This window comes from Zeugodacus cucurbitae, chromosome 5 (genome assembly GCF_028554725.1).
Source record: "Zeugodacus cucurbitae isolate PBARC_wt_2022May chromosome 5, idZeuCucr1.2, whole genome shotgun sequence".
NCBI classification, from domain to species: Eukaryota; Metazoa; Arthropoda; class Insecta; order Diptera; family Tephritidae; genus Zeugodacus; species Zeugodacus cucurbitae.
The window spans coordinates 28531320-28603408 of record NC_071670.1 but is presented as its reverse complement, the minus strand read 5'-3'; the positions used below and the strand labels follow the sequence as shown (position 1 = coordinate 28603408).

At 35.0% G+C, this 72089-nt stretch overlaps 3 protein-coding genes across 3 annotated transcripts; all 3 read left to right on the top strand.

Moving 5' to 3' along the window:
• Positions 1-17895: 17895 nt before the first annotated feature.
• Positions 17896-21431, top strand: LOC128922133 (skin secretory protein xP2-like). Its single transcript, XM_054231754.1, has 2 exons — positions 17896-18175; positions 21361-21431. Exons 1-2 carry the CDS (start codon positions 17896-17898, stop codon positions 21429-21431), a joined length of 351 nt encoding a protein of 116 aa, XP_054087729.1.
• A 14065-nt stretch (positions 21432-35496) lies between these two features.
• On the top strand, positions 35497-53908 carry LOC105215415 (cholecystokinin receptor type A). The gene is made up of 3 exons (XM_011189322.3): positions 35497-36657; positions 50936-51136; positions 53149-53908. The coding sequence occupies exons 1-3, from the start codon at positions 36096-36098 to the stop codon at positions 53667-53669; spliced, it is 1284 nt and encodes a 427-aa protein (XP_011187624.3). The 5' UTR covers positions 35497-36095; the 3' UTR covers positions 53670-53908.
• An 8409-nt stretch (positions 53909-62317) lies between these two features.
• Positions 62318-65586, top strand: LOC128922132 (translation initiation factor IF-2-like). Its single transcript, XM_054231753.1, has 2 exons — positions 62318-62600; positions 65429-65586. Exons 1-2 carry the CDS (start codon positions 62318-62320, stop codon positions 65584-65586), a joined length of 441 nt encoding a protein of 146 aa, XP_054087728.1.
• Positions 65587-72089: the final 6503 nt, after the last annotated feature.

Sequence of the window (72089 nt, the reverse complement as noted above, 5' to 3'; positions counted from 1 at the left end):
AATTTGTTGTTATACTATTTGTTTTTATCTATTGTAAATTATTATGAGAGTTTCTTCCAAAAATTTTACAATAATTGATAAATAAAACTTTGCATTACATTGATAAATAGAGGAAATAGATAAAACAAAAAACACTTTATTTGTCTGTTATTTATGTATATAACAATATGTGCCAATTGATTAACGCAGTTATTTACTTGCTCTTCAAAAACTAAGATATATATGGTAGAAAATGTGTGTTCTTCTAATACGATTTATATATTTATACAGATGTAAAGTGTTTGAACATATTTACCGAACTAACTTATCTCAATGATTCATGTAGAGTTACAATGCAATATACGTTTTTTATTTCGTTTTATAATTTGTATACTCTCGCAACATGTTACCCAGAGTATTATAGTTTTGTTCACATAATGGTTGTTTATGTCACCAAGAAATAAAAGAGTTAGATATTGGGTTATATACAGAGGTAGTCAAAATTATTTATACACGCCGATTTAGCCTTTATCCTTGGATTTGGTTTAAGCCAGAGTAGTAATTGGATTCTATTGCATTCATAACAACCTAACTCAGCCTTAAAATATCAAAATTGGAAAATAAAATGTCGAAAACAAAGGAATTATCGATTATAACTAGATTGGAGACTGTTACTAAGTTTAAGACTCGGGTTTCGGCTTCGGAGTTAGTTAAAATTTATAGGATTTGATGGAATACTGTTTACAATGTTATTAAAAAGAAGGACACGAAATATTGCAAAGGCTATTTAAAGATAACTGGGCGGAAACCAGTGATAAAAACCAAAACACATAAAGTGTCACAATTAAGCCATAAACAAAGTTATAAAAGTAAAATTTGGAATAAGGGATCGCACTAGGAACGGGCATATTTGGAGGTAATTTTTTTGCGGAATTGGGCTTGGCCTCGCCCCCAAATCGGTTATTTGTATATATCTCGCAAACCGATGAAGCTATATAAATCAAACTTTCTGCAGTCGGTTCTTTTAGTCATTTCCTTATACAGTCCAAAAATTAAAGAAATCGGATAATAACCACGCCCACCTCCCATACAAAGGTTAATAGGTTGAAAATTACTAAAAGCGAGTCAACTCACTAACGAAAAACGTCGGAAACACAAAACTTTACATAAGTGGCAGAAGGAAGCTGCACTCAGATTTTTACAAAATGGAAAATGGTCGTGGCACCGTCAACTTATGGGTCAAAAACCATATCTCAGGAACTACCCGACCGATTCTAATGAAATTCGGCATATAATATTTTCTTAACAACCTGATAACACGGATAAAAAATGGGCGAAATTGGTTCACAACCACAACTACTTTCCTTATAACTCAATTCTGAATTCCATCTGATTCCTTTGTAATGTATACATTAGGGACCAATGAAGATAGCGGAATAAAACTTTGCACAAATAGTGCATATCATCTCTGGCTTCATTTGTGAAAAAAATTGTCGAAAACGGACTATAACTTTTCAAGGCCCCAGTTATCGAACATGTTGAACTCATCGCTTAAGGATAAATTTTAACCGAATCTCTTAGATAATTTAATGTAATTCAGAGGAAATTGTTTTCTTCTAATAGTGTGTCTCTGTTATTAAAATCGGGTCATAACATCTCCTAGCTCATATATACTTAATTATATGTTTTTCATAAATACGGTGATCTTTATTCCGCATATATCAGTTAATATGTGAGATATCTTAGCAAAATCAAGTGAGCGTATAGTCTTGGATATAGTGTACCTTGTTGGGGAAAATGAATGAAATCGGTTCAGGAATTATCTCAGCCGATTATATGGGCCAAATTGTGTGTTATCTTAATAAAACTATATCAATAGATTGCGAGAGTATAAAATATTCTTTTGCATCCGAATTTAGCCTTTCCTTACTTATTTTCGCCCGTTTTCAATAGGAAACCTCCCACAGCTTAACTTAACTTATATTAACTTATATTATTAGCTATTGGTTCAATAAATGGTATCATCATTTATTTTATAAGGCTGGGGTAATTAGTGAATAGACCTCACCCATTCTCGGCAACAAACTATAATATATCCGATCTGCAATACCAACTTCCTCATGGTACCAGGAAATGTATGTATCAAGTAGACAGTGTATATACCAGACCTCTAAATACTATCGAAAAGCGAGTGTACACAACTTATAATAACCAACCATAGTAATATCATGAATGCCTGCTTTTAAACATAATCAAACTGCAAACCTGCATCTAAACATAATCAAGCCATATTTATTTTCACGCGAAATATAACACAATTTTACACCTCTCACATTCTATGGGCAGCTACGTGTTCTATTCGCCAAAACAAAGCAAACTTGAATATCCAATTTACGCCAATGTAAACATATAGCATAAGCTCATACAAAAGCTGAAGGGTGGTTTGCTTGTCAACAAGCAAAACCAACAGGTCATATACGAGTAGTTACACTTAAGAGCGTCATTGACGTAATTTCGCAATTAAATTGAAGTGTTGTTGTAGTTAACATAGTAATATATAATCAAGTTTGAGATACAGTTTGTTTTTTGGCGACAAACCTATAAAAAGTAAGTTATTTCATTGCAGTGAATAAACTGCAAAAACTCCTTGAACAGATTAAATTCAGACAGAGTGTTGCATTTTTTTTACTCAAACACACTGTAAACGGCAAATCATATGTACCATATACATATTTGTAGGGAAAGTTTCTTCTATGATGGAACAGGTATTTCATATCGAGTACATGAAATAGCTAAAAATGTCAAAATTTAGTTAGATGAGTAGTAAGTGATTAGGGCTAAGCTCGGGTGCAGCCGGACATTTTGTATTCTGGTAAGTGTAAGAGTCCAAAGTGGATAAATAAAATAGCGGATGCTAAAAGAAGGAAAGTTAATTGACTTTGAATGAAGGCTCTGGGGTGATCATATTCGATATGTAAGCGCTTAAGAAGGCTTAATTCGATTTCGATCTTTTCGGAAGAGAGTTGGGTTGTGGTTGGATTTCAAACTGTGACATTGGTATATTAGGATAATGATAAGAAGAAAGTATTTGCTATTAGTAAACACAAATACTTATAATAAACCTATGTATTATATATTATTTCGACACGTAGACTAGAAAATTCCGAAATCTGCTTCCTCTGAAGTATGTACGTGAGAATAAATATTATGTATTATATTTAATGAGTATATCGAAAATAAAATATAAATTGTTTTGAAAGTTTTAACGGAGTATATGTATATATATTCATATATATACATTTTTGATATTGCAGCATTTCGACGAAATTCTATGCTAGTTATCTCTTTTTGACATTGCAGAACTGTTTGTGTATGTGCACTACGTTTTACATTTCAGTCGTCGATTTGAGAATTATTTTCGATTTCAATTACGACTAATGTCGTAATCTTGTATTCTATCATTCTTGAGTTAGCATTATACATACATATATATATGTATGTATATATGTATATATGTAAGTATATTTCATTCGAATAATCACAATGCCAGTCAATTGAACCATAAACTGATCGTCAATAGTGACTGAATAATTGTGGGTGGGTGACAACTGCTAACAGGAACAAAGCTGAACTGTGCAAAATAGTTCGTGAACATTTCGTTTACCTAGTACATTCAGGAAAGTAATAATATATTAAAATGTGGGTGAGCTGTCTGCAAAGTAAACGTTTTTCCCTTAAGGTGAAATAAGCAGCGCAAGATATTTGAGGTAACATTCGTAGGACTACATTTGTTCATATGTATGTACATATGTATGATTGCATCCACCTACCCGAAAAGGCACTCTAATTGTGACTGTAGTAAACGGAGATAAAATTAGCAATTAGCATTCAGTAAATGAGCAAAAGTAATGGCAATGTTCTACATACTGCGTGCGAATGCCCCGGAGCTGATCATCTCTACTTTTTAGGGCATTAAACTTTAGCAGCGTAGGAATATGTCTTTACCAATTAAGCTGTAATGTAATTAAAGCTAAATACTTTGGGTGAGTATTTACGTATTTATTGCATACGACAATAATGTTAGTAATTTATTCAAGAATATTTAAAAAACGTTTTTATAACAAAAATATAATGATATATAATGGTATCTGCTCAACTAAAATATTTTTTTAACTTTAATGTTCTTCTCTCTATATTTTGAAATATTTATTTATTAGCATAAAGGCATCCAATTCTGTTAATACATAATATAGATCTGATCACAGTTCGCGTCCAACCAGATCAAATGATTTATAAGTTTCAACAACTTAACACACACACAGTGCCAGTTTTCAGTATAACATTTTCCTATAAGACATTCACAAGTTAGAATAACTTTATGATGCAGAAATACAAATTCCTGGAACGTAGCACACTTACATATGCTCTTAGAGCACATCAGATTGAAATAAAGCCTCGTACACATCTAGCAAACTTTCTTTGCAAGCACAGTAACTTTATTCTTCTAAAAATCAAGTGCAAGGTCACGATAGCTGAGAACCACCCTATTGTGTTTGCTTATAAGTTTCTTCATATCTATATATAACTCTATTTCTCTTTGTTTGATAAGAACAACAGCATCTCTTAAACAATTCACAAACTTTCAGACATTTCACTTACTTCTGGCATAGTTTGCTAAGTCCGGCAAAGTTGAGTTGAGCTAAAAACAGTTCACATCCCACGTAAAAGACAGACAAAAGAGACAAACGCGTTGCAGGTGTTCAAGTTTAAGCATTTTGAGCATTTAAAAACAAGCTGAACAATCAACAACTCAGTTTATATTCGCCGCTTTGTTGCTCTCCTATGTTTTAAATAAACAGTTAAAATTCTTGATTTGTAATGTGATAACAATTTAGAATAATTTACAGAGGTAGTCAAAATTATTTACACATCGTATTTTTACAAATTCGACAGAAAAAGCTTTTTCCTGTTGTTGTTGTTGCAGTATTGAATGCAATGTTGTTGTAAACTTTGATGCATTACTAACCAAATTAATTAATAGTTGGACATATGACAGGAAATTGGCAAATGTACTCATGACTCGCAGTAGTCAAAAGTATTTACACACACATTAAACATTACTGTCCTGTTCTTAGTTAATGGTAATTTTTAAATGTTCAGCGTGACTTACTTATTCTAAGGTGCTAAATGTAGGTGTAGGACGGGGCTCTACTTCACTTAAACGTTTTGTACGTAACGATCCTTCGTGATTTGGAGCATTGCCCTTTTGTAAATCGTGGCCAATAGTTGGAAAGGACCGATTTACCACTACAATGACATGGCCATGTGGATTCTGATATATCCGGATGGTTTGGGGTACCTAAATTAGTACCAAATCTATAAAACTGTAGAAAGTAGAAAAACTTCTCCAAAAAATCATCATGTCACATCCGACTCTGTTTAGCGCCTAAACTGCATTATTATATTTTTTACGAGGTAAATGCATAAAGCGTTTACTAAACAAACTAAATTTGAGCTTTATTTGTCCACGACAGGGGTTAGGATAATTAGAGGCATATTTTTTGGTTTCGGAAATATTGACAATTTTATGCATAACGTAGGAATTTAGGTTAATATTTTTTAATGTTCTGAGCAGTGTAGCATCATCGACTGTTCATGCAATATGTTTGATTCGATACTGCAATATTAACAGAACTAATTATAGGATTTTGTATGATAGTTCCAACTAATCTGCTACATTCTCATTGAGTTATCACAGGATTGCGCACAGTTCGCACGTGTCCTTCTTTTTAATAACGTTATAAACATTATTGCTTTAAATTCTATAATATTTTACTAACTCCGAAGCCGAACACCAGTCATAAAACAGTCTTCGATCTAGTTATAATCGTTAATTTCTTTGTTTTCGTCATTTTATTTACCAGTTTTTATATTTTAAGGCGCTATCAGTCTCTTCTCTTTCTTATTGAAAACTTTGGAGAGGCTGATTGATCGGTATATCAGGAGAAGGATACCAGTAGATCTTTTATCTAGCGCGCAGCACGCTTACTGTAAAGGCAGGTCAGTAGACACCACCCTACACACTGTGGTTACTTGGATAGAAAAGTCTATCGCACACAAACACTTTGCCGTGGGAACCTTTCTTGATATTGAGGTGGCTTTCAGTAATGTTCTGCCGGAAGCGGTAATTGGAGCCCTGAATAGGTGCGGGGTTGAATCCGACCTTAAGCATCTCGTTTTCAGTCTGCTCTGCGAGAGAACGATCGTAGCGGACTGGGGATGATGATTCGCTTGATGAGCTTGCAAGGTCAGGGACGACGGACTCACTATTGGAAGCATGGAAGCATGTAGGAGCACCATTGTCCTACTGCGGTCTGCTATTGGACAGATGGGCTTCGGCTGAGCTGGGTAGGCGCTGGTCAGCTGCCAACACATGCTTAGTCGCAAGATCCTTCTGGCCTAAGGTTAACCGCGGTAGGTCTGCTGAACTTTTCGCCCTAAGTAAACCTCACCTCTCCTTAGTAGTTGGGGTTCTTACTGGCCATTGTCCCATTGGGATCCACGCTGTAAGGTTAAAAATCTTACCGGATGCTAGCTGTAGAAGCTGCATGGAGGAGGATGAGATGGAATCGTCTCATCACTTTCTTCTGGAATGTCCCGCCTTTGCGAGATCAAGAAAGAGATTTCTAGGCTCTCACTTTTTGGAGCAGGCTCGCGAAATAGCGAATATAGAGAGACTCCTAATTTTGTAAATCTAAGGGGTATCCAGACTTCACAAAGGACTACATTTTAAAGTCTACGTGTGGTTTTCCATTTGGGAAATAGCCTTGCAACCTAACCTAACCTAATGCAATAGAAGGCAATCACTACACTTGCCCAAACCAAATCCAAGGATAAAGGCTAAATCGAGGTTTGTAAGTACTTTTGACTACTGCGAGTCATCATTTCATATATCAATTTCTCTGCCATATGTCCAGCTATGACATCGTTGGCTTAGGAATAGATCAGAGTTTCCAACAACTAGCATTTTGTTAAACTGCAACTACAACAAACGAAAGCTTTTTCTGTCTAATTTGTAAAATACGTTCGATCTGTAAATAATTATGACTATTTCTTTATTTTGAGTTTTAAATAAATGTTATATACATAGGTAAGTATACTTTTTTAGCATAATGTGTCCTTATCCGGTAGAAATACTGCATTTGAATTGCTGTACAATCAACATCTCACTTTTGGGGCAAACCCTATATCTTACCCGGACGTTACACAGGAAAAAAATTGCTTTCAAGTTGCCACACACTCACACTATTTTACTAAAACACTCTCAATTTCCGAACTGAAAAGCCATCTTGCTTTCAATTTTTGCGAGTAATGTGCTGAACACAAATGTCGCTTTGAAGCCAGCGTCTTGAACATTTTAAAGACGGCAGCGACATATCAAACAGCAATTTCATTGTTGCCGTATTAACATCATTCACTTCAATAAAACTTACATATTTAGTTTAAAGTGAAATTATTTACGCAAAAAATGTAAATTTGGCGATTTTTTTGTTTTAAATAACCGATTGTTATTATAAATGATATATCAAAGCTATTTTACGTTTCCGCTGGCAAAATAACGTCATACTTGTGAGAACTCTGAATAATTTTACATTTCACATCTTAGTGGCAGCTCTACAGCGGCCATTGTCGTCGGCAAAATTAGAAACATTTCTAATTTGGCGACAACGACAACTACAAGCCTGTTGTCGCGTAGTCGTGCTGTTGTCAAAAAATCTGTGCCCATTTGGTACACATAATTTCCCTGATATTCAGATTTGCAATTTGAAAGTGGGCCAAATCGATTATTCTACTACTATTCACTAGTAGGGAAATCGAGTTGCCCGTCGAAAAGTAGAACTGGAACATAATTGTTTATGGCCACAGGCATCGAATAGGTGGACCTTAAAGCCAATGACTGCCTTGAAAGTGGCATTTAACTGAATTTACCAAATTTGTGTTGGCAATGCTGCCCAAAAATAACCGACTTTTGCTACTGTGAATGCTGATTGATACAAAAAGAAGAAAAAACGTAAACAAACTATTGTCACCGCTATTAGCAATCGTTTTATAAAACAAGAACTACGCTTGGAAATATGTATGTACATTAATTCGTGACGTCAATTTATTACGTGACGTATCGCATTCGCGTGTCTCTCGTTGTTGCTATGTGGAAATTATTTCTTATGTATTACAGTTCTTAAATTAAATACATTGCTGGTGTACTCATTATAAAAGCGTTTTTTTTTCAAAAAAATCTTGCAATTATTCTGCCCTGTACTCGGGTTGTCAAATTGTGAGTGAGAGTTGACCGGCACAATAGACATTTAGTTTTTCTTTTATCATGTAAAAATAGAACACATTCAATGAGGTGATGCAGCATGTATGTATATAATAGCTGTCATCGTTTGGCTAATTGCTATAGACAAGCCAATCGACCAACTTTCCAAATTTTCATACAAACTGGCAGCACTGAAATCGCATTGTCTATACTTGGTCGCACTGAATTCTTTGACAGTTCGCTAACAAAACAATTTAATTTTCAAAGTTGAAAAAGATAGAATCATTTTATGTTGAAAACGAAAATGTAAAACGAAGAGTATTTTAATTTGGAAAGAAAGTTCTTTTTAAACATATGTAATGCATTGTGTTTATACTAATAAATTATTGTGCAGGTTTCTCAGTATTTACAAAATGAAGAGGAGCTAACGATTGGGAGTGCTGGTATACTAGCATTTTTAGATGAAATGCTATGGCGAGAATGAATTCAAATCGCACATGAGATTGCGGTATTCGACCATGGAATAATTAATAGGTGTGTATTTATGGACGCATGTTTTCATTTTATTGACTTTACAAATTTATTTTCATTTTCAGAGAAATATACAAATAGCATTGAGCCCAAAAGACATACTGCTGGAAGAGAAATTGTACCACCAAGTAAAAAGTTATATATTTATATTTTGTACATGACTAACACCGTCACTTTTCCGCAGCTTGCTAATTTGTCTGGAGCGTCTTCTTCAACTGCTTGGACTAAGTAGCATTTTAGTAGCTCCATGGTTTCTACCCCCGTCAATATCTTACGTTTTTTGCAACAAATTTAATTTTTATTAAAATTTTTTATTCAATAAATTCAATACAAAAATACAAAAATACTTACGATTTATCTTCGCCTGCCATTTTCAATTTCAAATTTGTGTACATACGAGGGCTGCTTTATATATTTCTGGCCTAATAATGAAAATAGGAATATTTATCAACGAAAATGGTTTCATTGTTTTTCAAAATATTCTCCATCAAGATTTATACACTTTTTCATGCGCTCAAACCAATTTTCAAAGCACTTTTTTTGAGCCTTTTTTTTGAGCGATTGTCAAATTGTGCGGGATCCAACGAGAACAAACCTCTTTTACGGACAGGTGTTCATGCAATATCGAATGTATGCTGGTGGGAGAAATGCATAGGCATGCCTCTATCTGAAGGTATGTTACATAACGGTCTTGCATTATCAGTTCACGTACGGCATCGCTGTTTTCTGGCACAACGACTGTTTTTGGACGACCTTCACGGAATTCGTCTTTGAGCGAGCGTTGGCCACGATTGAATTCGTTGTACCAGTTTTTCACAGTGCTATAGGATGGTGCTTCATAGCCATACAAAGATTTTAGTTCATCGATGCACTCTTGTCGCGATAATCCACGTCGAAAGTTGTGAAAAATGATCGCACTAAAATGTTCACGAGTTAATTCCATTTTTTTGCCGAGATGAATTTTTTAATTCCCTGTAAATAAAACAATTCACGATTAAATGACAAAACGTTCTGAGTGATGTTATGCTAAAAAATGTTAAACTTTCCAATGGAAATGTCAGACTGCACCTGGTAACACTTAGTTTTGCCTGGCAGAAATATATATAGCAGCCCTCGTATAACAATTTTTATTATTATGACAGTAATTTGTCCTTTGAGCCGTTCACAATAGTAAAGTGGTTCTAAAATGTGAAAAACAAAACTTGGTAGCACTCAGCAAGCGGCTATAGAATTTTTTTATGAGGTATTCGCATACTCTCCTGCCCGAATTCAACTAAGTAACTTTGTTGTTGCTTTCACATGTAAAATTTTTGACAGGCGAGCAGCGGCCAAAGATATCGAGCAGAGAAGCGACCAATCGATGTTAGCTAATAAGTTTCTCAGATTGCGCTCAAACTGTGTTGCATTATAGAGAAGTGAAACAAACTTTTTATGCGGAAACTTTTTATATTTTATTATCATATTGTAACATACAGTTATCCACAATTGAAATAGTTATTATAAGATAGTAACGTGCTTTGTAATTGGAAAGATTATTTTAAATATACAGTTTTGATGTTATGTATAATCAGTAATAATTTGTATTACATTTTTCATCTTTTTATCTAAACCAAAAAACCTGGAGAAGGATATTTTTCTAGCGAATACAATTCTTAACCTCTTACGCGTCGATTCCTTCTAGCAACATTTACCCTCCTGTTATTGTTTTTTTGATTTTGGATGTTTCTCCTTTTGATGTTTATTCTTCGTTTTGGCTTACTGCTCGTATTTCTTTTTTTAACAACTCGAACTCTACGCCCGTTGCCAGTGGTTGAATTTGCTCCTCTTCGTATCCGTATTCTTTTTGGACCAGGGTTGGGACGTACTGGTGCCGGGCTTGTCGGACTTGATGTGGTCGGAGAAATGTTTCCGGTGGTTGAGTAAGTTACCTGAGAATCCACCAGTACAACTAGAGCTACAAGCAAGAGGGTTAATCGTAGAAGGTATTTCGCCATTGTACGTATTTCTAACTATAAGACTTAACTTTCTGTAACGATGTTACTATACTGAATAGTAGAGCAACAGTGCTATATATACTAGAACAAAATATGCTGCCCTTGACTTTACTATTTACATGAAAACATATTGTGGACAACTTGTTTATTGTTTTTGTATAACAAATAGTATTTCTTATTTCCGCAGTTTTCCATCTTCTTTCAGCTAAAAATAAATAATAATATTCATATATGGTATATACAGTTTTTATCCAATTTTTTCGTTTATTCACTTAGATATACGTTTTTCAATAAAAATTAGGTTTTTTTCTATTTTACGTAAACCCGTAGACGGAGAAAGCCGAAACGACCTGCCTTATGAGATTTCAATGTAAATGAACAGCCATCACCGCTTCTACCGTACGCTTCCGTATCTATTCTAGTCATTCCGATTTTTCCCGTAGAGAAGTGTCGGCCGCTTCTCACTCTCGAGTTTCTCACAACGCAGGGTTACCAGTACCGATATTTTGTATTAATTAAAAAATAAACTTTAAATTATATTTAAAATTTTCTCAAACTAACTCAAATTTACAGAAGAATAATATTATTTTTAAATAATAAGATTATTTGTATTAATTGGATTTAAGTTTTGATCTTTTATATTATGAGAAATTAAACCTGAAAAGCTAAATGTGTGAAAAACAATCTAGACAAGTTGAGCTCACTTATAACCTTTGGAAATGAAGTTGAATGCAGGTGCTTTCAACATTCGAAGTATTTGAGCAATATCAGAGAATGTTTTTACAATTCATCGATATGCAATATCCCTTATAACCTATCTGTCGTCGCCAAGCATGCCAATGAGAAGATTTTAATAATATAGTGTTCTTAATATTTTTAGCTGTCTCCGACTCACAGGTGACATGAACTAAATACTAGTTGATTGCTTGTTCTGATAAAATCATATAATGATGTTCTACCTGTCGATTTCTGTAAAATTTCCCGTCTTTATCAATGCGAACCAAAGTCTTATCCTTCCTTCTGCCAAATTACAAACCACGAAATATGTTATTGCAGATCGGACCGTAGTTCTTTCATGGTGCAACTTTGAACGATCAATGATCCAAGTTGGACCGTTTGATGACATAATACCAACTTATTTTAAGACAGAAGAAGCTATAATATAATGGCAGCGGGTCTATCGAGCGTCCGATAACACGCAAGGGGTAATGAGGGAAAATTTAATCGCTTTTTTGCAGAGGTGATATTTTTACCTTTTTATCTGTGTTGAGCTTTGGTCGAGTAAGAAACTTACTTCCTCCTTGGGAACACGAACGGAACAGCTACAATTCCTAATCTTTCAGATATTTCAAGAACTATCGGATCATTTGTTGTTTTATCGGGATTTAATTCATATAGGTATTTGATAAACATTTGAAAATTTGAGACACCGGCAAACCAAATACAGAATTTTAATATATGCGCATTTAACATAAATAATCAAAACTTCATGTCGATGGGTGCATCTCTAAACATAGATTAATATTTTTTCTTGTGTTCAATTTTCACCTAAATCATCAACTTTCTACAGCGATCCCGAAGCAGAAATAGAAAAAGTAAAATCGATCCACCTTAATGTACATATTTATATACATATAACATTATAGATTTTTTCATTATGCTCTTTTTTCTAAACTATTAAACTATTTAACTAATTTAATAATATTATGTACATATACAGTGTGAAGATATTGCTGTGATTTTATATTACTATTGCGATCGAACAAACACGTATTTATGAGAATTTCTACTCCAAATTTTTATACTCTCGCAACAAAGTTGCTAAAGAGAATATTATAGTTTTGTTCACATAACGGTTGTTTGAAACGGACAAAACAAAACGAGTTAGATATAGGGTTATATATACCAAAGTGATCAGGGTGAAGAGTGGAGTTCAAATCCGAATGTCTGTCTGTCCATCCGTCTGTGCAAGCTGAAACTTGAGTAAAACTTAAGATATCTTGATAAAATTTGGCACACTTATTTACTTATTTATTACCATAGCAAGGTTGCTTTCGAGCAAAATCGGACCACTGCCACTCCCACAAAACTAAGCCATAAATAAAGCTATGGAAATAAAATTTGGTATGAAGGATCGCACTATGAAGGGGCATATTTGGATGTAATTCTTTTGGGGGAAAAACGTCAGAAACACTAAATTTCACATAAGAAATGGCAGATGGAAGCTGCACTCACATTTTTTACAAAAAATAGGTCAAATCGCTTCACAACCATACCAGATATTTGAATTTTGAAGATGATCTGAATCGTTTACTTTACAATATATAACGGTGCAGAACTTTGCAGAAATATTATGTTTATAGTGTGGCAGCCTCATTCTAAAACTCGCCGAAATCGGACCATAGGGTTTTAAGGCCCCATGTATCGAACACGAGGACCACGGTGCTTCTAACCTAATATTATGGTTACTTTCAATGGACTTTATACAATATATATAACGAATAGGTGGGTCAAATTGTGTATTATATAATATAAAAAAAGTTAAATAAATAAATTGCGAGAGTATAAAATGTTCGGTTACACCCGAACTTAGCCCTTCCTTACTTGTTTTTATTTGCAATCTCACATTTGAGACTAATCAATATATTCTTCAATTACTTTATTTACTAAAGGTCTTCCTAAAACTACTTAAAAAGTAAATGGAAGACCCAGAATTTGAGTTCTTTTTAGGCGTCTAATAACCCTACTGTTGTATAGTAAATTTATTACCAGTAAGATATTATGGCAACCCAACTAGAGTTATGCATTGGATTTGGGAGCCGCCATGTAAAACAAAATCCAATGAAACGACCAATAAAGTCTCGCATAAGGACCCCTTTTTGGGTATGCAATTGGAATGTCAGAAACCTCTATAAGGAAGGAACCTCTACTCTAGCTGGAAGATGTCCTGGAAAGCTAACATCACTGCCATCCAGGAAATGCGATGGACATGGTTGTATAATAATAAACGACAATCAAGTGACAGCTGTCATGCAACGGAGACATCGCCAACTCGTCTCCGGATTCACACCTGTGTTTAGCCATGAAGGCTAAATTTTACAACAATAGCCCAATTTATGCTAATGCCCCGACGAATGAGAAGGCATATTTGATCCGACAGTCGGAAAAGTCAGCTTTCACGATCAAACTACCGATAACTGTTTGAGGCTGATCGACTTCACCGCCGCTCAAAACGTGATAGTAAGTAGCACCAGATTTCAGCATCGAAAAATTCATCATCTTCTCATCATCTTGAACAGACAGACAAGGATTTCGCAACTCGACACTCACTCCTGGTATCCAGGAGCACTTCTCAACCCGATGATATATGCGCAATGTGATTCCATTGCCCACTCCATGCGTACCGCCGCTGAAGAGGTCATTGACCATCACCATCAGCGCCAAAATGACTAGAACGATGACGAATGTCACGCCGGCACTCTCTAAAAGGACACAGTCAGAACCCGAACCCACAGTCGTTGACTACAACGTTGTCGTACCACCACCTGACCATAACAAGGTTGACATAGCAATTGCTCGACGCAAAAACTACAAAGCCGCAGGCTCCGATGGCCTACCGGCCGAGCTATTCAAACACGGCGGCGACGATTTTATAACACGCATGCATCAATTCCTCTGCTAAATATGGTCAGAAGAACACATGCCAAACGACTGGAACCGGAATGTGCTGTGCCCTATCCACAAGAAAGGTGATACCGCCATTTGCGCCAAACTATAGCGGTATCAATATTGTAAATATCGCGTAAAAGGTCTTATCAAGCGTACTATGTGAAAGACTGAAGCCCATCGACAACAAAGTGATAGGTCTTATCAGTGCGGCTTCCGACCTGGTAAAGCTGCATTCGGTAACACAAAAAAGGGCGCCCCTATGCCACAATGTCTGATTTTGGAATACGCCTATGTAAAATGACGTTGAGCGGAAGGACCTCTACGAACCGTTCGATACCCGTTTTACAGCTTAACAAAATGAAATAATGAGTAGTAAAGAACTTTCCATAAAACATTTCCTTGAGGCGTAATCAGCGCGTCTTATATTCTTTTTAATATAGTCTTATGTCATGTAATAATATTCAGAACAGTAGAAAAGTTTTTCGATTAATTAACTTTAATTAATTATTTATTAATCACTAAGTAATTACAGAAGAGAAAATTCTTTTTATAACTAGCCAGTTCTTCTAATACCACCTTGATTTATTCTTCTTCTTCTGCGTTGACGTCTTTGCCTTCTTCGTTGTCTTCTTCTACGCGCTCGTCTTCGTGCTTGACGTTGCCTTCTTCTTGCCACGCGTCTTCTTCTTGCTGCTTGTCTTCTCCTTCTAGCAGCAGCATTACTGCCACCAGCAGTTACTGGTGAAGAACCCGCAGGAGGCCCTGGTGAGGGACTACCAGGTGCTGGTGCTGGGGTTCCTCCAGCTGGAGCTGGTGTTGGTAATCCATCTGCTGGAGCAGCAGTTGGAGATCTACCTGCTGGAGCAGCAGTTGGAGATCCACCTGCTGGAGCTTGAGTTGGAGAACCTGCGTCTGGAGCTTTTGTTGTGGGGTCAGCGCATTCCGTAAATTTGGCAGTGATTGTAAAAACCAATACTCCCACCAAAAGCCATGGTAGCAATTTCATATTTTACTCGCCTTTGTTTAGCAGTTAAGCAGTTTTCTTTGTTCTTAGGCAGATTTCTGCTGTGCCTTTAGCAAGATTTGCTACGTCTTAAATACCAAGGCGTTCACATTTTACCAATGTTAGGGTAGTTATCGAGTAATTTTATTTATTTTATTTGTTTATTGTCAAGACAAATGTGTTTGTATTGAGATCCATTATAGTTTCTTCCAAATATTTACATTAATTAATGAATATTACTTTATATTACACAGATAATAGAGTAAATAGACCAAACGTAAGAACACTTCATTATCTTGTTTCTTATATGCCTAGAAGTAACAATTGTTTAAACTCAGTTATTTACTTGATCTTCAAAACATAAAACACTCACGTCAGGAAATGATTGTTGGGTCTGTTGGGAGATATTTGTAAGTACTGCTTTATGCTAATACGATTTAAATATTTATGCAGATGTAAAGTATTTGAACATATTTACGGAACTGAATTATCTCAATGATTCATTTAGAGTTATAAAATTTTAGTGATACTTTACTTTGAATTGCGTTGTGAAGGCAAATCGAACTTCCGAATTATAGAAAATGTGGTATCATATGTTACATACATAATTCAAATTATATTGTGTTTTAAATTAATTATTGGAATTTGCGAATGAGACCAAAATTGCTAAACGATCAAGGGATCAAATACAAAACATTATGATTAGTTCATAAATATTAAATTCGATTTATTTAATAAAGTAAATAATATTAATAAAATTCCTATTAATGAGATATGGCTTAATATCTTCTTGCTCATATGTATGTCTTTATTTCTAAGTAAGTGTAATTCTTCTAAGCCACTAATATAAAAAACCTTATTTACAGTAGGTACTTAACCCTAGAAAGATAACGTTATTTTTTACCCCTGGAAAGATAACGATACGTCATAATGACGTATCTCCTTTTAATGGATTTTGAGCTTCCTAAAAATATAAAAACTGTTTGTTTTTTAACTGAGATCATTTATTTCATTCATTTTCAGTTCATTTTGAAACATGTAATCATAAAATTAAAGATAATATAAAATTTATAAAGCAATTCATTTTTTTTCATAAAAAGTAGCAAAAATAAGGCAGTCTTCAGAAAAAGGTACAATTTTCGTTCTTACCTAGACCTAGATTAACAATTTTTTTTATTTTGTTTACAAAATAACTCTTTGTATATTGTTTTAGAACAAAAAAAAAATAAAGTCAAGCAATATTATATGCTAAAATTATATATACCAAAAAGTCACACTAAAGATAACGATACGTCTTTTCGACGTACGATTTGATCATAACTCAGATAAGAAAATACTCTCCGCAAAAAATCAACCACTACCAATAAGCTGCTACCGACTGAGATAAATGAGCGCAAGAAGTTGCTCAGTAGACAAATAAAAGTGTGAGAGCATAAAACAAAAAAATGTGTACGTCGTTTCGACGTACCTTATCTTTCTAGGGTTAAAAACGACTATTAGACCACAATGTCACTGAATTAAACTCGTTATTATTAAACCATATAAAAGGATAATTATCTCCTATGGTCAATTGATATTTTCTATATATTCATATACATATTTACTGTAGAGCAAAATCTACATTTTTCTCTTAATTCACTGGTTTACGGCTTTATAGTCAAGCTTGTATGACAGATGGTTTGAACGGTAAAAGTTTGATCTTCGGAAAAAATAAAATATTTTTATATCGTAAAATACTGGACCCCTTATAACATCTTTCATAAAAGCTTGATGAAAATGTTGTATATACAAGTGAATTAAGAAGAGAATTTAGAAAAACCAAGAATTCACTTTTTACTTATGACTAAATCTGTTGGAAAAAAATAGTTTGGTCCTATACACAGCCGATTTTTAAACAGTGTTATTATTCAAAAAAATGTAAATGCGCGTTTAAATTTCACATAAATAGTCAAATTATGTTACATATATAAAAAGTATCCATTACACTTTTTACGACCAAATATTCGGGTTTGTAATTCTCAAACAATATGCAACTGTATAAATACAACGTATTAGTGGCACATACAAAATTGAATAAGTGTGTATAGATAATTCCTTTATTTGGATATATATATACCATAAGTAATATTAGTAAAAACATGTTTTTATTTAGACTTTGAAAAAAATTAAATAATATTTCTCAAATATTTGGAGGGAACTATCAAATGTCATAACATAATTCGAGACTACCATTCTTCCGTAAAGCTATGTTATTAAAAACAAATAATAAGACCTTTAGAGAATTGAGAGTAGTTCTACTATTTAAGGCATTTCAAATCCTACTATCAACACAGTCGAAATCTACCTAAGAAAAAACACAAACCAAAGCCGGCTAACTGTTAAAGAAAGGCAAATAAAATATGAAATTGCTACCATCGCTTTTGGTGGGTGTATTGGTTTTTACAATCACGGAATTTACGGAATGCGCGGACCCCACAACAAAAGCCCCAGACGCAGGTTCTCCAACTCAAGCTCCAGCAGGTGGATCTCCAACACCAGCTCCAGGAGGAGGATCTCCTACACCAGCTCCAGCAGATGGATCACCAACACCAGCTCCAGCTGGAGGATCCCCAGCGCCAGCACCTGGTAGTCCCTCACCAGGGCCTCCTGCGGGTTCTTCACCAGTAACTCCTGGTGGCAGTAATGCTGCTGCTAGAAGGAGAAGACAAGCAGCAAGAAGAAGACGCGTGGCAATAAGAAGGCAACGTCAAGCACAAAGACGAGCGCGTAGAAGAAGACAACGAAGAAGGCAAAGACGTCAACGCAGAAGAAGAAGAATAAATCAAGGTGTTAGGAGAAGAACTGGCTAGTTATAAAAATAATTTCCCCTTCTGTAATTACTTAGTGATTAATAAATAATTAATTAAATTTAATTAATGGACAAACTTTGCTACTGTTCGCTATATTATTACAACGCACCGATCTCATACACAATATTTCATGCATTAGTCACGTAGAGTTTTGCGCTGTCCCCTATATCAGATAAATTCGACTTGCGACACGTTAAAATTCGTTTAATATATTTTTGGGGTCGTCATCGAGAAGAGTCACCGTGTCTACCATTCTTTAGAGTCGAGGTGGAAAGTCGGAGCAGACTGCAGGCGGTAATGGAAGAAGTCTGGCGAAACCAGCCGTCAGTAGGGTGGAAGTACGACGTGGAATCGTCAGCACCAGATGAGGAGTCTCTGCTAGATTCATATGGGACTCTGGGTATGTAGCAAATGCTAGAGAGATATTACCACCTTTTCAAATATTTTAGAAATACAGAGGTTTTTCAATGAATTCTATATTGAATTTAAATTCTATTTCCATGGTATAAGCGTATTGAGTCGAGTGGAAGCTTCATGGAGGCATATACTTAATAATATTTCTGTAAATATATTTATACTCCCGCAACAAAGTTGCTAGAGAGAATTATAGTTTTGTTCACATAACGGTTGTTTGTAACACCCAAAACTAAACGAGTTAGATATAGGGTTATATATACCAAAGTGATCAGGGTGAAGAGTGGAGTTCAAATCCGAATGTCTGTCTGTCCGTCCGTCCGTCCGTCTGTGCAAGCTGTAACTTGAGTAAAAATTAAGATATCTTGATGAAACTTGGCACACTTATTTACTTATTTATTACCATAGCAAGGTTGCTTTCGAGCAAAATCGGACCAATGCCACGCCCACAAAATGGCGAAAACCGAAAACACAAAGTGTCATAACTAATAGCCATCAATAAAGCTATGGAAATAAAATTTGGTCCAAAGGATTGTTCTAGGAAGGGGCATATTTGGATGTAATTTTTTTGGGAAAGTGGGCATGGTCCCGCCCCCTAATAACATTGTACATATCTCGCAAACTTCTAAAGCTATATCAACGAAATTCTCAGGAGTCGTTTTTTTCAAGCATTTCCTTACATAGTCAAAAAATGGATGATATCGGATTATAACCACGCCCACCTCTCATACAAAGGTTATGTTAAAAACGACTAAAAATGCTTTAATTCAGTAGGAAAAAAAAAACCAAAATTTCATTATAAAGAAGGTACTAAAGGGCTCCAACCAAATTCGTATACAGTATTTTAAGTGGGAATGGCTCCGCCCACTTATGGGTCAAAAACCGAAAATTTGAAATTTGCATCCCAATGATATATTGTGAAAATACAACAAATCGGTTCACAACCACGCCTACTTCCTATATACCACAACTTTGAAGTCGACCTGAATAGTTAACTTTACAATATATATTACAATACAATAATATTTTGCATAAATACTGTGTTTATAGTGTGGCAGTCCCTTCTAAAAATCGCCGAAATCGGATCATAGCTTTTCAAGGCCCCATATATCGAACATGAGGACCTCGGTGCCTCCAACCTAATATTAGGGTTTCTAACTTTCAATGGACTTTATACCATATACATATATGACGAATATGTGGGTCAAATTGTCTATTATATAATATTAAATAAATAAATTGCGAGAGTATAAAATGTTCGGTCACAACCGAACTTAGCCCTTCTTTACTTGTTATTATTAATTTTCAACATTTTCATATTTATTAATTTTTACAATATCGAAATTTTACTTGCTTTTGTAATCACCGTACCCAAAATTATCGAAATCACAACTAAATTAAATTACGAAAGTATATACTGTTCGGTTACACTCGAATTTAACCCTTCCTTACTTCATTTAGTCAATGGAGCCCCAAACTCAACCCAGCGCCCGTTTTGTTCATAGCGTTTCCCATTAGCAGGTGTAGGAATAAATTTGTAGACTGCTTCTTGAGATCCTAGGATCAATCATGTGGAGATTCTATTGCTGTTGCTGATGAGGGGTGACCTCATTTTCTACTAGTTGACTCGGGGAATGTGGCACTAAAAGTCATCAAAGAATTTGCAACCTCAAATCGAAGCTTAGTGAGTGGAGTGTTCTTTAGTTTAGGTCGAAGTATACTCAAATGATTGTGATAAAGTAGACAGAAGTTAATACAAATGTGACGAATGTGAATTATCCAAAGATCTACTCCTGTTTATATAGCAGGCCTAGAAATCTCCAAATACTTTTTTTCCTATGCGCTCCAATATCTGTAATTCAATTGGTTCAACTCCCATACAAGTCAATAAGCAACGCGCACATACACTCCTTAACTTTTCAAAACTATTTCTTGATAAAAAGTTTGTAATTACAATAACAATGTGGTCTGCGGACCAATCCATTTTTACTAGTTGGCTAAATAACTGTTATATATATGAATCTATAACTAAGATATAAACTAACAAAAATTTTATAATATAAAGTATTGCGTGTCTCTCATTTTTGCTAAGTGCAAATTATTTTATATGGGAAACACTAATTAAGTGGGCCTATCAGGTAAACTCAATTTTCAATTCATTGCTGTCGTACCCATTATAAGTTTCTTAGATTGCGCTCAAACTGTGTTGCATTGTTGAGAAGTAAAACAAACATTTTTGGAACTTAATATTTTATTATCATATCGAAACATACAGTTATCCAGTAAATGGTTATTATAAGGTAGTAACGTGCTTTGAAATTGGTGCTCATATTCGGAAAGATTCATCAAAAATATACCTTTTTGATATTAATATTTTCCTGGTGTTCAGCGAACGAAATTCTTAACTTCTTACGCGTCGATTTCTCCTAGCAACATTTACCCTCCTGTTATTGTTTATTTGATTTTGGATGTTTCCCCTTTTGATGTTTATTCTTCGTTTTGGCTTACTGCTCGTATTTCTTTTTTTAACAACTCGAACTCTACGCCCGTTGCCAGTGGTTGAATTTACTCCTCTTCGTATCCTTATTCTTTTTGGACCAGGGTTGGGACGTACTGGTGCCGGGCTTGTCGGACTTGATGTGGTCGGAGAAATGTTTCCGGTGGTTGAGTAAGTTACCTGAGAATGCACCAGTACAACTAGAGCTACAAGCAAGAGGGTTAATCGTAGAAGGTATTTCGCCATTGTACGTCTTTCTAATTATAAGACTTAACTCTTTGTAATGATGTTACTATACTGAATAGTAAAGCAACAGTGCTATATATACTCGAACAAAATATGCTGCCCGTGACTTTACTATTTACATGAAAACATATTGTAGACAAACTTGTTCATTGTTTTTGTTTAACAAACAGTATTTCTTATTTCCGCAATTTCCTATCTCTTCAACTAAAAACTGTAAATAACATTTTGTAAGTCACAATTTGTTTAAATAAATATAAGTAGTATTTATGTAGCTAGTCAAATACTGTTTTATTAAATGGAAAATGGGTGTGTCATCGCCCACTTATAGGTGTAAAACCATATCTCAGGAACTACTCAACCGATTTTTAAAAAATTCGGTACATAATATTTTTTGAGACCCTGATGATACCGATGGAAAATTGGTGAAGTCGGTTCACAACCACGACTACTCCCCATAGAACTCAATTTTGAATTCCATCTCATTCCTTTCTCACTTTATAATGTATACATAAGAAACCAATGCAAATAGCGTAATAAAACTTTACACAAATACTGTGGCAACACTTGTAAAAAAACACTTGTAAACAACAACAAATACTGTGGCAACACTTGTAAAAAAATGTCGAAATGGACTATAACTTTTCAATTCCCCGGATATCGAACATGAAGAACTCAGTGCCCTAGGGTAATGAGGACAAGACGAACTTATTAGTGTGGCTTTAAACCTGGAAAATCCACCATGGACCAGATATTCACCGTGCGCCATATCTTGGAAAAGAGCCGAGAGCGTAGAATCGACACTCACCACCTTTTCATCGATTTTAAAGCAGCCTTCGTAAGCAGTACAGGATAGGAAGGACCTCTCCGAGCCGTTCGATACCATACGAGGTTTCAGACAGGGTGACTCACTATCGTGCGACTTCTTCAATCTATTGCTGGAAAAAATAATACGAGCTGCAGAGTTAAATAGAGAAGGTACAATCTTCTATAAAAGTGTACAGTAACTGGCGTATGTCGATGATATTCATATCATCGGAAGCAATAACCGTCTTTTGTTCTGCTTTTTCCAGGCTGAATAAAGAAGCGATGTGTCTGAACGTATGTGTCTGAAGGTGAATGAGGACAAGACGAAATATCTCCTGTCATCAAACAAACAGTCAGCGAACTCGCGTCTTGGCTCACATGTTACTGTTGACAGTCATAACTTGCAAGTCGTAGATAGTTTCGTCTTCTTGAAGCGATAACAACACCAAAAATGTCAGCCTCGAAATCCAACACAGGATCACTCTTGCCAACAGGTGCTTCTTGGACTGAGTAGGCAATTGAAAAGTAAAGTCCTCTCTCGACAAACCAAAATCAAACTCTACAAGTCGCTCATTATTCCCGTCCTGGTGTATGGCGCAGAATCGTGGACGATGACAACATCCGATGATACGACTCTTACGGTTTTCGAGAGAAAGGGTTTGCGCAAGATTTATGGTCCTCTGAACATTGGCAACGGTGAATACCGCAGACGATGGAATAATGAGCTGTACGATTTATACGACGACATTGACATGGTTCAGCGAATAAAAAGACAGCGGATACGCCGGCTAGGTCATGTTGTTCGAATGGACGAAAGTTCTCCAGCTCTGAAAGTGTTCGATGCAGGAAGTCGGGGAAGAGGACGACCTCCACTCCACTCTGGAGAGAATCGCGTAAGCGGTTCCTACGCCAAATATATATGTATAATCTTTTTCTTCCAGTAGTGGGTCTCTGTACCAAAAATGGTTAAAATCGGTTGTATGATCGCCTGACATACTTTGGGTTTTAGTGAGAAAATAACTCGCACTTTTGCTGATTTTGTTTTTAAACGACATCCGCTAGTCAACGAAAGTGACTAAAGTCTTTCTCAGTTATATTTATTTTATTTATTCAGATCCACGACCAAAGTTACTCTCACAGCTAGCGAAAGCAAAAAAAAAAAAACGGAAAACTAGAAGAAATTAGCAGATAGACATCCGAGTGCTATTTCTGGCAATTAAGTCGTACTAAATCTTAAAAATTAATCAATATAATATTAAATAAATTCTTATTCAAGATCTTTTAGACTGAAGTAAATGAATGACTGTAAAAATTCAATTGACTTTTATAATAAAAAACAATCAATAAATTAAGGTATGCACATATGGACGTATATTATCGGTTATATCAAATTCTAATTAGTTTAAACATTCACAATTTGTTACAACGTTATTTAATGAATATTTAATTCTAATTATAATAAACAAAAATTATTAAAAAGAACAAAATCAAAGCAAATGCTCAAAACAGCCCTGATTTACAAATGCATTGAACAGCTTTTTCTACATCTACTAGTTTCTGCTATTTTTTTGAGTAAATAAACGCTTTTCCAGTAGAAACTTGACAAATTATTACTTGCCAGCAGTTAGTATACAGAGCTAATATTTGTGGCTCCATTATCAGTTTTGCAGCAATATCATACGTAGTGTCCTGACATAGTTCTTTTGCGATTCTCTTAAATACATTGTCTATTATGCCAATTTTGATAAGTTGAAACTTAGAAACTTTCTACGTTTTAAATTACTTTACTTATTAAAATATTTTCAGAGTTGCTTCAAATTAAATTTTGATTAAAAAACAGATGTTTCGTGAAATTAGTACTTCTATTAATACATATTGAATACATATACGAAAAAGCTTTCACAGTTCAATTGCAGCAATGAAAGTTTTCACCCACCACTTAATAATTGAAAGAATAATTAAGGAATTTGGTGCAAAGTTATTCAAAGCATCTGAGGTAACAGATGTGTTAACGTTATATGCATATTACATTTAAAGTATTACAAAGAAAGTTCCGAAAGCAAAGAATATAGTCTTAATAGTTTGGATGAAAGAAAATCGCACTATCAAAACCACATTACACAAATGAGGGGGTTTTACCTACTAGAATTCAGAGAAAGACGACAACACTGTTTGTGAACGGAAGAAATTCCAAGCCACAGCTAAACTTAAACTTCAGTGTTTCAAAACTTTCAAAAGAAAATTTCATACACACATATTTAAGATAATGTTAAGAGAAGCTTAAATAAAGTTGTAAGTTGGTGGAGAAAACGTATGACATTTTTACTTTTTATTTTGTAGGAATGTTTTCACGTAACAGTGAAATTTGAGATTAATTGGGAAATTAGCTTTAAATATTAGAGGATAATCACTCAAAAAAATAATGGTTGTAATCACATGATATGTAAAAATAGCACATCGCTTTGTCGCCCATGTAATTTCCAATAATGTTGGCTTATGCTCACTTCATTAAAACCTTTTTATCATAAACCAATAAATTATGTTTATTTCACGAGTTTTAAAAAGTGAATGTAATGCACCTCGAACTAAATTAAAATTCATTAGTTAAATTTGGTTGGAAACTTAGCGCAAGTTCCGTAATTTAAACAGTGCAAAGGGGTACTAGTTGTTGTTTTAGTTGTTTAAATATAATAAATCATCATGAGACGTGTTCCCATTAGCCCGGGACTTATACCATCTGATGTCTTCGACCCGTCTGTGGACTATTACTGGGTGCTTCTGCTTATGAATTACTTGAGAAAGGAATCCTACCATTCCCTTTTATTGCTCTTAGCTATTCTTAGACGTACCTCAAAGTCTGCCCGTTTGATAATATCGTCTCTTGAAAGGGGAGCCATTGGAAGTTTTCTCCCAATGATCGTCAATTGTCGGGCGCTTATCACTCTGCTGTTTCCTAGTCCTGGTCACGTAATAGCCAGTAAAGTAGTATTGGCCATAGTGTCTACTAGCATATGAAGAGGGGCCAGTTCGGGATTGTCTCCAATGCAGCAGTTGATGCATACACTAGCCAACCGCTGCAATTTTGTCAACCTTTTCTCTACGGAGATCGTTGATGCCCAAGCCATCATAATTCCATTCCATAAGTGGTTATAGGCCTAACAATCATGGTGCACATCCATGAATATGAAATGCATTTGCTAAGAATAATAATATGGACAATTTTAATCAACACATCATCTCACAGTTCTCACAGTCTGTGGCTTGACAAAGTTTACGCATACATATTTCATTTTTTAGGCTACATTCTTTTTTAACATTACTATTTCATATCAAAATATTTGTGTTTTAAGCAAATTCCAGGGAAGCTTTCTCAGCTTTCTGAGTAAATTTATTTAAGCATGAAAATATGTTTGTGTGTATTATAGGATTTATGAACACTATGCCTTAAAAATAATTTCCAATACAAAGTAGCGTAAGTACAGTGATACCTCGATTCTTGCACACCTTAGTACTTGCACCACCTCAATTCTTGCAACAAAGAAATATTTTACATTCTTGCGGTATTCAAAAATATTGACCTTAGTTTGAATAAATTTCGGAGAAACGCACGTGCATTTTGGATTCGTTTTATTCGATTTGTATAGTGCGTTTAAATAATGACAAGAAAATATTATATATAAATTGCTAACAATAAAAGAGAAAGTTGACATTTTAAGGAAACAATGGCGATGAGTCAAAAAAAGTAAAGAAATATTAATCTGGTAATCATAGTGTAAAATTAATGGTTATTGTATTGAGAAATCATGGAATCCACGCTCAAAGTGATTGGACGTCTTTGGTTTTATTTAAAGAATGTTGTTTTCACAAAACATTTGTTCAAGAGGTGCTTCGATTTTTTGTTCTAAAAAAATTATCTTATCAATTTATAATCCCTTAAACCTGCAGGGAAAAGAGTTTCTCCGTATCGAAAATCTTCTCAAAAAGGCAATTTTAGTTATTTATAATATTCCCTGCCACCCCAAAGAAGGAGGGCTAAAAAGTAGTGATGGTCAAATATTGGAATTGTACCTTCCTCCGAACTGTACTGTGGTTATAAAAATAAAATCGGTTTTCATTACGTGCAAGTATCGAGAATTTTCTTCTATACTCTCGCAAATTATTTATTCTGTTCCAATATCTTCGCCAGTGCTTTTTTTATATATTGTAAAGTAAACGATTTAGATCGGCTTCAAAGTTCTGCTATATAGGGAATAGGCGTGGTTGTGAATCGATTTGGACTACTTTTTTAACATATCATTGGTATGTCAGGAAATATTATGAATCAAATTTCATTGAAATTGGTCGAGTAGTTTCGGAGATATGGTTTTTGACCCATAAGTGGACGGAACCACTCCCATTTAAAATTGTGAATACCATTTTGAGTGCAGCTCTTTTGTACCATCTTTATAATGAAATTTAATTTTCTAGTGGTTTTCCTTACTGGATTAAAGCATTTTTAGTTGTTTTCAGTATAACCTTTGGCGTGGTTATAAACCGATATCCTCCATTTTTGAACTATATAAGGATGTGCCTGAAGATACCGACTCCTAAAAGTTTCGTTGATATAGCTTTAGTAGTTTACGAGATATGTTTAAAAAACTTAGTAGGGGCGGGGTCACGCCCACTTCCCCAAAACATTTACATCCAATTATGCCCTATATTTATACCAAATTTCGTTATAGTCATTTTGTGGGCGTGGCAGTTGTCCAATTTCGCCCATCTTCGAACTTAGCCAAACTTTTACTCAAGTTACAGCTTGCACGGAAGATTTCAACTCTGCTCGTTACACTTAGGTATAGGGAACCCTATATCTCACTCGTTTAGTTTTAGGACTTACAAACAACCATTATGTGAACAAAACTATTATACTCTCTTACCAACTTTGTTGCGAAAGAAAAGTAGGAATAACAAGTAAGGAAGGTCTAAGTTCGGGTGTAACCGAACATTTTATACTCTCGCAATTTATTTATTTAACTTTATTTATATTATATAATACACAATTGACCCACATATTCGTCACATATATTGTATAAAGTCCATTGAAAGTTGTAAACCATAATATTAGGTTAGAAGCACCGAGGTCCTCGTGTTCGAGATATAGCGTCTTGAAAACTTATGGACTGATTTCGACGCTTTCAGAAGGGCGATGCCACTCTCTAAATGTAGTATGTTTGCAAGGCTCTGTTCCGATATCTTCACTAGTACTTACTTTATATATTGTAATGTAAACGATTCAGATTGTCTTCAAAGATCTGGTATATAAGAAGTATGCGTGGTTGTGAAGCGATTTGGCCTATTTTTACAACATATCATTGGGATGTAAGGAAACTATTACAAACCAAGTTTCATTGAAATCGGTCGAGTAGTTCCTGAGATATGGTTTTTGACCCATAAGTGGGCGACGCCATGCCCATTTTCCATTTTGTAAAAAAATCTGAGTACAGCTTCCATCTGCCATTTCTTATGTGAAATTTAGTGTTTCTGACATTTTTCGTTAGTGAGTTAACCCACTTTTAGTAATTTTCAACCTAACCTTTGTATGGGAGGTGGGCGTGGTTATGATCCGATTTCTTTCATTTTTGGACTGTATAAAAAAACGACTGCAGAAAGTTTGGTTTATATAGCTTTCCGAGATATGTACAAAAAACTAATTAGGGGGCGGGGCCACGCCCATCTCCCCAAAAAAATTACATCCAAATATGCCCCTTCATAGTGCGATCCTTCATACCAAATTTTATTTCCATAGCTTTATTTATGGCTTAGTTATGGCACTTTATGTGTTTTCGGTTTTCGCCACTTTGTGTGGCAGTGGTCCGATTTTGCTCATTTTGCAACCTTCGTATGGTGCCAAGAAATAAGTGTGCCAAGTTTCATTAAGATATCTTAATTTTTTACTCAAGTTACAGCTTGCACAGACGGACGGACGGACAGACAGACATTCGGATTTGAACTCCACTCTTCACCCTGATCACTTTGGTATATATAACCCATTTAGCATATATAACCCTTACAAACAACCGTTATATAAACAAAACTATAATACTCTCTAGCAACTTTGTTGCGAGAGTATAAAAACCAATTATCATATTCGGTACGGTGCAAGCCACGGCAGCAACAAACTTCAAACCGAATTTCAAATTCAGGTGTTAATTGATAACGTACTGTCTGCTTTAACTAAACGTAGGGAAGCATATCAAACAAGTAAGGAAAGGCTAAGTTCGGATGTAACCGAACATTTTATACTCTCGCAATTTATTTATTTAAATTTATTAATATAACAAACGATGTGACCCACATATTCTGCATAAAGTTCAATAGAATAACGAAAATCACCATGAATAGTATATGGGGACTGAGGTAATTCCTAAACCGATTTCACTCGTTTTCAGCACCAAGATACATGTATCGAAGACTATACGCTCACTTAATTTAATATTACTTATAATTAGGTATATGGGATCTGGGGGAAGTTATTTCAGGTACAGAGAGAAACTGTTATTAGAAAAAAATTCAGAGGGAATGAATTACATAAAAATATCTGAGGGATTTACCTATATTTTCGGTGAAAAATTAACCTTAGGCACTGAGTTTTTCATGTTCGATATCAGGGGCCTTGAATAGTCATGGTTCGATTTTGACAATTTTTCCACAAGTGATGTCACAGCGCAAATACAGTATTTGTGTAATGTTTTATTCCACTATCTTCATTTGTTCCTAATGTATATATGTATTATAAAGTGAACGAATCAAAAGAATTCAAAATTGAGTTATATGGGAAGTAGACGTAGTTGTGAACCGATTTCGCCCATATTCCACCCGTGTCATCAGGGTATCAAGAAAGTGTTATATACCGAATTTCATGGAAATCGGGCGAATAGTTCTTGAGATATGGTTTTTGACCCATAAGTGGGCGACGCCACGCCCATTTTCCATTTTGTAAAAAAATCTCAGTGCAGCTTCCTTCTGCCATTTCTTATGTAAAAATTGGTGTTTCTGACGTTTTTCGTTAGTGAGTTAACGCACTGTTAGTAATTTTCAACCTAACCTTTGTATGGGAGGTGGGCGTGGTTATTATCCGATTTCTTTCATTTTTGGACTGTATAAGGAAATGGCTAAAATAAACGACTGCAGAAAGTTTGGTTTATATAGCTTTATTGGGTTGCGAGTTATATACAAAAAACCTATTTGGGGGTGGGGTCACGCCCACTTTTCCAAAAAAATTACATCCAAATGTGCCCCTCCCTAATGGGATCCTATGTTCCAAATTTCATTTTCATAACTTTATTTATGGCTAAGTTATGACACTGTATAGGTTTTCGGTTTCCGCCATTTTGTGGGCGTGGCAGTGGACTGATTTTGCCCATTTTCGAAAGCAACCTCCTCAGGGTGCCAAGGAACATATGTTCCAAGTTCCATTAAGATATCTTAATTTTTACTCAAGTTATCGCTTGCACGGACAGACGAACTGACGGGCAGACGGACAGACATCCGGATTTCAAATCTACTCGTCATCCTGATCATTTATGTATATATAACCCCATATCTAACTCTTTTATTTCTTGGTGACACAAACAACCGTTATGTGAACAAAACTATTATACTCTGTGCAACAGGTTGCGAGAGTATAAAAACACAGAAACACACAACACAGAGATAGATGATTAAGAGTATGGATGAATATTGAGTATGGAATGCAAAATTTTATTTTTGTTTGTAACAGTTTTGTTTTATTTAATAACCTTAACGTGAGAACCTAAAGCAAACCAAGGGCATATCGACTATATTTGCTACAGGCCCCGCGCTGGCTTAACCCGGCACTGAACATCATACACTTCACTGTGTGAATAATATTCTGATTTTATAGAACTTTTACCGGTTTTATCCAAACACTTTGTTTCTTTTAGTCTCACCACAGTAAACCATATCATTTCAATATGCCACTGGCCGAGATATGTAAATTTGGCTAAAGGAAGTTGTTTAATAGTAATGGCGGTTTCTAGTACTACTATTAGTATTTGTGTTTTAGAAGAATTCCTCGCACATGCTCTTTCGCGGATTGCATTCCTTCCATTTGTTATACTCTCATGTTGCACAGAGTATTATAGTTTTGTTCACATAACGGTTGTTTGTGTCACCAAGAAATAAAAGAGTTAGATATGGGGTTATATATATATAAATGATCAGGATGACGAGTGGATTTGAAATCCGGATGGCAGATAGAAGCTGCACTCAAATTTTTTACAAAATGGGAAATAGACGTGGCGTTGCCCACTTATGGGTCAAAAACCATATCTCAGGAACTACTCGACCGATTTCAATGAAATTCGGTACATAACATTAGGAACCAATGAAGATAGCGGAATAAAACTTTACACAAATACTGTATTTGAGCTGTGACATCATTTGTTGAAAAAATGTCAAAATCGGACCATGACTTTTCAAGGCCCCTGATATCGAACATGAAGAACTCAGTGCCTAAGGGTAATTTTTTGCTGAAAATATAGGTAAATCTCTCAGATATTTTAATGTAATTCATCCCCTCTGAATTTTTTTCTTATAACAGTTTGTCTCTGTACCAAAAATTATTAAAATCGGGTCATAACTTCCCCCAGATCCCATATACCTAATTATAGGTAATATTATATACAATTAAGTGAGCGTATGGAAAGAGAGATTTATTTTTCCTCACTCCAAGGATACTTTGTCAATGTAATACATTCTGGGGGTATAGACTGACTGAACTCTTTATGGCGTCAATTATATGTAAAAGTCTGAGCTAACAGCTTTCTAATGTAGCAATATGCCAAAACTTGGCACTTGGCTTTTCGTTGTTGATTTCGCACATGTCGCATTCAAATTTTTGTTTGCTTTCAAAAGAACAAGTGGAATGGGCCAGCAATATGTTATAACGTTAATGGTGAAAAGAAGATTTTTTTTCTTCAATATTTCTTTATTTATTGAATCTGCTTTTACTTTAAGCCTAACAATAAGTTATAAAATCTTAAAACTATTTAAAAAACTAGACAAGCTCAAACAAGTGATTGAGCTGTATTGGTGAAACGCTTTCTTCACCATAGGGATACCAAGATCTTTATGGATATTTTCATTGCGAATGTACCATGGTGAGCACGTGATTGATCTAAGCATTTTCGATTGGAACCTTTGTATTATATCAATATTAGTTGCACAGGTCGTACCCCACAGTTGAATGCCATACATCCAAATCGGCTTTATGACCGCATTGTATAAAAGCACTTAATAAGCAAAGAAAGCAAATAATAATAAAGCATACATTTTCGGTTACCCCAAACGTGAGTTCAACTAAGTCCACAATGAATGCAGTACTTACACCGACAATTAGTCTTAAACTCAAAATTGATGTGTCCCACAAATACAATATGGTGCACGGTGCCTGCATGATGCGCATACTTACGAACATTGAACCGATTGTCAACGAGATTAAAACAAAATAAAATTTTAATACAAATTGTTTATGACACCGTTGCTCACTCTAACAGCCTTTCGGTAACGCTTTTCCTTATTCAACTTGTTTACTTCTATTAACAGCATTTTATTTGTCTGCTGTTCGCCTAACAGCCTCCGAAGTGCCAAAGTCACTCGGGTTCTGCAAGGATTTCGCAGCAATTCATTCACAAAATCCGTGTGCAGACGCTACAGAGGGCCTTTTAAATAGTCAATATAACGGAAGTAGCGCTTCAGTTCAACAAAAAGCGTTGCGCGGTGCATAACTGTTTCTAAATAACGCAGAATTATTACTCAAAACTGTCTATTTGAAGAAATTTCAAAATGTTTAATGGATAAAAGAGTGAATTATATGAAGTAAATTTATGAAGGTGTTATAAAATAGCAGAAAATTTTGAAAATATGTAAAACGCTTCTTTGTGGATTAAAAACGACAAATAATGGATTAACTACAAGTTAACAAGTACAACTCAGTGCGGAAATAATTATAAATTGTATATTTACAGTATGAAGAAATTTGCAACCTGTCTACAGCAATAATTCTTAATACACAATTTCAATAACAGAAATTACGGTAGAATGTATAATTATTATATCTAACAATGTTGCAAACAGCAGTTTTTTATTTTAAACCAACAAAAACCCGGCTACTCTGTGGAATATCTGGATTTGTTTAAATGCTTTAAGTGACAAACTAAACATAAAAACAAAATTTTAATATTCGCTAATATTTTTGGTAACATTTTTTTCACTGTTTTCACTGGGCTTGTTACATAATATAATATCGTCTACAGCTGTTAAATTATGTGCAATATTTTAAAATATTCAATGCCTTCAATATATATGTTTTAATATAAGAATGACTGACTTCCTTAAATAGGAAATAATAATGGAAGTGTTTAATATCCTTGAAAATTAAATTAAACCGCTTTAATACTTTAAAGCTATGATATCAAGAATATTGAACAGTATATAATAGTTTGAGTAATATGATCAAGGGAAGGGATATGAATCAAGGGAAGGTATGCAAAACTAAAAATCTTTTTATTCCATAAAATGCAAAAAAATAGTATAAGCGTTTTGCAAGTATCAATATTATTCTCAACAGCTCACTATATTCATTTTCGAAAACAGTTAATTGCATCCACATAATTCACCTCAGCAGATTCGGCTGAAGCCACGATTATTTCTTCTAGATCATGGTCTTTAAATGCCAGTGTATCGTCTTCATTTGGAATAACGTTCTTTAGTATACGTAAAGTGTTTATGGTCACGATGATTTCATTACTTAAGTGTAGAGAGTGACGTCGTTAAAAATTATGTTCCAAAATTATATTAAAGATCCTTGGGATATTTTCTTTCGTATTTAAAGATACAGCATTTAAGAATTGGTTTATTTGAGGCATGTCTCAAAACTTTCCGCCATGGACACAACCATTGACAATAAACTGTCGCGGTAATGCAGTTTTAAAAGTCGAATTATATTCTGATTTATGGTTTAGATCAAATGGATGTTGTTTGGCGGAAAATACATCCCAAATTGTTCCGTCTTGTGTTTCTTTTACTAACTCCTTGGCAGGCGGATGGTTGGGGTCGTTATTTAACAACAACATGGCCTTAATGGGAAGCATTGTGTTTTCTAGAAAACGTTCTACCTGGAAATGAAAAATAAAAGATGTATAATGTAATTTTTAGAATACAAAGCTAATTAAAATACCTTCGGAGTAAATATTTCAAAACAAAAAACACTTCGTAAATATTGTGACATTCATTCAAACGGATTTCGAGCCAGCGAAATTATCTAGGGTTTTCTGATTTCTCACTGACGAAAGGTTCTATCCCTTTGTTCCTTCTGCATTTGCTCAAACTAGAAATGTTATTATCTCCTTTGACACTTTCCGACCTGGTGCATATTTCTCTTCCGAATGGACATAAGTACATATGTTATGTCTGGAGGCATAAAGGCCGTACTTTTTCGCATTAACAATGCTTCAAGTGAGATATTACGTTTTTCTATGAAAACCAGAATCCATCAGCAGCCTGACTCCGTGTCGCTTTTCAAATTTGTACGTCAAAAATCACTCTCGAAGAATGTGTTATTGTACAATTTCTACTGAAACTCGCTCGCTTTACATTTCAGTTGCATCGCTCCTATTGGAATATGACATTTTCGTTCCGTCAAAAACCACTGATGAAGTGCATTTTCGATTTTAATACCGCTATTTCGCAGAACTTGTAGTGCTGGCCAAATTTTTTTGGACATATTGTGTATTTGGTGAAGCCAAACTTGTTAGAAATATACGATGAAGACTTTCCTTTATCGAAATCCAACCTCCTCGCGGTCCCAAGAAACATGTGTACCAAGTTTCGTCCATATATCTGAATTTTTACTCAAGTTACAACTTGCACAGACAGACAGATGAATATAGAAGTTAGATAAGGTTAGAAGACTGTCCCCTAAAAAGAAACACATGTAGACTAATAGGGACAGTCCTTTGTGATGCCTAAAATGTACCCCCACACGACTCGACAAAGCACATAGAACTAACCGCAAACCGGAAAGAGTTTTTCCTTCTAAAGGAAGAAAGCCCCCCAAGCAGCTTCTGCAGCTAGCATTCGGAAAAATGTTTAGTTTGGCCGTGGGCAGCGATTGAATAATGGCTAGTTAGAACTCCTATGACCTTACTGAGGGCGAAAAGTTCCCTGCGATTCTTTGATTGCGATTTACACGATCCAGTAGGATCTAGCGACAGAAGAGGTGCTAATGACTGTCTGGCATGTCCACGGGTGCTATATGCAGTAAGGAATTCAATGCCAAAGTCGGTGTGATTCGTAGCGTTCCATACATACCTATGAGAGCCGCCCGTTGCACATTCACTAGTTTTTTAGAATCCCGTGAACATTATAGGCTTGAATATTGTTTCATATAACCAAAGAACTAATTTTGGTGAGATGTCCCATCTTTTACCGATGGCTTAGCTACAATACCGCTCTCTCCGCAATGTTGGCTTTTCAAGAAAGCTTCCTGTGCAAGATAACAACAAGGTACTTCACGCTGTCCGCGGGGTGAAGACAATCTCCTCAAATCGATGGCAGAGGCGCTTCCGGTATTTTGTATTCTTTAATAAAAATAACTAGCTCAGTCTTGCTAGGATTTACAAAGAGATCATTGTCCAAAGCTCAACTCGTAACAACATTAAGATATCTATGAGTTATTTCATACACAGTATCCGGAAATTTACCTTCAACAATGAGAACCATATCGCATATACTTAGATAGTTTTCTCAGAAGGTCGTCTATGACCCTGATCCAGAGAAATTATGAGAGAACTCCTCCCTGCGACTTTTCGTAATACCAAAAAAGAATTAAGTTGTTCTGAAGCTGAATTACTTTAACTTCAATTTAACTGAGTCGAGTTGTAAACCGTAATAGAGGTATTGATCTATGAAATATGTATCATTTGACACGGAAGAAACATTCTAACAAAAACTGTTTTATTGTATTCAGTATGAGTGTGTAAAGTGTTCGGCGAATGTTTTTTAACGCAGATATTTCACCTCATTCTTACAGTCAGTATTTATTACAAATAAAAAGGTTATAAAAACATACTTTCTTTGTTTTCTTAAGAATTCTTTTACTTCAATAGAAGCTGTAATTAAAATTTTCGCAGAAAGAATTCGGTTTTTATAGTAAGAAGCGATCGAAGCTTAATGATAATGAAGTGTGTGTAAACTTCCTGGAATTGAGAAATTAAATTCCTGAAAGCTACGCGAAATGAGACTTATTTTTATAATTGAATATTTTATCGAGCAATCATAAAAGATGTATTAACAAAACAGCAGGCAATCGTTGTACGAGTACATTATACTGTAACAGCAGCATAAAAATCGTTCCAAGTTGTTGTTAACTATCGGATTGTTATTTGCTCCTCAGCACCAAAGGTTGCTTATACGCCTCCGCAGCATCGTGTTAAGCGCACAAGTGTGTTTGATGCCGAAACAAAAATGTAAAAGTGCAGTAAATACTATTAATCCGCAATAAGAGCACAATAACTCACAAAACGTGGAATTTATAAAGCATAAAAATCTACAAAGTGTTCAAAGTGTACAAAGTGTACAAGGCATCGTTAAGTGTATTGTACTAATGTGGTTGACTTAATGTGGGCGCATTAAAATCATTGTAGCGGCGATAATTAAATATTTCTCTAGAGCAAACACAACGCTGTGAAATTAATTATTTTATAGTTTGCCCACAATCCAATACAGAATGTACATTTCAACGAGTGACTATGAAAGTGAAAAGTTCGCCAACTACACGTATGAGCTGAAATCAAAGAGCACATCACAAATGACCACACACACCCCTGCAGCGTCTATGAAAAGTACACCACCGGCCCGTGCGTCTGCAGCTACTGGCACAATCAGCCTCGAGCTGTTGAACGAGCAATTCAATATGAACGTCAACGATAATGTGAGCTTTACACTCCCACCGACACCATTACCTTTCACATATGTGTTTCAAAACGAGAGCATATACTACGACAATGACACCTATGTGGTGACGCCGCGCATTAGTTCGGAGATTCCCATTTGGCTGATACCCTGCTATGGCGTGATCTTCTTTTTTGCCATTTTCGGTAATTTGCTTGTGATCTCAACGCTCGTGCAAAATCGCCGTATGCGTAATGTTACCAATGTTTTTCTGCTAAATCTGGCTATATCCGATATGCTGTTGGGCGTGTTGTGTATGCCCGTAACCTTGGTTGGCACACTGTTGCGCCACTTCATCTTCGGTGAATTCTTTTGCAAACTCATACAATTCTCTCAAGGTAAGTAAACATGGGAAAAGATGTACAAATTATTCAGAAACACTTTAGATCAATTTAATAGTTTCGTTTTTGTTTACTAAAATTTGAAGAATTCGATGAATTTCCAAGAATCAGTATGTATACTTGCTAAAATTCATAACATACGACAAATTTTTACTTCAAGTTATTTTATTTTCCTATACATTTTCTGAGAATAACATTTAATAATTTCCGGTGGATGATAGAAGGTCAAATAATTTAAATTTCAATTTCGGACTACTTTTCATCATTCATGTGAAAACAGCAGGCTCATTTCATATTCTAAGTAGAGAAGGGAGATGCATTACCTTTATTTCCAGCAAGTTAACTAAAACGTTGTTGTAACATTTTCAGTTTAAAACATTGGAGATGACTAAAACGTCTGGAACAAATATTCAGATGACGCTCTTTCGATTCCATAAACTAATATTAAATGGTCAGAGAAATAACTGGAAGGAGGTCTGTTGACGCAATTGAAAAATTAAAAATTCTAATAAATCTTTATTTATTTAGATGTATTTGCTTTTTTCTAACTAACTCGATTGAGACTTAATTTACTTGGAAATGTTTCTTCCTACCTCCAGAGACCACTCTAATGTACATAATCGAATTCTCTTGCTAAAGTTTGTTTTAACATCAGAAATTAATATACATAAATATAGATCTATATCCATTAGGATGAGGAAGAGGAAACGGAAATTAATTGGATATCAGTCCCTTACAGTGCCCAGTTGAAATGGAAAATCGGAAAATGGATTTGTTTAAAGCTACTAAAAATATATTAACTTTCTGAACAATGCGATATCAAAAACATAAAATTAGTTGAAATGATATTTCAGGGTTTCATATCATTGGAACATTTGAAATATCAACTTAAAATTCGTGAAAACTTTTATATCTCTCGATATGAGTTGATTTTTGATGATATTGAACGTTTTACTCAGTATAATGCGAACTTCCCCCGGTACTAGCATGATAAATACTAATTATATTGCCTTTAAAATATTTTTATTTTATTTTTTTATTTATTTATTAAATGAAAAATAATAATACAATTATTATTATACAAAATTTAAGGAGCACTAGCTGTAGAGGCTTTCAGCTCGCGGTTACAATTAAGTTAGGCTTAAATAATAAAAGTTGTATTCTATCGTATTAAAGATATTTACAATCAATATTTTTACGCAATAAAAGTTATATGTTATAAATAAATTTAGAAAAGGACAGAATATCTTAAATAAACTTTTTTAAATTTGTACGAGATAAAAATTCAGATATCTTAGTAATATTTTGAATAGATGTCGATTTTAAAAGATCAAGAGCTTTAGTATTATGAAATATAATGGTTCTAGTTAAGTTAAAATAGGGACAATCTTCTAATAAGTGAGTTGTGGAAAAGGAAGATGAGTTGCAGTATAGGCAAGATTGTAATCTGTGACCAGTCAATAAATGAGAATGTGTTATTGCTGTATGGCCTAAGCGAAGACGTACAAAAGCCTTGATGTCGTGACAGCGTCCTGAGGGTGGATAAATAGCTTTTTTCCCATCTTCGTTGCAGAAGGCGTAATGATGTACCTCATTTTTCCAAGCATTATATTTTAAAATTTTTTGCTGTGCAGCGATTAGACGAAGTATATCATTTTTTTCGATATATTCAAACATAATCAATGGCTGTTTTGTAGCGCATTTAGCAATCTGATCGGCACGTTCATTACCGGTAATGCCAGCGTGTCCTGGGACCCACATAATTTTTATATTTATGTTACCAATAAGTATGTCTCGAATTTGCGAAATGAGGTAAGACTTGTTGGACGTATTCTGCAGAGCAGAGATCGTTGATTTGCTATCTGTGCAAATTAATGTTGTTATATTGCAGCAAGAGTTACTGCATTATATATGGCTGCTGCCTCAGCAGTATATACTGAACAGTAATTGGGTAACAGCCCAACCTTTAACGTGTTGCCAATGTCGTCAATAATAGCAAAAGACGTGTGGAATTCGTTTTTAGAAGCGTCGGTAAAAATAAGTTTCCAATCTACATAATGTTGCACTAAGAGTTCTTTGAATAAACTTTGGTAAACCCGCGAGTTAGTGTTCTTTTTTTGATGATCTTGGAGATGTAACTCGAACGATGATTCTTTTAGCATCCATGATGGTGTAAATGTATTGGATTTTACTACGGGTGCAGATGCGATGTCTAAATCTTTGCATCTTGATATCGTGGAAGAACCATTGTAGTATGCCACATCGGTCCATTTAGTTTTTACTATCTCATGTAAGATCATATTATTGCACAACAGTAGCTTTGAAATAAGTTTGTGGGTAGTATGTGTAACCCTTTCTTCAACAGATAGAAGGCCAGCTTCTGTTAACATGAATTTTATCGGTGAAGTTGGAAATGCTCGAATACTTCTTCTTACAGCTGCATGATATGGTGCACAGATTTGTTTTATATTGCTTTTCGCACAATTGCCGTAGATAGGAAGACCATAATCTATCTTAGATAAAATTAAAGCTCTTGTGATGTTGATAAGCGATGAGATATGTATTAGACAGTGTTTGGATGATAAATACTTAATTATATTAAGCCTAGCAGTTAGTTGTTTACAAAGATGTATACAATGATCTTTGAAAGTAAGTCTTTTATCAAATATTAAACCTAAACAAGTAAGGAAGGGCTAAGTTCGGGTGTAACCGAACATTTTATACTCTCACAATTTATTGATGTAATTTTATAAAGACAACACAATTCGACCCATATATTCGGCATAAAGTTCAATAGAATAACGAAAATCATCATAAATAGTATATGGGGACTGAGGTAATTCCTAAACCGATTTCACTCGTTTTCACCACCAAGATACAACGTATCGAAGACTATACGCTCACTTAATTTAATATTACTTATAATTAGGTATATGGGATCTGGGGGAAGTTATGACCCAATTTTTACCATTTCAGGTACAGAGAGAAACTGTTATCTTAAATATCTGAGGGATTTACCTATATTTTCGGTGAAAAATTAACCTTAGGCACTGAGTTCTTCATGTTTGATATCAGGGGCCTTGAAAAGTCATGGTTCGATTTTGACAATTTTTCCACAAGTGATGTCACAGCTCAAATACAGTATTTGTGTAAAGTTTTATTCCGCTAGCTTCATTGGTTCCTTATGAATACATTATAAAGTGAACGAATCAGATGGAATTCAAAATTGGGATATATGGGAAGTAGACGTAGTTGTGAACCGATTTCTGAGATATGATTCTTGAGATATGGTTTTTGACCCATAAGTGGGCGACGCCACGCCCATTTTCCATTTTGTAAAAAAATCTGAGTGCAGCTTTCTTCTGCCTTTTCTTATGTAAAATTTGGTGTTTCTGACGTTTTTCGTTAGGGAGTTAACCCACTTTTAGTAATTTTCAACCTAACTTTTGTATGGGAGGTGGGCGTGGTTATTATCCAATTTCTTTCATTTTTGGACTGTATAAGGAAATGGCTAAAAGAAACGAGTGCAGAAAGTTTGGCTTATATAGCTTTATTGGTTTGCGAGTAATATACAAAAAACCTATTTGGGGGCGGGGTCACGCCCACTTTTCCAAAAAAATTACATCCAAATGTGCCCCTCCCTAATGGGATCCTATGTTTCAAATTTCATTATCATAACTTTATTTATGGCTTAGTTATGACACTGTATAGGTTTTCGGTTTCCTCCATTTTGTGGGCGTGGCAGTGGACCGATTTTGCCCATTTTCGAAAGCAACCTCCTCAGGGTGCCAAGGAACATGTGTTCCAAGTTTCATTAAGATATCTTAATTTTTACTCAAGTTATCGCTTGCACGGACAGACGGACAGACGGACAGACGGACGGACAGACATCCGGATTTCAAATCTACTCGTCATCCTGATCATTTATGTATATATAACCCCATATCTAACTCTTATATTTCTTGGTGCCACAAACAACCGTTATGTGAACAAAACTATGATACTCTGTGCAACAGGTTGCGAGAGTATAAAAATTTAGGCTAGTAGTATTTACAATATTTACATTATTATATACCAAATTTAGACTATTACATTTGTGTTTCCTACAAATATGAAATAATTTGCATTTATTTATAGAGATATTTGCACCTGAACAATTGGACCAATTAGATATTTCAGTTAGAATGTTTAAAAAAGTTTGTTTGACATAATTTAAATTTTTTTCTTTGGAAAAAAGCAGTACATCATCAGCATAAATGATATGGGATATAGAATTATGTTTAGAAATTATAGAACTAATTTCGTTAAATGCGATTACGAATAGTATAACAGATAATGGTGATCCTTGCGGAATCCCGTTGTACATGTTGTACGTATTCGAAAAAGTGTTGTTAATTTTGGCATTGATTTTACGATTGACTAAGAATGATCTAACAAAATTAAATATTTTTTCACCAATCTGCCATTGCTGAAGTTGTTGTAAAATTATGTGAGCACCGACTCTGTCGAAGGCTTTTTCGAAATCCAAACTCAAAGTGGATACATGATTTCTTTTTGTTAAAGCCGTTTTGGCGAAATCTTCGAAATATAGTAAAGCGTCCATAGTACCTTGCCCTTCTTTAAATGCTACTTGGTTTGGACTGAGCAGGTTTTTACTTAAAGCGAATCGCGAGATTCGTTTCGATATAATTTTTTCTAATAATTTACCAATGCAGCAGAGTAGTGATATAGGCCTGTACCCAAGCACCTCAGTAGAAGGACTATCGGATTTAGGAATGGCAATTACCATTGCATTTTTCCAGCTTTGGGGATAGATACCTTGATAAATAATATTGTTGTACAATTTAATGATTCTATTTTTAATGTTTGGGGGTGAATTTTTCAACATGGGATATGAGATTCTGTCTGCACCGGGGGTGTGACCTGACATTGATTCAAGAGTATAATCGAATTCAGCGACGGTTATCTCAGATTCGGTAATATCTAGGGATAAGTTGTTTTTCTTGTACCTTCTACTGAGGAATTCTTTTTTATTTGATATAAATGAGGTGTGAAAGTTCGAGTCACTAGAGTAATCAGACCAAACAGAGGCGAAATGAATAGCTATGTCTTTTGAGTCGAAAATGGGACCATTCGGGCTATTTATACATTTAAGATTGACTGGAGAATAAGAGCCAGAGAGCATTTTTATGTCAGCCCATAGTTTCTTGGGGTTTGTTAACGGGGTAATAGATTCAGTAAGTTTTTGTAGGCACGCTCTTTTAGATTCTTTGGCATTTTTACGAAATAAAGCATTCGCTTTTTTATATGCTATCAGATTGTGGATAGAGCGGGATTTTTTGTACATTACCCAAAGTAACTGTTTTTTTTCTCTGAGTTTCGAAAGCTCAGTAGACCAATATGGCACATTACTCTTAAACATTTTTTTACCGGTTTGGGGGATCGCGAAGTGAGCGGCTGTTCTTATTATTTTAGTAATGATAGCTGTTTCTTTATTTATATTGTCGACTGAAGTATATTCAGCAGAATAACTCGCGCAGAGTTGTTGAAATTTTAACCAGTCAGCCTTGTCTAATAGGAATTTGGGCTTCGCCGAACCTTTATTCGATAAAGGTTTCGGTAAATGAGTAACAATGGGAAAATGATCACTGTTATATAAATAAGTTAATGTTTGGCTATTTAATTTAGGGGCAATATTAGAAGAACAAAGAACAAGGTCTACGTAGGAGAACCGTCGTTTAAAATTGTTAAATTTTCCACTAATATAATATCTTCGAGGATTTTGTCTCTTTGGTTTGTACATGTGGAACCCCAAAGAGGACTCCAGGCATTGAAATCACCAAGTATAATTACGGGTGTTTGAAAATGTTGGATTATATCGCGTAATTCTTTAGTATTGAAATTTTGATGTGGTGGAATATATATTGTTAAGATGGTTAACTTAAATCCAATAAAAATTTCCACTGCTATTGTAGCATTATTAAAATTTGCGGGTTTAAGTTTGTGTGGGATATCCTTTTTTATTAGGGTAGCAATTCCTTGTTTGCTTGTGCGGTTTTGTGGTAAGTTCGAAAAATAGGCAGCGTATTGTTTAGGAACAGAAGCTGATATGTTAAAGGGGAGGTGTGTCTCTTGTAATGGTATGACACTTGGTATTTGCTCTTTAATGAGAACTTCTAGATCGATGTAGTTGTTGTAGAAACCATTCATATTCCATTGCAATAATTTAAACATAACTTAGTGATTAAAGGAGAGAATATAGGGAGAGAGAAAATTGTGGAAGTTATTGATCATCATCTTAAGAAGTGATATTTGCGTGAGTAGAAGTATTGGCAGTGTAATTAGGTGGAGAGAGATAATATTTGTCTGTAGTGCGGGAATGAGTTTGACTGTTTAGAAAACCGGTTATGGATATGTTAGGATTGAGTGGAGTACTTATTTGCATTGAGTTTGATTCAGGAAGTGTTAAACTTTGAGTGCTTCTATTTGTTTCTTTCGTAATTCCATTTGGAGTGTTTGGGATGGTATTAGTATTTACAAAGTGGGTTTTGTTCACTTTTGGATTTTGTGATAGGGAAAGATCATTTGATGAGGATTTTGTGCAATGTCTGTAGAGGGTATTGGGGGGGAAGAAGGTAGTTGATGGTTAATCACATTAGTTATATTTTTGCTTGAGTTATCTTTTGTTATAGCAGCGAAAGAAGTGTTTGTGGGTGTAGGGGGTAATTGTTCCTTATGCAGTCTGATTGCTTCGCGCATTGTGCATTTTCATTCTGTTTTTATTTTTAGAATATTTTTTGATTGTAGGTATTTAGGACAAGTGCGTGAAGAGGAAGGATGATCGCCAGAACAATTTGCACAATAGGTGCGGTTACATGGTGAAGGAAGATGTGGAGGGAGATTGCAAGTGTCACAGACTGAATTGTTATTGCAGCGTTTAGTTGTGTGACCTAAATTTTTGCACCTCATGGGATTTGGGTAGTAAGCTCTAATCCGCATTGTACGCCATGTGATTTCGATTTTCTCTGGAAGTTTGTAGAGGTCAAATGAAAGAAGGGCCACTCCACTAGGTTTTTGAATACCTTCCACGGTTTTTGTAAATTTGTAAATAGATGTAACACCCTGACCTTTTAAATTATCAATAATTTCTTGTTCTGAGACATCGTTCAGGAATGGAGCATAAATTGTACCTTTAGAACAATTCAAATTGTCATGTAATTTCACAGTGATATCACAAATACCGTGTAGTTTTTTTGTTGTTAGAAATTTTTCTGCGATTTTTTGGCTTTTAGCAAGTAAAAGCAAGTTACCATCTCGTAATTCAGTGATTGATAAAATATCTTTGCTTATGGTTTCTAAGCTTTTGTGTACAGCGAAACAAGAGTATTTAGAAAGAGTTTTGTTTGGATCTGATGCAGATATTGTAACAAACTTAGGGTTGTCTTTTTTCACTTGGGGAAGTTCTGGAAAGTTTTCGAAAGGTTTATGTGACAGTTTTTTCCTTTTTGGGTTGGGACTAGAGGCAAGCAAAGCAAACCTATTGTCCCCAAGATTAGGGGGTCCTGGGGCCATCTTTAACACAAATTAAACACGAGTTCACTGTTTTTATTCACTGCCAACGTATCAAAGTAATTAAAGCACGTGTACTTTTATATATGCACGATGGATTACGAAAGCGAAACACAGGGAAAAGAAGATCGCAGTCTAGAAAACACGTCCGCTCAATAAGAGAGATAGTCGAAGACTGTGCCTTTAAAATATAAAATCAAGATATTCAAGGCGATGTGCTCATGGTAATAGCCTTGGAAATATTCGTCTTCCAAAACCTTGGTGACATTAAATATGTAAATCATTATTTCCTGGATTTTAAACATATTAACTATCATGGTAATATATTATTTACAGTAGTCAAAGTAGCGATTAGGAGGTCTTTCTCTTACTTTTTCGTACCAATTTTAGAACGGATTATGACAAACAGGGCACGGTCGGTTACTATCATTAACCCTTCTTAACATGCAAGACTTTAGAGTCACTTAAGCGGGAAGGGCAGTTAAATTAATCCCCCTTAAGTCCCTCGACGTACTTATCAAGCATTTTCTCAAGTACATCGATCTAATATTTTTTCTTTTAGAATGAAAGTCACATTTATTTGATATTAATAACAAAAATACTTATTAATAACAACAAAATATAAAGAAAAAACATTACAAAACTATGTATATGTTTTCCTTTTAACAATTCTCAATGCATTTCATGTCAAAAATATTAAAAGGCACTTAAAAGGGGAAAATTGCAAACAATTTTGTTTGTGTGGCTTAAATATTACAGGCATTTGAGCGGGAAAGGCACTTAGGAGGAGGCTCTTAAGCGGGGAATTTTATATGTAAATTTAGAGAAAGAACAAGATGCCGCAAACGGGGGGGCACTTAAACGGGGATCACTGTAAATTAAATTGAGCTCGTTTCTTTTCCAACTGGCGACTGGTTTTAGTGATATACATTTTCAACTGAAAATTAATCAAACTTGTCGTATGTATTTTAAATATACATATATACATACGTACGTGCGTATTATGCACCTTCGTTCTCAATAATTTCCCTTGTTTTTCTTTTGGAGAATATTTTTCTGTGAGAAGTGGGACTGATTATCGTTGGATTATTTCAACATTCACATTGTGTTAATTTTTGTATAATATATTGTCGTGGGTCAATCAATAAATTACATACATATACGTACATATATATATGTATATATATGAGTGTATGTATAAGTTTATATACCAGTATAAATTCACGTATGCCGCAGGGCAAACGAAGGCAATGATGCAGCAAAACGTGAAGTCTGAAAACCAATAAATAACGCAACAAAATAATGGCTCGTATTTCAGGAAATTTTCGATGTTCCGCAGGAATAATTGCTTTTAGTTAAAATAGAATTGTAATTATTTGAAATATTGCATATAATACATACATACAAGAACTTGTGTTAAAGGAAAACAATCTTCTGCAGCACAACAAAATCAAAACCAGTTAAAGTGAGTTATCGTTATTTAACTTCCAGCACTTTCGAGACGCACTGTGGCTGCTGAGTTCGGGTAAAGCAAAACACCGTTATGCTAAGTGAGCACTTATACCAATATTTGGACACATTACATAACGTTGTTTGTGTATTTATAATTGAGCATGAGAGAAGCGAGTTGAAAGGAGATATGGAATTAGATATTTTATAATCGAGTAGTGTTAAATTTGCTTTCTACTACTGTCTCTTTTGCCGTTTTTTATTGTATTTGCTACTTCAAGAAAAAAGTACATCTCAAGTACATTTCAAAATTTTTAACTCGTGATATCTTTTGAATGGTATGACAGAATCTAATAATTCAAAAAGTTATATAAAGGTTTTGAAGCGATCTTAAATAATAAATCATTTATTTCGATAAGGATTAATACTAAGGTATAAATAAAGAGCCTTTTCAAGTAGTGGTATTTTAATTAATTTTTTTATATAAAATCGCTTATTGTGACAAAACTATAATAGTTAGAGGTATGATGTCCCGACGTTTTTTGGAGATAATGATAAGTTCTACAAAATTGTAGTACATCACTTTGTTATATCTTCAATCGTTTTGGCAGCATTCGCGATTAAAGAAAGTTTTTTTGGTATTTTTTTACATTATCGGAGTTTTGGTAAGGAACCCTATTTTTTTTTAACTAAATATAGCCTATGTCACTCAGGGATAGTATAGTTTTCCAACGGTGAAAGAATTTTTCAAATCGGTTCAGTAGTTTCGGAGCCTATTCGACACAAACAAACAAAAAAAAACAAACATTTCCTCTTTATAATACTAGTATAGATTAAATATTTAAAAAATATACGTGTTTTACTAAATCAAATTAGTACGAAGCTAAAGTTAAAATTTAAATGAAACATGTGCGATAGTGTAACATATTGTAAACCGCCCAACACCGAACAATCCAAAAATAGTTATTCAAACCAGATCAGCCTTAATAATAATGCCACTCTGTACACAACAAGCGTTTCGGAATTTCATTTCACACACAATTGCTTTGCAGTTAATAAATTTAAAGTTCCCTATACATTTTCGGATACTAAATATGTATATATTTCAATATATATGTAAATGTACCTACATACATATTTAGACCAAATTACAATGTAATATAGCAGAGAAATACAATTTTATCAATCACAAATGAAGAGTTTATTAGCGACGCGTGCATTTAATTGGCTTGCTAAAGATTTTTCACGACAGTTCACGACAACAAAAAGATCCAACCATGGCAAATTTTATAAGTTTCTTACAAAGTTCTAAATCTCCTAGATGTGCAAATTGCTTATGACTAATGTCGGTGCTTATAGATGAATCCAAGTGACGTTACAATCATTTCCTCCATCCCGATAATTCAATGTTTTAAGAGCAAATTATCAAATAAAATTAATTCTTTGCTCATGCCGACAAAGGCATAATAAAGTTTATATAACATCGTAAACTTTTTTTTTTTAACGCTTTCATTTTTAATTACTCTAGCCTTTCGTTTTCATTCCCGTGCAGTACTCATTGCCTTGCACTCCGAACCTTTGTATTTAAGTACATTAAGAAGGCGGAATGTCATGACTGACAGACGGTCTATGGTTGACACAATATTGTTTTATGTATATGTGAAAGTCAAGGATAGAATATTTTATTTATATTTGCCCTTCGCTAAGCAGGCAGGATGCGAAGTAAATGTCAACATGTTGACGGATAGAGATTCTTTTGTTGTATGTCAAGGAAGTGTAAATATGATCTTACTAAAATCTGATGATTTTTTATTTATTATTAATATATTTGAAGAAACAGATTTCCTCTGAATTACCATAAAATATCTGAGAGACCGATATTTTCGGTGAAAATTTACCCTTAGGCACTGAGTTCTTCATGTTCGATATCCGGGGCATTGAAAAGTTATAGTCCGATATCGACAATTTTTCCACAAGTGATGGCTCAGCTCAAATACAGTCTCTGGTTCCTAATGTATTTATTATGAAGTAAAGGAATTAAATTAAATTCATATTTGAGTTGTTTGGGAAGTAGGCGTGATTGTGAACCGATTTCGGCCAGTTCATCCGTGTCATAAAAATTTTATATACCGAATTTGTATATTTGTATGGAAAGTGGGCATGGTTATTATCTGATTTCAATTATTGTATATAACTAAAAAATTACATCGAAATATGCACCACCCTAGTGTGAGCCTCTGTACAAAATACTATTTTAATAACTTTATTTATGGCTTAGGTATGACACTTTATAAATTTTCGATTTTCTCCATTTTATGGGCGTGGCCACGGTCCCAATGAACATGTGTAACAAGTTTCGTCAAGATATCTTAATTTTTACTCAAGTTATTCGTTGCACGGACAGACAGTCATCCGGATTTTAACTCGTCTCACCATCCTGATAATTTTTATACATTTAACCCTATTTCTAACTTGTTTAGTTTCATGACTTACAAACAACCGTTATATGAACAAAACTATAAACTCTCTTAGCAACTTTGTTGCGAGAGTATAAAAATATGTCCCGACAAAGGATGTTATGGAGAAGGTGTTAGCAGACATTCGAAATAATACATTAAGCCTCCGAAAAGAATCCAGTATTTATGGAATTATAGCCGAATCCACCAGAGCGTGCCACTCGTTCCTCCTTTTTGCTTTTTGGCGCCAACTGGAAACACCAAGTGAAGCCAGGTCACTTTTCACTTGGTCCTTCCAACGAAATGGAGGTTGTCCTCTTGAACCAACGTAGCCACTGTATTTTTATTCGCTAGACTATGTCAATGTCGTCGTATGAATCGTACCATCTTCTGCGGTATGCGCCGTTGCCAATGTTTACAGGGCCATAAATCGTGGATAAATTCGTTCTCTCGAAAACCCCAAGAGCCGTCTCAACGGATGTTGTCATAGTCCACGTTCCAGCGCCATACATCAGGACGGGAATTATGAGCGACTTGTAGAGTTTGATTTTGGTTCGTCGAGAGAGGACTTTACTTTTCAAATGCCTACTCAGTCCAAAGAAGCACCTGTTGGCATCCTGTGTTGGATTTCGAGGCTGACATTTTTGGTGTTGTTAACGCTGGTTCCCAAGAAGACGAAACTATCTACGACTTGAAAGTAATGACTGTCAACAGTAACGTGAGAGCCAAGACGCCAGTGCGCTGACTGTTTGTTTGATGACAGGAAATATTACTTCCAATGACGTCGATCTCATCGGCGTACGCCAACTCTTATAGAAGATTGTACCTTCTCTATTTAGCTCTGCAGCTTGAATTATTTTCTCCAGCATCAGGTTAAATAAGTCAAACGATAATGAATAACCTTGTCTGAAACGGATGTTTTTTAGCTTCCCAGAGGATGCTTGGTCTAAAATCGGAAGTCGTGAGCTGCTTGAATCATGTGGAGAAGAATCGTTTCTGGCCACTCCCAAGTGAATGAAAATCAAAAACTTTCCTCACTTACGTGAACTTCTACTCATAATCCCATCATCAGCATATTACTCTTACACAAATGGAGTTTACTCTAGGAATAAGGACATACATTGTCTGTCACAACATCAATCGGAGGACGGTATGGGGCGACTTAGAATACTTTTGAATAAATGTTACTATGTATGTATGTATCCGAAAGTATGTATCCGAAGAACTAAACCATGTTATTAAGAAATCGGAGAAGTACTATATACCAAAATCGGGAATCATTTTTTATACTCTCGCAACATATTGCAAAGAGAGTAAAAAAGTTAAGTTCAAATCAAATAAATTATCGGCATGAGCAAACGAGTTGAAATCCGGATGTCTGTCCGTGCAACGGATAACTTGACTACTATAACTTGTGAAAAAATTAAGATATAGTTATGAAACTAATAAGATATAGACGAAATCAGACCATTGCCACGCCCACAACCGAAAACATATAAATTGCCATAACTAAGCCATAAATAAAGTTATGAAAGTAAAATTTTGTACAAAAGATCACACTAAGAACGGTCATATTTGGATGAGTTACTTCTTTTTGCAACTTCCTTGTATAGTCTAAAAACGGAGGAAATCGGGTTATAACCACGCCTACCTCCCATACAAAAGTTTTGTTGAAAATTACTAAAAGTGCTTTAATTCAGTAAGGAAAGCCACCGGTATAAATTTTATGGTAAAGGGCTGCACTAAATATAGTATACAAAAAATGAATTGAATAACTCAAGAACTACTCGACCAATTTCAACGAAATCCTAACATCACAGTTTGAAAATGAGCGAAATTGGTTCACAACCATGCCTACTTTCCACATACCACAATTATGAGGTCCAACTGATTCGTTTACTTTACAATACAGTGGAACTTCTCTAACTCGAATCACCACAATCCACAAAAAAACTTCGATTTAGCGAGACTTCGAGATATAGAGTTTTTATGAAAACATACTATTTTTCAAAACGCTGTAAAATATAGATTTACCCACAGTTTTAGTTATTTACTTCGCAAAAAGTTTTAATTAAAATTCATTAAAACATGTATTCCGTAATTTTGCTTTTTGCACTTTGCTATTGTTTAGCTCTTGACGTCTGTATATCATGCCTTTCTTATACGGTTTATGAAATCTATAAGTGTAATATGACATTTTTTGTTCGCCTTCATACGAATATCTTCGTCCTTTCCTTTGAAATTTTTCCTTTATAGTGTGGCATCGCCCGTCTAAAAATCGCCGAAAATTTCAAGGCACCAGATAGCGAATATGAAGACATCAGTGCTTATGAGATATTTTTTTACCGAAAATATAGGTAAATCTCTCAGATATTTTAATGTAATGCAGAGAGAATATTTTTTTGACTCTATGCCGAATATATGGGTAAAACTAGGTGTTATTATTATAAAATAAAATAAATAAATTTCGAGAGTATAAAATGTTCGGTTACACCCGAACTTAGCCCTTCCTTTCTTGTTGTTTGATAATTTAGAAGTTTCACACGTCATCCTTATATGGTTCGGAATAACTATCCGCTTCTACACGATGGTTTAGAGTTGTGAGAGCAAGCATCTTCTACATGTTCTCCTAATGCAGCTCTCTAGAGGAATCCCACAGCCATTTTTCAAACAGTTTAAAAAAACACACATGCCTATTGCAATTGTGATCACCCATGCCAAATTTGAGCTTTTAGCAAATATTAACGAATTATATTGTTTGATTGATTTCTATATTTGATACTTATATTTCTTACCAACAGCTGCGTCGGTAGCCGTTTCATCATGGACATTGGTTGCGATATCATGCGAACGTTATTACGCCATTTGCCATCCGTTACGCTCAAGGACATGGCAAACGATTAATCATGCCTATCGAATTATTGGATTCATTTGGTTCGGTAGCATTGTTTGCATGACTCCGATTGCATTATTTAGTCAATTAATTCCAACAAGTCGGCAAGGTGGGTGCACAAAAGATTTTCTTATTCCATCAATAATAATCAAATCAAATATCTATAAGCTTAATTAAGTTGCACTTGTTGTTCCATAAACTTTACTTAAGTTACACATAAGCTTAATTAAGTTGCACTTGTTGTTCCATAAACTTTACTTAAGTTACACATTCACTTATTCAAGATATCACGTGACAACACTACGATATTTAGGAAATCTTCCGAGTAGCATAGGTATTCGATCGTTATAAGTAGGTATTCAGAATTTAACCGGGCTTCGGGCTTAGGATACATTGGTCATCCCCAGTATGTACTTGATTTTAGCATCGCGATGGAGACTAATAAAATACTCTAAATAAAATTTTAAAATTCATGTATCTCTTAACCGAATATGACTGTTTTAAAAAAGTACATTCCCTTTTCAATTCGTTATGAGGTTCAACATGGTATAGGCAGTGTTAGAATGTAAAACAAACAAATTTCCAAAAAAACAAAAAACAGAAAAGCGCATACCATGGCAGATAATACTTACAATGAAAAAGCAAACAGAATTGGTGATGTCTGGCTAACCGCCCTCCTGCGCATACTCTAGAACCCTCTAAAATGGAGATAAGAGCGCGCCATTCATTTCTCATTCTTGCTGTTTGGCGCCAGTTGGAAATACCAAGAGAAACCAGGTTGCTTTCCACCTAGTACTTCCAACGACCTATCCAGCGTAGCCGCTGTCTTTTTATTCACTGAACTAAGTCAGCTGATTGTGGTTTCCAAGTTTTTTTGTATACATATTTCTTTATTTATTGGATATGCTTTGTTTAAAGCCTAACAGTAAGTAATAAAACCTGAAATCTATTTACAACTAAGTAAGCTCAAGAATGTGGTTGAACTGTTTTGGTAGAACGTTGCTCTTTAGTAGGCAGGTAGATCTCTTCTTTTTAAACGTGTTTGATTGCAGGAATGTACCATGGCATTTGCCAATGGGTTTGGATGTCCACGAAGTTTAGAAATATATTTCTTTCTGCTGTCCTCTCTCTCCTTCTTTACCATAGGAATATCAAGATCTTTATGAATATTTTCGTTACGCATGTACCATGATGAACCCGTGATTGTTCTAAGCATTTTAGATTGGAATCTCTGAATTATAACAATTTTGGTTGCACAGGTCGTACCCCGCAGTAATTGCATTGTATAACAGGAATTTGTTGTCTAGGATAAGTATAGAATTTTTTTTTAAAAGCCAATTTAAATTTGCTGATCCAATGAATCCCAAGATAAGTTACTTCATTAATTTGGGGTACTAGCACATTGTTTATTTTAACTGTCCGGCATGTGTCCGATCTTAGCAACGCATAGTGAATATCTAGTAAATGATGGATTTCCCAGGTCTAAAGCCATGCTCATAAAGTCCGAACAGTACGCAATGAGTGTGAAATGCCGTTCCACATTCCAGATAGCAGAAATGCGTCATCCTTGATAGTCAAAACTGATGTGAGCTCTGACTAAAAGATTTGGTGTGAAAATTATAAACATTCCGCAACAAAGTCCTGTGACATAATCTGAGACTGTCAAATTTCCGCTAAATTATTTGTGGAATGTTTTTAGGGAACTAAATATGTCTTTACGTAACAGCGTACAAATAAAGCGAATTACAAGTGAACCTTTATAACCTCAAAATAGCCGCAGATTCGCCCTGTATCAACAGTTATTTGTGGTGACCTCGCTAATTCGTTACACTTCTTATAAAAACAGTCTGCAAAGAAAGTAAATTAGTTTTAGTCACACACTGATGCCGAATGCTATAATTTCAGCGGAAATAATAAAAGTCTCTTAGCAACATGCTAAAGTACTTAAACGATTAGCCTCATTTCCTTTTATGTTCAAATGAAGTACACAACCACAAACACACAAGCACATTTGAAATCAACAGATGAAAAATATTTTCATTACGATTTCATTGCTTTTTACATTATTTGATCGTTGCTTGATAGCGGAACTTTAATGTACTTTTTTAATAACATCCACAGGCTTACGCAAATGTCGCGACCAATGGCCGGAGGACACCATTGCGTATGAGCGTTTTTATAATATATTCTTAGACTTGGCATTGTTGGTGTTGCCACTATTCGTGCTATGCGTTGCGTATATTCTCATTACGCGCACCCTGTATGTGGGTATGCGCGCGGAGCGAGCTTTAATATTTGGCGGCAATATCAACAGCAGCAGGACAAGCGTCAAGCAGCACGATGACAGTACATTAGGGGCAATTGCTACAGTCACTAAAAGCGCAACGGCCACAGCGGCAGATGCCGCACTGCATTCACCGTTATTAAGAAGATTTAATTTGAAGATGTCACTACGCTGTCATGGCAGTCAAGCCAACATGGGAAGCTATGATATTAGAAGTGATGACCAAGACGCCGCAGCTGGAGCACAAAGTGACACAAGATATCACCAACAACAACAGCAGCAACTGAAGTACTACGGTAAGTATCGTACATTGTATGAAATGTCTTCTTATCAGCAATTAAACGAGAATCACAATTAAACACAAGTGAAACCACTGAATTTATGCGGTTTGTAAAACAAACAAATGATTGCGTGTTCATGACATCTTGGTTGCCGATAGGCAAACTTAAACTCGCTGCAAAAAAATTGAAAAAATCTCGGCGCTGAAAAATGCTCTTAAACACACCATAGTTTCTCGTATTTAAGTTAAATTATAAAGTTAACTATAACAGCTTCTACAATTTAGTTCACCTACACGCTATTTGCGAAAGCATAAAATTACGGAAGTGGAAATAAAGAGGAGAATATGTACATACATATATTAAATATAATATGTTTGCTCATCAACTATGAATGTAAATATGTGGGTAAATTTTATACTTCTCTTATTTCGCTTAATTTTACTAGTTAGGACATATTATAACAAGAAAGTACAAGTTGAAAAGTGTTAACTAAGTTTAGTTTATGTAAATATGAATTTTAAACCTATTAGGAGAAAGGAATTTCGATTAAATTGTATGCTCAATGAAACATTCCCACCCATTTTCATTTGAGCAACTCACACATTGACCCATATATTCGCCTTAAGCAGTCGATCAACAGTCGAATTTCTACATTTCTACAAAATTTTCTGCGTTGGTTGCAGTGTTCGTTTCCAAATTTTGTGTTCCTTCGTTTTATGCTACAAAATAGAATTTATTCTATTTTTGCTGTGTTTGGGCGAATGTATTCGATGCATGAACATCACATGTACATATACATTTTATTACAATGAAACGCTGACATGTTGACTCGTTTCTACAAATGTTGTAGGCAAGAAATGTTGTTACTCGTTAGTGGGCAAACGTAATTATTGTACGACAAACAAATTCGACTGTGGATGGATGGTGAATTAGATAAGCAAAATGATTATTTGTATACAATTTAAATTGACTTTGAAGACTTGTTCCATGGAATACGGAATACGTTTTTTTAACGCGAAAGAAGATATGACATCATAAGTGTTCTAGTATTCCATCTTAAGGGGTTAGGTGGGTTTGAGAGGTTGAAAACAAAGGTATTTTTACAATTTAAATCATATATGTATTTCAGTTAGACAATTCAGCACTTCAACGATACATATTTTAACAGTATTTTGTGATTTTTTTTTAATTTTATTTAAAAATTCCAAAAACTCAGCCATTGCACAGTGGTTTCGCCCATAGGCCAAAAATTCAGAGTTTTCCAAAAAATCTAACGGAGAAAATTGAGTTTTTTTTTTTTGAATTTCGCTATTAAATTTCGTATTTATTTTAATTTGCGAGATTAATTATGACTAACGTGATTTGTGTTTTTTGTGAAATTAGTGTTTTATATCACCTATGTTTTGTGTGCCTTTATTGTGCGTCTTCAATTTGTTTACATAAAATTTTAATTGTGTTCCCCCCGATGATGTACAGTAATTCCCGCTTAAGTGCCCCTCTCAGCATGCAAGTCTTTTGATACACTTAAGCGGGGAAGGCACTTAAATGAAAATTTTAATTGTGTTCCCCCCGATGATGTACAGTAATTCCCGCTTAAGTGCCCCTCTCAGCATGCAAGTCTTTTGATACACTTAAGCGGGGAAGGCACTTAAATGAATCCCGCTTAAGTGCATCGAGCTACTTATCAAACTTTTTCTCAAATTGTATTTGCAATCGTCAAAATACCAATGCCCTATGAATTCACTATTTTTATACTCTCGCAACAAAAGTTGCTAAGAGAGTATTATAGTTTTGTTCACACAACGGTTGTTTGTAAGTCATAAAACTAAAAGCGTTAGATCTTGGGTTATATATATCAAAATGATCAGGGTGACGAGACGATCCGAATATCTATCTGTCCGTCCGTCCGTGCAACGGATAACTTGAGTAAAAATTTAGATATCGTGATGAAACTTGGAACACATGTTCCGTGGACAAAATCGGACCACTGCCACGCCCACAGAATGGCGAAGACCGAAAACACATAAATTGTCTTAACTAAGCCATAAATAAAGGTATACAATTTGGAACAAAGGATCGCACTAGGAAGGGGTATATTTTTTGGGGAAGTGGGCGTGGCCCCGCCCCCAAATCGGTTATTTGTATATATCTCGCAAACCAATAAAGCTATATAAATCAAACTTACAGTAGGTTATCTTACGTACCCCACCACACTCCATGAAATTAGTTGAAATCGGATAATAACCACGCCCACCACCCATACAAATGTTAGGTTGAAAATTACTAAAAGTGGGTTATCTCACTAACGAAAAAACGTCAGAAATACTAAATTTTACAGAAGAAATTGCAGAAGGAAGCTGCCCTAAAAAACCATATCTCTGGAACTACTCGACCGATTCGAATGAAATTCGGTATATACTATTTTCTTGACACCCTGATGACACGTGTGGAAAATGGATGAAATCGGTTCACAATCACAACAACTTCCCATGTAACTCAGTTTTGAACTCCATCTTATTCCTTCATTTTATAATCTATACATAAGGAACCAATGAAGATAGCGAAATAAAACTTTACACACATACTGTATATGATCTGTGGCATCACAGTGAAAAAGTTGTCGAAATCGGACTATAACTTTTCAAAGCCCCGAATATCAAATATGAAGAATTCAGAGCCTTAGGGTAATTTTTCACCGAAAATTTCGGTAAATCTCTCACTTATCTTAATTTAATTTAGAGGAAATATTTTTCTTCTAATAGTGTAACTTCCCCCAGCAATCATATACCTAATTATAGGATTTTCAAATTGGGTCAAATTGTGTGTTATCTTAATAACAAGTAAGGAAGGGCTAAGTTCGGGTGTAACCGAACATTTTATACTCTCGCAATTTATTTATTTAACTTTATTTATATTATATAATACACAATTTGACCCACATATTCGTCATATGTATTGTATAAAGTCCATTGAAAGTTGGAAACCATAATATTAGGTTAGAAGCACCGAGGTCCTCGTGTTCGATATATGAGGCCTTAAAAACCTATGGTCCGATTTCGGCGATTTTTAGAATGGTGCTGCCACACTATTAACATAGTATTTGTGCAAAGTTCTGCACCGATATCTTCACTAGTGTTTTCTTTATATATTGTAAAGTAAACGATTCAGATTGTCTTCAAAGTTCTGGTATATAGGAAGTAGGCGTGGTTGTGAAGCGATTTGGCCTATTTTCACAACATATCAGTGGGATGTAAGGAAACTATTACAAACCAAGATTCATTGAAATCGGTCGAGTAGTTCCTGAGATATGGATTTTGACCCATAAGTGGGCGACGCCACGCCCATTTTCCATTTTGTAAAAAAATCTGAGTGCAGCTTTCTTCTGCCTTTTCTTATGTAAAATTTGGTGTTTCTGACGTTTTTCGTTAGGGAGTTAACCCACTTTTAGTAATTTTCAACCTAACCTTTGTATGGGAGGTGGGCGTGGTTATTATCCAATTTCTTTCATTTTTGGACTGTATAAGGAAATGGCTAAAAGAAACGACTGCAGAAAGTTTGGCTTATATAGCTTTATTGGTTTGCGAGTTATATACAAAAAACCTATTTGGGGGCGGGGTCACGCCCACTTTTCCAAAAAAATTACATCCAAATGTGCCCCTCCCTAATGGGATCCTATGTTCCAAATTTCATAACTTTATTTATGGCTTAGTTATGGCACTTTATGTGTTTTCGGTTTTCGCCATTTTGTGGGCGTGCCAGTGGTCCCATTTTGCTCATTTTCGAAAGCAACCTTCCTATGGTGCCAAGAAATAAGTGTGCCAAGTTTCATCAAGATATCTTAATTTTGACTCAAGTTACAGCTTGCACAGACGGACGGACAGACAGGCATTCGGATATGAACTCCACTCTTCACCCTGATCACTTTGGTATATGGCTTTAAATACCGATTTACAACTTAATAAAATGAAAGAATGAGTAGTAAAGAACTTTCTATAAAATATTTCCTTGAGGCGTAATCAACGCGTCTTATATTCTTTTAAATATAGTCTTATGGCATGTAATAATATTCAGAACAGTAGCAAAGCTTTTTCGATTAATTATCTTTAATTAATTATTTATTAATCACTAAGTAATTACAGAAGAGAAAATAATTTTTATAACTAGCCAGTTCTTCTCCTACCACCTTGATTTATTCTTCTTATTCTACGTTGACGTCTTTGCCTTCTTCGTTGTCTTCTTCTACGCGCTCGTCTTCGTGCTTGACGTTGCCTTCTTCTTGCCACGCGTCTTCTTCTTGCTGCTTGTCTTCTCCTTCTAGCAGCAGCATTACTGCCACCAGGAGTTACAGGTGAAGAACCCGCAGGAGGCCCTGGTGCGGGACTACCAGGTGCTGGTGCTGGGGATACTCCAGCTGGAGTTGGAGTTGGTGATCCATCTGCTGGAGCAGCAGTTGGAGATCCACCTGCTGGAGCTTGAGTTGGAGAACCTGCGTCTGGAGCTTTTGTTGTGGGGTCATCGCATACCGTAAATCTGGCAGTGATTGTAAAAACCAATACTCCCACCAAAAGCGATGGTAGCAATTTCATATTTTACTCGTCTTTGTTTAGCAGTTAAGCAGTTTTCTTTGTTCTTAGGCAGATTTCTACTGAGCTTTTAGCAATATTTGCTAGGTCTTAAATACCAAGGCATTCACATTTTACCAATGTTAGGGTAGTTATCGAGTAATTTTATTTATTTAATTTGTTTTATTATCAAGGCAAATGTGTTTGTATTGAGATCGATTATAGTTTCTTCCAAATATTTACATTAATTAATGAATATTACTTTATATTACACAGATAATATAGTAAATAGACCAAACATAAGAACACTTCATTATCTTGTTTCTTATATGCCTAGAAGTGTCAATTGTTTAAACCCAGTCAGGAAATGATTGTTGGGTCTGTTGGGAGATATTTGTAAGTACTGCTTTATGCTAATACGATTTATATATTTATGCATATGTAAAGTATTTGAACATATTTACGGAACAGAATTATCTCAATGATTCATTTAGAGTTATAAAATTTTAGTGATACTTTACTTTGAATTGCGTTGTGAAGGCAAATCGAACTTCCGAATTATAGAAAATGTTGTATCATATGTTACGTACATAATTCAAGTTATATTGTGTTTTAAATTAATTATTGGAATTTGCGAATGAGGCCAAAATTGCTAAACGATCAAGGGATCAAATACAAAACATTATGATTAGTTAATAAATATTAAATTCGATCTATTTTATAAAGTAAACTAGTAAACCCGGGCACGCTTTGCTGTGAATAATTTATTTACATATATACATATATTTATATATATATTTTTTATTTTTTAATACATTTAAATTATTACCTAGGAATATAGTTATAAAATGTATAGTTTGTATTAAAATTCATATAATTATATGATATTCGTCCTGTCCTTGTCAAAATATTAGAGGATATTGAAGTGTGTCAAATGAGCGATGTAGATCTGAAATAATGCTGAGAGTATTATCCTGCTGTGTGATTTTTATTGATCGATTTTCAACAGGATCGCCAACCATAATAACGAAACAAATTACGTCACACAAAAAACACTTGCTCAAACAAATTTTTTTCCACAAAAACTAATTCAAATTTCAAACAAGTAAGGAAGGGCTAAGTTCGGGTGTAACCGAACATTTTATACTCTCGCAATTTATTGATGTAATTTTATAAAGGCAACACAATTCGACCCATATATTCGGCATAAAGTTCAATAGAATAACGAATATCATCATAAATAGTATATGGGGACTGAGGTAATTCCTAAACCGATTTCACAGAAAGTTTGGCTTATATAGCTTTATTGGTTTGCGAGTTATATACAAAAAACCTATTTGGGGGCGGGGTCACGCCCACTTTTCCAAAAAAATTACATCCAAATGTGCCCCTCCCTAATGGGATCCTATGTTCCAAATTTCATTTTCATAACTTTATTTATGGCTTAGTTATGACACTGTATAGGTTTTCGGTTTCCTCCATTTTGTGGGCGTGGCAGTGGACCGATTTTGCCCATTTTCGAAAGCAACCTCCTCAGGGTGCCAAGGAACATGTGTTCCAAGTTTCATTAAGATATCTTAATTTTTACTCAAGTTATCGCTTGCACGGACAGACGGACAGACGGACGGACAGACATCCGGATTTCAAATCTACTCGTCATCCTGATCATTTATGTATATATAACCCCATATCTAACTCTTATATTTCTTGGTGACACAAACAACCGTTATGTGAACAAAACTATGATACTCTGTGCATCAGGTTGCGAGAGTATAAAAATACAATCAACTACACGTATATAAACAAACACCTGCCGCAATGTAAAAATTTTCAAAAGCCAACTATGATATGCACCCACAAACCAACAAATGAGAAAATATACATACAATCGTAAATATATTCAAACACTTGCGGTAATATAAAAATATACAAAGCCAACTACAGAAAAAGTATACACGTACTGACAAATTTTATCTACACACACAATCGAACATATATTGAAAATGAAATATTTTTATGAAAAAAACACACATATATACACACACGTATAAATGAATATACAAATGCATAAATATGTATCCAAAAGCTCTAGAAAACTAAGACAAACCACAAACTAACGTACAAATATTCAAATGAATGTACTCACATCCAAATAATATAAACTTCAAACAACGCATTTTCATTTAATGTTTTTAGCAAGTGGCAGCTTTTGTTATGACAGCCTAAATCCATGAAAATTTATAAAGAAATGTAGCGCCATCTATTGTAACATACCGCACTTAGCGCCACCAACTGGTGGATAGCTCTTTGCTAATAATAAACAAATAATTTGCAATAAATAAATAATGCGACTATAAGGAGAGTTATAAACTATCCTATCTTTCAAGTTGGACCAAACTGCACACAGTGTTAAAAATTTCATTAAAATCGGTTCAGTAGTTTAGGAGTCCATCGAAAACAAACAACGTGACACGTGATTTTTATATATTAAGATAATATTATTAAAATTCCTATTAATGAGATATGGCTTAATATCTTCTTGCTCATATGTATGTCTTTATTTCTAAGTAAGTGTAATTCTTCTAAGCCAATATAAAAAAGCTAATATAAAAAACCTTATTTACAGTAGGTACTTAACCCTAGAAAGATAACGTTATTTTTTACCCCTGGAAAGATAACGATACGTCATAATGACGTATCTCCTTTTAATGGATTTTGAGCTTCCTAAAAATATAAAAACTGTTTGTTTTTTAACTAAGATCAGTATTTCATTCATTTTTAGTTCATTTTGAAACATGTAATCATAAAATTAAAGATAATATAAAATTTATAAAGCAATTCATTTTTTTTCATAAAAAGTAGCAAAAATAAGGCAGTCTTCATAAAAAGGTACAATTTTCGTTCTTAAATCTAGGTTCACAATTTTTTTTATTTTGTTTACAAATGACTCTTTGTATATTGTTTTAGAACAAAAAAAAATAAAGTCAAGCAATATTATATGCTAAAATTATATATACCAAAAATTCACACTAAAGATAACGATACGTCTTTTCGACGTACGATTTGATCATAACTCAGATAAGAAAAAACTCTCCGCAAAAAATCAACCACTACCAATAAGCTGCTGCTACCGACTGAGATAAATGAGCGCAAGAAGTTGCTCAGTAGACAAATAAAAGTGTGAGAGCATAAAACAAAAAAATGTGTATGTCGTTTCGACGTACCTTATCTTTCTAGGGTTAAAAACGACTATTAGACCACAATGTCACTGAATTAAACTCGTTATTATTAAACCATATAAAAGGAAAATTATCTCCTATGGTCAATTTATATTTTCTATATATTCATATACATATTTACTGTAGAGCAAAATCTACATTTTTCTCTTAATTCAATGGTTTACGGCTTTATAGTCAAGCTTGAATGACAGATGGTTTGAACGGTAAAAGTTTGATCTTCGGAAAAAATAAAATATTTTTATATCGTAAAATACTGGACCCCTTATAACATCTTTCATAAAAGCTTGATGAAAATGTTGTATATACAAATTAATTAAGAAGAGAATTTAGAAAAACCAAGAATTCACTTTTTACTTATGACTAAATCTGTTGGAAAAAAATAGTTTGGTCCTATACACAGCCGATTTTTAAACAGTGTTATTATTCAAAAAAATGTAAATGCGCGTTTAAATTTCACATAAATAGTCAAATTATGTTACATATATAAAAAGTATCCATTACATTTTTACGACCAAATATTCGGGTTTGTAATTCTCAAACAATATGCAACTGTATAAATACAACGTATTAGTGGCACATACAAAATTGAATAAGTGTGTATAGACAATTCCTTTATTTGGTTATATATATACCATAAGTAATATTAGTAAAAACATGTTTTTATTTAGACTTTAGACTTTGAAAAAATAAATAATTAATATATCTCAAATATTTGGAGGGAACTATCAAATGTCATTACATAATTCGAAACTACCATTCTTCCGTAAAGCCATATTATTTAATACAAATAATAAGACTTTAGAGAATTGAGAGTAGTTCTACTATTTAAGGCATTTCAAATCCTACTATCAACACAGTCGAAATCTACCTTAGAAAAAAAAACAAACCAAAGCCGGCTAACTGTTAAAGAAAGGCAAATAAAATATGAAATTGCTACCATCGCTTTTGGTGGGTGTATTGGTTTTTACAATCACTACCAGATTTACGGAATGCGCTGACCCCACAACAAAAGCCCCAGACGCAGGTTCTCCAACACCTGCTCCAGGAGGAGGATCTCCAACTCCTGCTCCATCAGGAGGATCTCCTACACCAGCTCCAGCAGATGGATCACCAACACCAGCTCCAGGTGCAGGATCTCCAGCGCCAGCACCTGGTAGTCCCTCACCAGGGCCTCCTGTGGGTTCTTCACCAGTAACTCCTGGTGGCAGTAATGCTGCTGCTAGAAGGAGAAGACAAGCAGCAAGAAGAAGACGCGTGACAAGAAGAAGGCAACGTCAAGCACGAAGACGAGCGCGTAGAAGAAGACAACGAAGAAGGGAAAGACGTCAACGCAGAAGAAGAAGAATAAATCAAGGTGGTAGGAGAAGAACTGGCTAGTTATAAAAAGAATTTTCTCTTCTGTAATTACTTAGTGATTAATAAATTATTAATTAAACTTAATTAATGGACAAACTTTGCTACTGTTCGCTATATTATTACATCGCACCGATCTCATACACAATATTTCATGCATTAGTTTCGTAGACTTTTGCGCTGTCCCCTATGTCAGATAAATTCGACTTGCGACAAGTTAAATTTCGTTTAATATATTTTTGGGGTCGTCATCGAGAAGAGTCACCGTGTCTACCACTCATTAGAGTTGAGGTGGAAAGTCGGAGCAGACTGCAGGCGGTAATGGAAGAAGTCTGCCGAAACCAGCCGTCAGTAGGGTGGAAGTGCGAGGTGGAATCGTTAGCACCAGATGAGGAGTCTCTGCTAGATTCATATGGGACTCTGTGTCTGCAGCAAATGCTAGAGAGATATTAACACATTTTCAAATACTTTAAATTCTATTTCCATGGTATAAACGTATTGAGTCGAGTGGAGGCTACATGGAGGCATATACTTAATAAATTTTCTGTAAATTTATTTTTTATTTGCAATGTCACATTTGAGACTAATCAATATATTCTTCAATTACTTTATTTACTAAAACTCATCCTAAAACTACTTAAAAACTAAATGCAATATCCAGAATGTGAGTTCTTTTTAGGCGTCCAATAACCCTACTCTTGTGTAGTAAATTTATTACCAGTAAGTTATTATGGCAACCCAACTAGGGTTATGCATTGGATTTGGGACCCGCCATGTAAAACAAAATCCAATGAAACGACCAATAAAGCCTCGGATAAGGACCCCTTTTTGGGTATGCACCTGGAATGTCCGAAACCTCTATAAGGAAATTCATCAGCCTACTTGTCTGTCTCCTGATCAATGGACACGAAGACGTACGCTCGATCCGTGGTGCCAACATCGATTCGGATCACTTGTTGCAACCAAGATCCGCGAACGCCTCAGCGCTGCGAAAAGCGTACACCATCTTACACAGCGAAAGCTATATGTCCAAAAACTGCAATCACAACAGACAGGCAAGGATTTCGCAACTCGACACTCACTCCTGGTATCCAGTAGCACTTCTCAACCCGATGATATATGCGCAATGTGATTCCATTGCCCATTGTCCATGCGTACCGCCGCTGAAGAGGTCATTGACCATCACCATCAGCGCCAGAATGACTGGTACGATGACGAGTGTGCGATATCATGAGAAGATGATTTTATAACACGCATGCATCAATTCCTCTGCTAAATATGGTCAGAAGAACGCATGCCAAACGACTGGAACCGGAGTGTGCTATGCCCTATCCACAAGAAAGGTGATACCGCCATTTGCGACAAACTACAGCGGTATCAATCTTGTAAATATTTAAAAGAATATAATTTAAATATAGTCTTTTGTCATGTAATAATATTCAGAACAGTAGCAAAGTTATATCATGTGAAGAGGAAGGAAGAGAGACGTATTTTCATACGGAAAAAGAGAGAGGCGACGTGAGCGCGAGGAGCTTTAAATGCTGGCGAACAGGAACATGGATCGAGACTTTTATCGGTAGGTCTCCCGCCTGACTAGAGGCTTTAAACCCAGGCCTAGTTCAAAGACAAACAAGGCATCATGGTGACAGATGCCCTAAGGACTTGGAAGGACCGTGCTATCTATAGAACGGAAGTAGAACCCGAACCCACAGTCGTTGACTACAACGTTGTCGTACCACCACCTGACCATAACGAGGTTGACATAACAATTGATCGGCGTAAAAACCACTAAGCCGCGGGCTCCGATGGCCTACCGGCCGAGCTATTCAAACATGGCGGCGACGATTTTATAACACGCATGCATCAATTCCTCTGCTAAATATGGTCAGAAGAACGCATACCAAATGACTGGAACCGGAGTGTGCTATGCCCTATCCACAAGAAAGGTGATACCGCCATTTGCACCAAACTTTAGCGGTATCAATCTTGTAAATATCACGTAAAAGGTCTTACTAAGCGTACTAAGTGTAAGACTGAAGCCCATCGTCAACAAACTGATAGGACCTTATCAGTGTGGCTTCCGACCTGGTAAATCAACCATTGACCTTTTATTAACCATACGCCAACTCCTGGAACAGACACAAGAAAAACAAATGGACACACACCATATTTTTGTTGATTTCAAAGCTGCGTTCGATAACACAAAAAAGGGATCGCCTCAATGCCACAATGTCTGATTTTGGGATACCCACAAAACTTATAAGCCTACGTAAAATGACGTTGAGCGGAAGGACCTATACGAACCGTTCGATACCGTTTTACAGCTTAACAAAATTTAATAATGAGTAGTAAAGAACTTTCCATAAAACATTTCCCTGAGGCGTAATCAACGCGTCTTATATTCTTTTAAATATAGTCTTATGGCATGTAATAATATTCAGAACAGTAGTTTGTCCATTAATTAAGTTTAATTAATTATTTATTAATCACTAAGTAATTACAGAAGAGAAAATTCTTTTTATAACTAGCCAGTTCTTCTCCTACCACCTTGATTTAATCTTCTTCTTCTGCGTTGACGTCTTTGCCTTCTTCGTTGTCTTCTTCTACGCGCTCGTCTTCGTGCTTGACGTTGCCTTCTTCTTGCCACTCGTCTTCTTCTTGCTGCTTGTCTTCTCCTTCTAGCTGCAGCATTACTGCCACCAGGAGTTACTGGTGAAGAACCCGCAGGAGGCCCTGGTGCGGGACTACCAGGTGCTGGTGCTGGGGATACTCCAGCTGGAGTTGGAGTTGGTGATCCATCTGCTGGAGCAGCAGTTGGAGATCCACCTGCTGGAGCTTGAGTTGGAGAACCTGCGTCTGGGGCTTATGTTGTGGGGTCAGCGCATTCCGTAAATCTGGCAGTGATTGTAAAATCCAATACTCCCACCAAAAGCGATGGTAGCCTCTGTTTAGCAGTTAAGCAGTTTACTTTGTTATTAGGCAGATTTCTACTGTGCTTTTAGCAAGATTTGCTAGGTCTTAAATACCAAGGCGTTCACATTTTACCAATGTTAGGGTAGTTATCGAGTAATTTTATTTATTTAATTTGTTTTATTATCAAGGCAAATGTGTTTGTATTGAGATCGATTATAGTTTCTCCCAAATATTTACATTAATTAATAAATATTACTTTATATTACACAGATGACAGAGTAAATAGATCAAACATAAGACCACTTTTTTTGTTACGTGTATGATAATATGTGCCAACTGATTAAACTCAGTTATTTACTTTATCTTCAAAACATAAGATACATATGGTTGGAAATGTATGTTATTCCAATACGATTTATATATTTATGCAGATGTAAAGTGTTTGAACAAATGTATTTTTTCAGAACGAATTAATCTCAATGATTCATTTAGAATTACAATATAATCTACGCATTTGTTTTATGAAATTTAATTTAACTGTAAAGTGAAACCTTTTAATATTACAGACAAGATATCCCAATTTAATGATATGTTGTTAAATTATATCTATATATACTATATACATAAGGAAAAATATCTCAGATATAAATCGCTATATATGGTATTTGTACCGGTTTCTAACCAACCGAAAGTTTATTTAAGATTTAGTAAAATCATTGCGCTTCTGAAACATATCCAGTCATTGTTTAAACTTTTTAGTGTTCGGTTAAGTGCTTCCAATGAACGTTTATGCGCCTTTGTGCATTCGTCCCATTTAATTTTCGTTGCTGATAAATCTTGGGCTACCGCGTTATTTAATCTGAGAATAATAAAAATTCAATTGCAAATATAGCAAGTAAAGAAAGGCTAAGTTCGGGTGCAACCGAACATTTTATACTCTCGCAATTTATTGAAGAAATTTTATTAAGATAACATACAAATTAACACATAAATTCGGCATAAAGTTTAATAGAATAACGAAAGTCGTCATATACAGTATATGAGGGCTGTGGTAATTCCTGAACCGATTTCATTCATTTTCATCTTAATTAATTTAATTTTGCTAAGATAGCTCACCTATTAACCAATACATATTTGTGGAATAAAGCTCACCGTAGTTTTGGAAAACTTATAATTAGGTATATGGGATCTAGATTAGAAGATACTTTTGAAAAACCTATAATTAGATATATGGGAGCTAGGATATGTTATGACCCGATTTTAATAATTTTTAGAACAGAGACACACTATTAGAGGAAAACAATTTCCTCTGAATTACATTAAATTATCTGAGAGATTTACCCATATTTTCGGTTAAAATTTATCCTTAGGCGCTGAGTTCAACTTGTTCAATATCTGGGGCCTTGACAAGTTATGGTCCGTTTTCGACAATTTTTTCAGAAGTTCCTTATGTACATATTATAAAGTGAAGGAATGAGATGGAATTCGAAATTGAGTTATATGGGAAGTTGTGGTGGTTGTGAACCGATTTCGCCCATTTTTTGTCCGTGTTATCGGGGTGTCAGTCGAATTTCATTCGAATCGATGACTACAAAGTCGTGATCAGAGCGGATAAACGACCGTCTGGAATACACGAACGCACATTTAAATGAACAACAACAATAGATGAAGTTGCCATCCTGATTGTTGGTAAAACTTTGAAGCACGGGATATTGTGCTTACACGTCGCGATACTGGGCAATTACAACAAATATCTGAAACCCATCGTTCATATGACACATTGCAATACCCGCTGATGTTTTGGTAAGAAGAAGATGGATATTATTTTAATATTAAAATGAAAAATCCATTGAATGAGTATAATTATGCTAAAAGTATGGGTAATAAAACATCATTAAATTACTTGAATATTCTAGATTATCAAAATAAAAAAATTAACTTAATAACATCCAAAAACAGCTCATTTATTGCCTAAGGCGGAAGAAAGTTCGCACCTGGGTCAGATAGTTTTTTATAAAATGAAATGTATTCAAACATTCAAATATAACAAGTAAGGAAAGGCTAAGTTCGGGTGCAACCGAACATTTTATACTCTCGCAATTTATTGAAGAAATTTAACCAATACATATATGCGGAATAAAGCTCACCGTATTTTTGAAAAAACTATAATTAGGTATATGGGAGCTAGGAGAAGATACTTTTGAAAAACCTACAATGAGGTATATGGAAATGTTATGACCCGATTTTAATAATTTTTGGAACAGAGACACACTATTAGAAGAAAACAATTTCCTCTGAATTAAATTGAGATATCTGAGAGATTTACCCATATTTTCGGTTAAAATTTATCCTTAGACGCTGAGTTCAACATGTTCGATATCTGGGGCCTTGAAAAGTTATGGTCCGTTTTCGACAATTTTTTCACAAGTGAAGCCAGAGATGATATGCACTATTTGTGCAAAGTTTTATTCCGCTATCTTCATTGGTCCCTAATGTATACATTACAAAGGAATCAGATGGAATTCAAAATTGAGTTATAAGGAAAGTAGTAGTGGTTGTGAACCGATTTCGCCCATTTTTTCCGTGTTATCAGGGTGCCAAGAAAATATTATATACCGAATTTCATTCGAATCGGTCGAGTAGTTCTTGAGATATGGTTTTTGACCCATAAGTGGGGGATGCCACGCCCATTTTCCGTTTTATAAAAAAATATGAGTACAGCTCCCTTCTGCTATTTCTTCTGTAAAATTTAGTGTTTCTGACGTTTTTCATTAGTGAGTTAACACACTTTTAGTAATTTTCAACCTAACCTTTGTATGGGAGGTGGGCGTGGTTATTCTCCGATTTTAACTATTTTCATGGTGTGTGGTGGGGTATGTAAGAGACCCGACTGCAGAAAGTTTGGTTTATATAGCTTTATTAGTTTGCGAGATACGTATAAAAAACTTAGTAGGGGGCGGGGCCACGTCCACTTCCCCAAAAAAATTACATCCAAATATGCCCCTTCATAGTGCGATCCTTCATACCAAATTGTATTTCCATAGCTTAATTTATGGCTTAGTTATGACACTTTATGTGTTTTTGGTTTTCGCCATTTTGTGGGCGTGACAGTGGTCCGATTTTGCTCATTTTCGAACTTGATCTTCTTATGTTTGTGCCAAGTTTCGTCAAGATATCTTAATTTTTACTCAAGTTACAGCTTGCACAGACGGACAGACGGACGGACGGACAGACACCCGGATTTCAAATCTACTCGTCATCCTGATCGCTTTGGTATATATGACTCTATATCTAACTCTTTTAGTTTTAGGTGATACAAACAATCGTTATGTGAACAAAACTATAATACTCTCGTAGCAACTTTTGTCCGCTAAACCACCATGCTTTATAACCGCATGCTACAGCGCAGTTACAAGCTACAACAATATCATTGAAAAATCGAGGTTCTGACTAGTGTCCGACCGATACCAAAATTTTGGCCGATGCCGATGCCTATGCCGATTCTTACATCAACAACATTATTTAGTAAAATAGTATAGTAACAAAATAAAAACAAAGACAAATAACATCACAAAATAGGTAAACAACTCAATTCATATGTAAATATGAAGTTGTTTAGTGATTTAATTAATATTCAAAACTAAATAAATTATTATTATAAGATGTATGTTGATAGAACAAATAAGTTATTCGCGATTTCTCAAAGCGAATCTGCGATCAGCAATATAGCTGTTTTCCTTTAAGGGGATATACCGGTGTGACATTTTCAAAAAATCGATTTTTTATTTTTTGCTTATTCGAAAGTTTATAATTTCAAAAATATCCTGTGAAAGGTAAGGTCGTATCTTGAATAGTTTTTGAATGGCAGCGTTCTAAAGAGCAATCGCTCACATGTATGAGCCGCTATAGTCGAAACTTAAAACGCGTTTTTCTCGAAACGACTTTTCACAAATCAACAGATCAACCTCAAATTTAAACTTAATGTTCTTGAATATATTTACTATACAATGACCTACGATCTTTTTGATTTGTTGAAAATTGTCAATTTGGCATTTAAAAAACGACCATTTTTTAACTAAAAAATCGAAATTTTTTTCAGAACTACGCCATTTTGTTAATATTTGATATCTTTTAATAATCGTAGGTCATTGTATAAGGAAAATATATAACTTCAATAACCTTTTTAAATTTTTGTGTATCAGTTACTCATTCGGCCGGAATCATGTCAGCAGTTGGGGAACTATTTTTTTAAATTAATTTAATAATTTTCATGGGTTACACTGGGTTACCCCTTAAGGACAAATATGAGCATTAAGGCCAATATTCGAAAATAGTAGGTCTAGTAAAAAGAATCCGTTATTTTCAAAGAGATGACTTTTGTCATTTATATCTCACATTGTGAAAGGCGGCAAATAGTGATAGTGACTCAGTAGAAACTTCGGAAGCTTGTTTGAGAGGTTCTTTTCCATGCACCTTATTATAGTCCAGGCCAGCACCAAGTGATTATTACGTGACCCTGTCTATAGCAAACTTTTAAAAATAAATTAACCTAATTACGAATGCTTCTATAATATGACTTTATGACATTATAAATCTCAACAACTTTAAACAAAATTGTACATATTTGACATTCAAAATCTCAACAACTTTAAACAAAATTGTACATATTTGACATAAATCGAATGTTTCTAGCAGTGCTAAATAAAACCTTTCATTAATCCAAAATTGTTGAATTTCTTTATGATAATTTCTCCATGATGAATTGTTAGTTTAGGAATTCAAATTTTATGCTCTAAAGAAATCAAAAAAAAAAAAAAAATGTATTTTAGCATAATCCGAAAGAAGTAGAAAGAATCGGCTAAGAATCGGCCAAATATGGCCGATGCTGATACCGATGCCGATGCTTAATTTTGTGGCCGATACTGGCCGATGCCGATACCAAGGCCGATTAATCGGTCGGTCTCTAGTTCTGACCTCAATCTGACGGCTATATACCTCGTTATAAAATTACAGACTGCGAATTTAGAAAGTTTTTTGGAACGCTAGGTCCAAGATTTCTAGCAGGTGGAGATTACAATGCAAAACAGATGTACATGCACAACACTCATGACAAGAGTACGTTTTTGTGAGTATTTATTTGTTGACATACATATACAATTATAAGAGACTGGTGATAACACATCAAGGAGCCAAATCCCTTTTTGTTCACATTCTGCAAGCAATTTCTGAAATTTAAAATAGGTTATTTCAATACTTCGATTTTGTTATTATATTGTTCACATAACAGTTGTATGTAACACCCAAAACTAAACGACTTAGATATAGGGTTATGTATACCTGAGATATGGTTTTTGACCCATAAGTGGGCGATGCCACGCCATTTTCCATTTTGTAAAAAAATCTGAGTGCAGCTCCTATCTGCCATTGCTTAGGTGAAATTAAGTGTTTCTGACGTTTTTCCTTAGCGAGGTAACCCACTTTTAGTAATTTTCAACCTAACCTTTGTATGGGAGGTGGGCGTGGTTATTATCCGATTTCTTTCATTTTCGGACTGTATTAAGAAGTGGCTAAAAGAAACGACTGCAGAAAGTTTGGTTTATATAGCTTTATTGGTTTGCGAGATATGTATAAAAAACTTAGTAGGAGGCGGGGCCACGCCCACTTCCCCAAAAAAATTACATCCAAATATGCCCCTTCATAGTGCGATCCTTCATACCAAATTGTATTTCCATAGCTTAATTTATGGCTTAGTTATGGCACTTTATGTGGTTTCGGTTTTCGCCATTTTGTAGGCGTGGCAGTGGTCCGATTTTTTGCGAAAGCAACCTTCCTATGGTGCTAAGAAATTAGTGTGCCAAGTTTCATCAAGATATCTTAATTTTTACTCAAGTTTCAGCTTGCACAGACGGACGGACGGACGGACGGACAGACAGACATTCGGATTTGAACTCCACTCTTCACCCTGATCACTTTGGTATATATAACCCTATATCTTACTCGTTTAGTTTTGGGTGTTACAAACAACCGTTATGTGAACAAAACTATAATACTCCCTTTAGCAACATTTGTTGCGAGAGTATAAAAAAGGCTATTGAAACAAGTAAGGAAGGGCTAAGTTCGGATGTAATCGAAGAATTTATACTCTCGCAATTTATTTATTTCACTTTATTTATATTATATAATACACAATTTGACCCACATATTCGTCATATATATTGTATAAAGTTCAGAAATCGGATAATAACCACGCCCACCTCCCATACAAAGGTTAGGTTGAAAATTACTAAAAGTGGGTTAACTCCCTAACGAAAAACGTCAGAAACACTAAATTTCACATAAAAAAATGGCAGATGGAAGCTGCACTCAGATTTTTTTACAAAATGGAAAATGGACGTGGCGTCGCCCACTTATGGGTCAAAAACCATATCTC

What these genes read in the sequence shown, in the direction of transcription:
- LOC128922132 (XM_054231753.1), top strand. Translation starts at nt 62,318, where the DNA reads ATGAAATTGCTACCATCGCTTTTGGTGGGTGTATTGGTTTTTACAATC. An exon ending in ACCAGTAACTCCTGGTGGCA is followed by an intron (nt 62,601 to 65,428) that starts GTAATGCTGCTG and finishes TTCTCCTTCTAG; the next exon opens with CTGCAGCATTACTGCCACCA.
- LOC128922133 (XM_054231754.1), top strand. Translation starts at nt 17,896, where the DNA reads ATGAAATTGCTACCATCGCTTTTGGTGGGTGTATTGGTTTTTACAATC. An exon ending in ACCAGTAACTCCTGGTGGCA is followed by an intron (nt 18,176 to 21,360) that starts GTAATGCTGCTG and finishes TTTTTGGACCAG; the next exon opens with GGTTGGGACGTACTGGTGCC.
- LOC105215415 (XM_011189322.3), top strand. Translation starts at nt 36,096, where the DNA reads ATGTACATTTCAACGAGTGACTATGAAAGTGAAAAGTTCGCCAACTAC. An exon ending in ACTCATACAATTCTCTCAAG is followed by an intron (nt 36,658 to 50,935) that starts GTAAGTAAACAT and finishes TCTTACCAACAG; the next exon opens with CTGCGTCGGTAGCCGTTTCA. An exon ending in AATTCCAACAAGTCGGCAAG is followed by an intron (nt 51,137 to 53,148) that starts GTGGGTGCACAA and finishes TAACATCCACAG; the next exon opens with GCTTACGCAAATGTCGCGAC.